The 53,168-nt window shown below is 38.8% G+C and overlaps 1 protein-coding gene and 1 long non-coding RNA gene across 2 annotated transcripts; both read left to right on the top strand.

Moving 5' to 3' along the window:
• The first annotated feature begins 19,594 nt into the window (after positions 1-19,594).
• Positions 19,595-24,555, top strand: LOC121977732 (receptor-like serine/threonine-protein kinase SD1-7). The gene is made up of 9 exons (XM_042530169.1): positions 19,595-19,760; positions 21,422-22,594; positions 22,668-22,817; positions 22,902-22,994; positions 23,147-23,265; positions 23,346-23,556; positions 23,653-23,893; positions 23,994-24,144; positions 24,226-24,555. The coding sequence occupies exons 1-9, from the start codon at positions 19,673-19,675 to the stop codon at positions 24,499-24,501; spliced, it is 2,502 nt and encodes an 833-aa protein (XP_042386103.1). The 5' UTR covers positions 19,595-19,672; the 3' UTR covers positions 24,502-24,555.
• Positions 24,556-30,770: 6,215 nt separating this feature from the next.
• Positions 30,771-36,906, top strand: LOC121975550. The gene is made up of 4 exons (XR_006110349.1): positions 30,771-31,244; positions 31,445-31,504; positions 35,393-35,452; positions 36,578-36,906. It is a non-coding gene; the product is annotated as an uncharacterized LOC121975550 (long non-coding RNA).
• The last annotated feature ends 16,262 nt before the right edge of the window (positions 36,907-53,168 follow it).

Genomic DNA, 53,168 nt, shown 5'->3' with positions numbered 1-53,168 from the left:
TGGATTAGGGCCGGAATCGTGTATATATATATAGAGAAATGATATTCATCTAGAATTTTCATCTAGAAAAGTCATCTAGATAGACACATAAATGATGGGCCCACAAAAAGTGAAATGATGGGTCCCATCTTTTATGTGTCTATCTAGATGAATTTTCTAGATGAAAATTCTAGATGAATATCATAGCTCATATATATATATACATATGTTTCAAGTTTATGCCTATTTATGTAAAGAATAACTGAATGTTTAGCTTTAGCTTTATTCTAATATGTATTTGATCTAGTTTATGTAGTGATTCATAGTTAAAAGGCCAAACGAAACTATTTTGCTTGCTTAAACTAATTGAGGATCAAATGTCAGCATTAAAATGCCTAGATTGCATCAGAATCCAGCAAAAGGACACATCAGGTAGCTAAGGAGTTGACCAAAGATATTCTCAATGTTAAGGAATCAACCAATAAGAAAGATTAACCCTATTCTCTACAGGATCTCCACCTCAAAGTCAAGTAAGATCATCTCTGAAGGTGGAGAAGCCACTTTGAAAGGCTATAAGTGAAGTGATCAGTTGCCTTTGATTGAGTAATGCACTTGATTAATCATGATAAAGATGTTGGACAAAAACAATCTGTAGCTGGAGATTTACAGGGAATTAGCTGAATCTAAATACTCGAATTAAATTCAACTCACAGTTAAGATTGTTGGTTGCTACTCGGAAAGCCAAGAGGTTCCACTGTACAAAAATTTTGTACAAAGGTCTGAACCTTTTCCTAGCTACCATGTGTTCTTTTAAATTAAATTTTGGATCGCCTGCGGAACTTAACACGTTTGATCCAAAACTTAATCTATTTGTTCTTTTAGGTTTTGACTTGGATCTCCTGTGGAACTTAACACGTTCGACCCAAATCACCTTAAGTTATTAATTCCGTTAAATATTAATTTCCATAATCGGTTCCCAGTACTGACGTGGCGAGGCACATGGCCTTCTTGGATATGGGAGCAACCACCACCGACTAGACAAAACCTCTTATGGAAAGCTAATATTTAATTTCCTAAAATAACTTTAGGTTAACCGAAAAGAACAATCAAATCACAAGGAAAAATAAAACAAAAGAACACAACATCGAAAAACATATTCGAAATAATAGAATCGTAAGCCTCTTGTATTTTGTATTATTTTCAAAAATAACTAGTATGATGCGGAAAGAAAAATTACTAGTTATACCTTTTAGAAAGACCTCTTGATCTTCTACCGTATTCCTCTTCTAACCTCGGACGTTGTGTGGGAAACAATCTTCCAAGATGAGAAACCACCAACCACCTTCTTCTCCTCCTAGCTAGGTTCGGCCACAAAAAGCTTAACCAAGGATGAAGAACAAAACACCAACCAAGCTCCAAGAGATGCTAGCTTTCTCTCCTTCTTCTTCTTCTTCTTCTCCAAGTAGTATCCGGCCGCCACAAGAGCTCCAAGCCTTTGAGAGTTTCGGCCACCACAAAGAGGGAGAGAGGAAGAGGATGGCCGGCCACTCCAAGGAATAAAAGAGGGAGAGAAATAATAGAGGTTGTATCTCATGAAGGCATCCTCACCCCTTCTTTTATATTCCTTGGCCTAGGCAAATTAAGAAATTTAATTACAATAAAATTTCCTTAATTCCCTTGACATGATTTAATTGAGAAAAATAAAATAAAATTTCCCCAATTAATCTCTAATGGTCGGCCACATTAAAAGAGATAAATTAGACAAGTTTTAATCAACAATTAAAACTTCCTAATTTGTTTCTGAAAATTTTAAAAATTAAAATTTCTCTTTAAAAATCTCTTCATGGTTGATAAAAAGAAATTTCTATAATTTTAATTTTATCAACATGTGGATAATTTTAAAGAGAAAATAAAATATCTCACCAATCTACAAATAAGGAAAGAGATCTAATCTCTTTCTTTAATCTTTTATAGATCTTTTACAAGAGAGATATTTTAATTTTAATTCTCTTTAATAAATTATTTCTTCCACATAATAAAAATTAAAATTAAAATTCTTTTTAATTTAATTTGGCCGGCCCCCACTAGCTTAGGTTCAAGCTAGGGCCGGCCACCCCAATTTATACCTAGGCCGGCCCTAGCTTGGTTCCCAAGCTAGATTGGCCGGCCCCCTATTGGTGGGTATAGAAGGTGGGTATAGGTGGATATAGTACTCTATAAATAAGAGGCTACGATAGGGACCGAGAGGAGGAATTGATTTTGGTCTCCCGATAAAATTAAGCATCCCGTGTTCGCCCCGAACACACAACTTAATTTTATCAATAATAATTCATTCCACTAGAGAACTATTATTGAACTACCGCACCAATCCCAAATTATATTTTTAGGCTCATTCTTATTATGAGTGTGTTAGTCTCCCTGTGTTTAAGATATCGAATGTCCACTAATTAAGTGAGTTACTGACAACTCATTTAATTAATGTCTAAGTTCAAGAGTAGTACCACTCAACCTTATCGTCATGTCGGACTAAGTCCACCTGCAGGGTTTAACATGACAATCCTTATGAGCTCCTCTTGGGGACATTATCAGCCTAGTATCTCTAGGACACAGTTTCCTTCTATAATCAACAACACACACTATAAGTGATATCATTTCCCAATTTATCGGGCTTATTGATTCATCGAACTAAATCTCACCCATTGATAAATTAAAGAAATAAATATCAAATATATGTGCTTGTTATTATATTAGGATTAAGAGCACACACTTCCATAATAACCGAGGTCTTTGTTCCTTTATAAAGTCAGTATAAAAGAAACGACCTCTGATGGTCCTACTCAATACACTCTGAGTGTATTAGTGTAATTATATAGTCAAGATAAACTAATACCTAATTACACTACGACCTTCTAATGGTTTGTTCCTTTCCATTTTGGTCGTGAGCTACTATTTATAATTTATAAGGTACTGATAACATTATCTTCTGCATGTGACACCACATACTATGTTATCTACAATATAAATTAACTGAACAACTACAACTAAATGTAGACAATTTGACCAAATGTGATTCTTTATTCATAATGAATGTTTACAAAGTTTAGGCTTTCAGTATACACTCCAACAATCTCCCACTTATACTAATGACTAAGCTGCCATATCTTCTACCATACATCTGATTCCCATTCCCTCCACATGCCGATCGAAAGCTTTCGCCGGAAGGGCCTTAGTGAAAGGATCTGCCAGGTTATCCGCTGATGCAATCTTGGCGATGACAACTTCTCCTCGCTTCACGATATCTCGTATCAGGTGGTACTTGCGCTCTATATGTTTACTTGCCTTATGAGCTCGTGGTTCCTTCGAGTTTGTAACTGCACCGCTATTATCACAATAAATTGTGATGATTTTGGGCAAATCAGGAATCACATCTAAGTCCATTAGAAAGTTCCTAAGCCATACTGCTTCTTTAGCTGCCTCAGAGGTTGCTACATACTCAGCTTCCATGGTTGAGTCCGATACGCATTTCTACTTAACACTCCTCCATGAAATGGCTCCACCTCCTAAAGTAAACACATAGCCTGATGTAGACTTACTATTATCCCTATCGATTGAAATCAATCCTGTAACCCATGGGAGCAAATCGTCTGCTTGGTAAATTAGCATATAATCTCTAGTCCTTCTCGGTACTTTAATATATGCTTTACCATGATCCAATGTCCTTGTCGAGGTTACTCGATATCTGACCATGCCCACAAAACAAATATCGGTCTCGTACATAGCATTGCATACATAAGGCTTCCTAGAGCAGAAACCGCTTTCATGTCTTCTATCTCCTTTGATGTCTTTGGAGACATCTCTTTAGATAGAGCTATTCCATGCCTAAAAGGTAAGAAACCTTTCTTGGAATCCTGCATACTAAAACGAGCAAGGATTGTATCTATATATGAAGCTTGGGACAGACACAACATTCTTTTCTTGCGATCCCTTATCACTTTGATCCCAAGAATGTGTGCACACTCTCCTAAGTCCTTCATATCAAATTGTTTGGACAACCATACCCTTACGTCTGATAATACCTTGACATTGTTGTCAATTAACAAAATATCATCTACGTATAGTACAAGAAATACCACCACGTTTTCGTTACACTTCTTGTATACACAAGACTCATCCGGACACTGAATAAATCCATATGACTGGATTACTTCATTAAACCGGATGTTCCAAGACCTTGAAGCTTGCTTCAGTCCATAAATGGACTGATTGAGCTTGCACACTAGATGCTCTTTGCCTTTTTCAATGAACCCTTCTGGTTGTTTCATATGGATGTTCTCTTCAAGACTTCCATTAAGGAAAGCTGTCTTGACATTTGCCAAATCTCATAATCCATATGAGCAGCAATGGATAAGAGTATCTGGATAGACTTAAGCATGGCTACCGATGAAAAGGTTTCCTCATAATCGATTCCCTCTTTCTGAGTATACCCTTTCGCAACAAGCCTAGCTTTGAAAGTTTCTACCTTCCCGTTTGTCCCTCTTTTCCTTTTGTAGATCCACTTGCATCCAACGGCTTTTACACCATCAGGTGGTTCTACAAGCTCCCAGACCTTATTAGAGTACATAGACTCTATTTCAGAATTCATTGTCTTTTGCCAAGATGCTGCATCTATATCTTGGAGTGCTTCGTCATATGTTCGTGGATCAGGTTCATGTTTACTCGGGATCAAGTCCGAAGACTCTCCCAAAAACATGAATCTTTCAAGCTGCCTTACAACCCTCCCACTACGACGAGGCACTGTCTGTGGTTGTGTATCATGTGTGACACGTGTTGCAGTCTCTTGTGGTACTTCATCTTGTAGTGTTGGTACTGAAGTAGACGTGTCCTCTCTAAGTTCTTCTAAAATAACTTTGCTACTGGGCTTGTGATCCATTATATAGTCTTCTTCTAAAAACTGGGCATTGGTGCTAACAATGACCTTCTGGTCTTTAGGACTATAAAATAAACCACCTTTCGTTCCTTTGGGATATCCTACAAACACGCGAACTTCTGTACGGGATTCTAACTTATCAGCATCTGGTTTCAGATGGACTACCCCAAATCCGAATATGTCTTAGACTGGGTTTTCGCCCATTCCACAATTCTATGGGAGTAGAAGAAACTGATTTAGAAGGTACTAAGTTCAGAACGTATACTGCTGTTTCCAGAGCATATCCCCAAAACGAATTTGGTAATTCTGAATAACTCATCATCGATATAACCATCTCCATAAGAGTCATGTTCATTCGTTCTGCTACACCATTCTGTTGGGGTGTTCCAGGTGCAAACAATTGGGATTGAATCCCAGCCTCTGAAAAGTAATTCCTAAACTCTCTTAAGAGGTATTCGCCACCACGATCAGATCGTAGTGTCTTGATACTTTTACCTAGTCGTTTATCCACATCAGCCTTGTATTCTTTGAACTTATCAAAGCACTCGGACTTGCGGCGCATTAGGTAAATGTATCCGAATCTTGAATAATCGTCTATAAAAGAGACAAAATATTCAAAACCACCTCTTGCCTGGACAGACATAGGACCACACAAATCAGAATGAACCAATTCTAACACTTCTTTGGCTCTATACTCCTTGGCCTTGAACGGTCTCTTGGTCATTTTACCTTCTAAGCAAGATTCACAAGTTGGAAAATTTTCCAACTCTAATGAACTCAAAAGTCCATCGACTATAAGCCTCTGAATCCTACTTAAGTTAATATGACCAAGCCTTAGATGCCAAAGATATGCTTGGTTCATTTCCGAAGGTTCTTTTCTCTTATTAGAGTTAGAAGATGAGTTATAAATTTCCATGTTTTGCTTTGTGGAAGAAATTGGATTTAAAGTATACAAATTGCCAACTAATGCACCAGAACAGATAATCACTTTATTTCTTTTAATAACTACATCGTTACTGAAAGAAACTGAATATCCATCTAAGAACAGTTTAGAAACTGAAATTAAATTCTTTCTAAAACTGGGTACATAAAGACAATTTTTTAAAACCAAATTTCTATTTCTACTAAAAGATAAGTAGACGTCTCCCACTGCAATAGCCGCCACCTTAGTAGCATTGCCCATGTAGACGGTAATCTCTCCTTCAGTTAGTCGTCGGGTTTCCGGGAACCCCTGCAGGGAATTGCAAACATAATCAGTGGCTCCCGTATCTACACACCAGGTGCTGGTAGATAACACCGCTAAACATGTTTCAACAACTAGAGCATGAGATATACCTTTGTTGTTCTGATTCCTACGAGCCAATGCCCTGACTGCTTGCAGATGAAGCACTTGCCCTTCGGCTTCTTCACTCCAGCTTTAAATCCTGTACTATGAGATTTATTCACTTTCTTTACTGAGCCAGCTTGTTTCTTCTTCTTCTTTCCTCTCGGTTTAGAAGTAGAACCATTTTCAGCATAGTAAATTTGAGAATTGTGATGAAATAATCCTTCTGCTGCATTTCTGTCAGTGGTTTCCCTAATGAATAAATCCTCTTATTCATATTATAGTTCGTGCGAACCGCTCAAAACTTCTAGGTAGCGTTTGGAGGATCATATCGATCCGGGTTTCCCATCAATTTCTCCTCCAAGGATCGATCTCGTTCGGATAAGCCATCATCTTTAGGATATGATCCCTTACGAGTACCCTCTTGCATGGTGGCTGTCATTATCTTTCTCATGGCTTCTTGCCTAGAAGCCCTATCCCGATGACCAAAGAGTTCCTTGAGATTGTTCATAATATCATAGGATGTTGGTAGTTGGTAAATCTTGATGTTGCAATACATTTGACATTGAAGCCAAAATGTAACACTGCGCCATCTCATACGCTTTTACCCATTTCCTATGATATTCAATCTCCTCTTGGGTAGATTCACCAGTAGGTGCTTCAGTCAGTACAAATTTATAGCTTTCAGCAGTAAGACCAATGTCCAGGTTTCTTTTCCAATCTATGTAATTAGGTCCAGTAAGTCTATTTTGTTGAAGTATGATGGACAGTGGGTTGAAAGTCATCCTAAGAATCACAAATAACTTTTGGTCAGAACTCTAAATTTAGAATAATATTGATTCCTCAAACAATACTATTTTAAATTAACCAACACCTCATAACACCGTGAATTTTGTATGCCACGTTAGTGTGGACGTATACAAATTCAACATTTGTAAAAGGAGGGTTTTAACCCATTAATTTTATTATCTTGTCAACCTAACTTTTTGACAAATAAAATTAATAGTTGTATCATTTGGTCACACAAATAATAGCAGTGACTCCGATGGGGAGGATACTATTAGATGCGTCTAAGTGTATACCATTACTTGACACTAAGTCCATTAATAAGATTATACCCTTTCCGTTGGGGAAGATCACACACTCTTAATTAACTTCCTATAGTCATCCAAAAATGGAAGTCTGTTCTAGTGATCCACAAACAAGCTCATCCGTTATGGAGGAAGGCACTCAAAGCCAACGCACAAGCTTGTTTGTATCACTTACAAACCAGTAATGGAGACCATGGGATTTACTTAAAAATCCCTCTCCCACTTAGTTATTTATAAATGAGGAATTTTAACTATGCTAGCCTACTAAACTTGTAAACTAACATGCACACACAGCACAATATAAAAACAATAAATAGAAAATCTAATTTTCAACTATTATGGCTTTTATCTCTAGTTGTCCTCCGTGTGTTGTCATCCCAAGCTGCTGCCATATTTGGCCAACGCCACCGGGTCTAGTTGTCGCATCCATCTTGCTCCTAGTTCCGCTGCGCCTCTGGTCCTTAGAAGGTTCCACGCTTTGCAAGATTCGATCCGCGACATAAATAGAATTTTACATTTTTGATCCTATATTCCATAAAAGGAATGTACATGTATCTAGATCAAAAATAAAATCCTAATAAAACTAAATACAGCTCCTGCTGTATTTTAATACAATCATGCACACACAGATAAATGCCCTTGACATGTCCAAGGGTCCAATCACACACATAATAACTAAAAGTCATAATAGTTGGATCCTGCATCCACAAAGTTAACACATCCTACTATTAACCTGCCTAAATTATGTATGACATGTGCATAATTAAACTAATACCAAATACACAGAGGCAATACCCTAGCTCTGATACCAATTATTGGTTGCTACTCGGAAAGCCTAGAGGTTCCACTGTACAAAAATTTTGTACAAAGGTCTGAATCTTTTCCTAGCTACCATGTGTTCTTTTAAATTAAATTTTGGATCGCCTGCGGAACTTAACACGTTTGATCCAAAACTTAATCTATTTGTTCTTTTAGGTTTTGACTTGGATCTCCTGCGGAACTTAACACGTTCGACCCAAATCACCTTAAGTTATTAATTCCATTAAATATTAATTTCCATAATCGGTTCCCAGTACTGACGTGGCGAGGCACATGACCTTCTTGGATATGGGAGCAACCACCACCGACTAGACAAAACCTCTTATGGAAAGCTAATATTTAATTTCCTAAAATAACTTTAGGTTAACCAAAAAGAACAATCAAATCACAAGGAAAAATAAAACAAAAGAACACAACATCGAAAAACATATTCGAAATAATAGAATCATAAGCCTCTTGTATTTGGTATTATTTCCAAAAATAACTAGTATGATGCGGAAAGAAAAATTACTAGTTATACCTTTTAGAAAGACCTCTTGATCTTCTACCGTATTCCTCTTCTAACCTCGGACGTTGTGTGGGCAACGATCTTCCGAGATGAGAAACCACCAACCACCTTCTTCTCCTCCTAGCTAGGTTTGGCCACAAAAAGCTTAACCAAGGATGAAGAACAAAACACCAACCAAGCTCCAAGAGATGCTAGCTTTCTCTCCTTCTTCTTCTTCTTCTTCTCCAAGTAGTATCCGGCCGCCACAAGAGCTCCAAGCCTTTGAGAGTTTCAGCCACCACAAAGAGGGAGATAGGAAGAGGATGGCCAGCCACTCCAAGGAATAAAAGAGGGAGAGAAATAATAGAGGTTGTATCTCATGAAGGCACCCTCACCCCTTCTTTTATATTCCTTGGCTTAGGCAAATTAGGAAATTTAATTACAATAAAATTTCTTTAATTCCCTTGACATGATTTAATTGAGAAAAATAAAATAAAATTTCCCCAATTAATCTCTAATGGTCGGCCACATTAAAAGAGATAAATTAGACAAGTTTTAATCAACAATTAAAACTTCCTAATTTGTTTCCGGAAATTTTAAAAATTAAAATTTCTCTTTAAAAATCTCTTCATGGTTGATAAAAAGAAATTTCTATAATTTTAATTTTATCAACATGTGGATAATTTTAAAGAGAAAATAAAATATCTCACCAATCTACAAATAAGGAAAGAGATCTAATCTCTTTCTTTAATCTTTTATAGATCTTTTACAAGAGAGATATTTTAATTTTAATTCTCTTTAATAAATTATTTCTTCCACATAATAAAAATTAAAATTAAAATTCTTTTTTAATTTAATTTGGCCGGCCCCCACTAGCTTAGGTTCAAGCTAGGGCCGGCCACCCCAATTTATACCTAGGCCGGCCCTAGCTTGGTTCCCAAGCTAGCTTGGTCGGCCCCCTATTGGTGGGTATAGAAGGTGAGTATAGGTGGGTATAGTTTTCTATAAATAAGAGGCTACGATAGGGACCGAGAGGAGGAATTGATTTTGGTCTCCCGATAAAATTAAGCATCCCGAACACACAACTTAATTTTATCAATAATAATTCATTCCACTAGAGAACTATTATTGAACTACCGCACCAATCCCAAATTACATTTTTAGGCTCATTCTTATTATGAGTGTGTTAGTCTCCCTGTGATTAAGATATCGAATGTCCTCTAATTAAGTGAGTTACTGACAACTCATTTAATTAATATCTTAGTCCAAGAGTAGTACCACTCAACCTTATCATCATGTCAGACTAAGTCCACCTGCAGGGTTTAACATGACAATCCTTATGAGCTCCTCTTGAGGACATTATCAACCTAGTATCTCTAGGACACAGTTTCCTTCTATAATCAACAACACACACTATAAGTGATACCATTTCCCAACTTATCGGGTTTATTGATTCATCGAACTAAATCTCACCAATTGATAAATTAAAGAAATAAACATCAAATATATGTGCTTGTTATTATATTAGGATTAAGAGCACACACTTCCATAATAACTGAGGTCTTTGTTCCTTTATAAAGTCAGTATAAAAGAAACGACCTCAAATGGTCCTACTCAATACACTCTGAGTGTACTAGTGTAATTATATAGTCAAGATAAACTAATACCTAATTACACTACGACCTTCTAATGATTTGTTCCTTTCCATTTTGGTCGTGAGCTACTGTTTATAATTTATAAGGTACTGATAACATTATCTTCTGCATGTGACACCACATACTATGTTATTTACAATATAAATTAACTGAACACCTACAACTAAATGTAGACAATTTGACCAAATGTGATTCTTTATTCATAATGAATGTTTACAAAGCTTAGGCTTTCAGTATACACTCCAACAAAGTTGACCTGAACAAATAATCTCAGGCTGCCAGCGGGGGCTGGTTTTTGTACCTCAGAGTCTGAGCAATCAAAGCGTTCGAGCAGACTGAAGGATAGACAGGCCGAGCAGGAGACTGATCGAGTGGATCAGAAGGGCGAGTGGCCAACCCGGCAGATGAAGAGTCCAACCGAGCGGACAAACAGAGCAGCGGACCGAGGCCTGCGAACGACGCAGTTTCCTTGAAACAGATTCGCCCCACCTCGGCGGTGCTTCGAGGTTTCCTCGGATCGTCTGTTTCCCAGGATACAACGGCAAAACCACGAACGCAACCAAGCACTGGTTGTTCGTGGCGAACTGAGAATGCACCTGAGTGCTATCACAAGTAGTTTAGCCGAGCGGATGCACGACTGAGAGAAAAGAATTGGGGGACGAAGGTGGAGGAAATCTCTTGCTTTTGCTTCGCTTTCGCTTTGCTTTTGCTTTGCTTTCGCTTCCGTTTTTTCACTTTCTTCTTTGCTCAAGATCCAGCCTCCTTATATAGGAGCTCTTATCTTGCCTGCAATAAATGATCAAATTATGATCATTTAATGCTGAGTTTAATTTCGTCATTAATGGGTTTAATGTCTTCATTAATATCGAGACGTTACAGAATCAATATTAATGAGTTTAATGCCGCCATTAATACTGAGACGTTACAAAATCACCATTAATGAGTTTAATGTCGCCATTAATGTCGAGACGTTACAGAATCACCATTAATTTCACATTAATGCTTCCGTTACACCCTTGAGCATGTAGCAAAAAGAGATTCAAGTGGCAATATGTTGGTTCATTCTTTTGGTTAAATTTTACCTCAACCGGTCCGGCATTCGACATGCGCAAGTCGTGCTCGCACACGAGTCAACCTTGGTTCAGTACAATCCGGGCCCTGGATTTGCACCCACCCCTGCGCACTCACTCGTGAGAGTCTCTCCCCATGCATATGTTTACAATGTCAATGCATGTATTATAATTTAAACCAACAATAAAGCCAAGAGACTTCTAATGTGGGACTAAACCCATGCACAATAGAGTCTCTTCGTCTCCACCTCTTTATTCCATTCACATTTCCAACAATCCCCCGCATGAATGGAAAATAGGATATGTGATAGCATTCAACAGTTGAGTCAAGTATAGGATAGGTAGGTTTTACCCTTTGAACCTTCCCTTATGAAGATCTGGTTGCTTACTGGCTGATAGTAGACACGATGTCCTTGAACTATACTGTCGTCTGTATAAGCAGTGATAAATCTCACCCAAGACTCTCCCTGATACAACTCAATTCTCATGAGTGTGTTCGTTCTTGGCCATGAACACGCCTGGTTTTGTGAGAAGCTTTAAGAATTGTGCCTCCAATTCTCTTCGAAGCGGCCCCACTTCTTTCTCACATAGGTGATCCCTCAAGAGTTACCATCTACTCGTTTTGATCATTAAAAGCCCATCGTCTTATCCTGGTCTAGTCACTGTTTCATTGGGCTCCCCCTCATAGTATGTCTAGTCAATGCAGATTAGTTGTCCCTTTGAACCTAGTTCTTGGGATCTCCAGTCAGCATAGGTTGGGTGTCCTCTATACTGATCGCTAACAACGACATTAAGCCCATTTCTCTTGATGAGCTTGCAACTAACTCTCGATTTAACCCTTTGGTTAGCGGATCCGCTAGGTTATCCTTTGACTTCACATAGTCAACAGTGATAATTCCAGTTGAGAGTAGTTGTCTAATGGTATTATGTCGATGATGTATATGTCTAGACTTACCATTATATAGATGGCTCTGTGCCCGACCGATTGCTGATTGACTATCGCAATGTATGCAAATCATCGGCACAGGTTTCAGCCATCGAGGAATATCGTCTAAGAATTTTCGTAGCCATTCAGCCTCTTCACCGCACTTGTCAAGAGCTACAAACTCATATTCCATCGTGGATCTGGTTATTACGGTTTGCTTAGAAGATTTCCAGGAAATGGCTGCACCTGCAAGAGTGAAAACATATCCACTCGTAGACTTAGAGTCTTTTATGTCAGATATCCAACTTGCATCGCTGTATCCTTCGATCACAGCAGGATATCTCGTGTAGTGCAGTCCATATTCACGAGTATACCTCAAGTACCTCAGTACTCTTGTTATCCCTTTCCAGTGCTCAACACCGAGATTACTCGTGTATCTACTCAGTTTGCTTACTGCGTAGGCCAAGTCTGGTCGAGTACAACTCATCAAGTACATCAGACTTCCAATCACTCAAGAGTACTCTATCTGCGAGATACTTTCACCTCGATTTTTCGATAGATGTTGACTCGTATATATCGGCGTTCGTGCCAACTCAGTATCACCCTTGGTGAATTTCTCAAGAATCTTGTCCACGTAATGGGACTGACTAAGAACAAGTCCTTCTGTCGTTCTAAGAATTTTAATTCCTAGAATCACATCAGCTAGGCCCATGTCTTTCATGTCAAATCTTGAGTTCAACATATCTTTAGTGGATTTGATTATCTTATCATTGCTCCCAATGATAAGTATGTCATCTACATAGAGGCATAAGATGACATAGTCACTCTCTGTGGCTCTCATGTAGACACATTTATCACATTCATTGATCTTGAATCCACATTCCTTCATGGCATTATCGAATTTCTCATGTCACTGCTTTGGTGCTTATTTTAAGCCATATAATGACTTCACCAATCTATAGACCTTGTTTTTCTATCCTGGCACAGAAAATCCCTCAGGTTGGTCCATGTAGATTTCATCTTCTAAATCGCCGTTTAGAAAGGTTGTCTTTACATCCATTTGATGTACTTCGAGATTCCATAGAGTTCCAATAGCCAACAATACTCTAATGGAAGTTATTCTCGATATCGGAGAGTATGTATCGAAGTAGTCAAGACCTTCTCGTTGTCGGTATCCTTTAATTATCAATCTGGCCTTGTATTTATCGATTATGCCATCTGATTTCATTTTCTTCTTGAAGATCCACTTGCAACCTAGTGGTTTACTTCCCAGAGGAAGATACACAAGTTCCCAAGTGTGATTTTGCAAGATAGATTATATCTCAGATGCAATTGCCTCTTTCCAGCGAGGTCCATCAGAAGAGCCTACAGCTTCTGAGTAACTTCGGGGCTCACTCTCCAACATGAAAGTGATAAAATCCGATCCATAGGATTTTTCTACCCGAGCTCTTTTGCTCCGTCTAGGCTCAACCTCCACGGGTTCCTTGTCATCATCATCTTCTTCTTCGCCTTGTGTTTCGGTTGCCCGTTTTGAGGAGCTAGCATCCTCACAGGTCTTATACGGAAACACATGTTCGAATAAAGAGGCATTTCTCGATTCGATTATCGAGTTCTTGTGTATCTCCGGTACGTGTGACTCATACACACAAAATCGATAAGCACTGTTGTTATGCGCATATCCAATAAATATGCAATCAACAGTCTTTGGTCCTATCTTAATCCTTTTCGGATCAGGTACCAACACTTTGGCAAGACACCCCCACATTCATAAATATTTGTAGGACGATTGTCTTCCATTCTACAACTCATAAGGGCTCTTATCTATTTTCTTCCGGGGCACCTTATTTAAAAGATAATTAGCCATTAACACAACTTCCCCCCACATGGACTCTGGCAATCCAGAGCTTAATAGAAGAGCATTCATCATCTCCTTAAGAGTTCGATTCTTTCGCTCAGCAACTCCGTTTTGCTGAGGAGTATATGGAGCTGTTGTTTCGTGTCTGATCTCATGTTCAACACACAACTCAGCGAATGGTGACACATATTCACCGCCTCGGTCACTTCGAACCACCTTAATTTTCCTATTTAGTTGGTTTTCAACCTCATTCTTATACAGAGCAAATTTCTCTATAGCTTCATCCTTACTTTTGAGAAGATACACATAACAATATTTTGGTTATCATCTACAAAAGTGATGAAGTATTTATTACCACCACGTGTTGGTGTACCTTTTAAGTCGCACACATCAGTGTAGATTAGGTCAAGTGGTTCATTATTTCTTTCAATATGTTGAAAGGATGACCTTGTCATTTTCGCTTCAACACAAATCTCACACTTGTGTTTTAGGTCAAGGTGGAATGTAGGTATGATTTGCATGTTTATTAATCTACACAACACATCGTAGTTAACATGTCCTAGTCTACCATGCCACAAACATGAAGACTCAAGCATATAAGTGGAAGAGCTTTCATTTTTATTTATCTTGGGCCTAATGGCCATTACATTGAGCTTAAACAACCCATCAGATACATAACCTCTTCCTACAAACATTCTATTTTTGGACAATACAACTCTGTCCAACTCAAAAACAATGCGAAAGTCATGCTTGCTTAAAATTGATCCAGACACTAGATTCTTCCGAATCTCCAGAACATACAACACATTGTTCAGAGTGAGGTCCTTGCCCGAGGTCATCTTCAGCACCACCTTTCCTTGGCCCATGATGTCCGAGGTTGCTGAGTTCCCCATGAACAGTTTGTCTCCAATGACTTCCTCGAAGTTGTGGAGCAGCTCCTTGTTGCAGCACACATGTTTGGTGGCTCCAGTATCGATCCACCATTGCAGCGGGTTTGAACCAATCAGGTTCAACTCAGAGGCCACAGCGCAGAGGTCATCCATTTCTGGTCCCTCATTCAGGTTGGCCTCTTGCTTCTTCTTCGGCTTTCTGCACTCCGAAGATTTGTGACCCACTTTGTCACAGTTGAAGCACTTCCCAGAGAACTTCTTCTTGCTGATGCCTCCTCTGGGTCCCATCTTGGAAGACTTGGGGTTCTTCCGCTTCGAGCTTTGACCATGCTCGACCACGTTGGCTTTCACAGTAGCCTGAGAGAACAGTTTCCTCTCTGAACTCTTGTTGTCTTCTTCGATGCGAAGTCGAACAATGAGTTCCTCCACATTCATCTCTTTCTGCTTGTGCTTCAGGTAGTTCTTGAAGTCCTTCCAGCCGACAGGCAGCTTCTCAATGATAGCAGCCACCTGGAAAGTTTCACTCAGAACCATCCCTTCTGAGTGGATCTCGTGCAAGATCACCTAAAGCTCCTGGACTTGGCTGATCACCGTCTTGGAGTCAACCATCTTGTAGTCCAGGAATCGGCCCACGATGAAATTCTTTGCCCCTGCATCCTCCGTCTTGTATTTCTTTTCCAGGGACTCCCGCAGCTCCTTAGTCATTCTCTTCATGTTATACACAGCATACAACGAGTCGGCAAGGCAATTGAGGATATAGTTTCGGAAAAGGAACTCAGAATGAGTCCATACCTCCACTGTACTGATGGTTTGCGTATCAGCATCCTCAGTGCGCTTGGAAGGGTCCTCGGTCAAGAACCGAGCCAGATTGAGCGTGGTCAGGTAGAAGAGCATCTTCTGCTGCCACCTCTTGAAGTTCAGTCCACTGAACTTCTCTGGCTTTTCCCCATGACTGATTGACACAGTTCCAATCGGGGCGGAGGGGGCCTACACGTGTTGAGTCTGTTGCACCTCAACATTTTGTTCCGTGGCCATCTCAACAGAATCGAGTCTGTTTCAAGATTGTTGGACAGAAACAATATGTAGCTGGAGATTTACAGGGAATTAGCTGAATCTAAATACTCGAATTAAATTCAAGTCACAGTTAACATGACCTGAGCAGATAATCTCAGGCTGCCAGCAGGGGCTGGTTTTTTGACCTCAGAGTCTGAGCAATCAAAGCGTTCGAGCAGACTGAAGGATAGACAGGCCGAGCAGGAGATTGATCGGGCAGATTAGAAGGGCGAGTGGCCGACCCGGCAGATATAGAGTCCAACCGAGCTGACAAACAGAGCAGCGGACCGAGGCCTGCGAACGACGCAGTTTTCTTGAAACAGATTCGCCCCACCTCCGGCTGTGCTTCGAGATTTCCTCGGATCGTCTGTTTCCCAGGATACAACGGCAAAACCACGAACGCAACCAAGCACTAGTTGTTCGTGGTGAACTGAGAATGCACCTGAGTGCTATCACAAGTAGTTTAGCCAAGCGGATGCACGACTAAGAGAAAAGAATAGGGGGACGAAGGTGGAGGAAATCTCTTGCTTTTGCTTTGCTTTCGCTTTGCTTTCGCTTCCGCTTTTTCACTTTCTTCTTTGCTCAAGACCCAGCCTCCTTATATAAGAGCTCTTATCTTGTCTGCAATAAATGATCAAATTATGATCATTTAATGCTGAGTTTGATTTCGTCATTAATGGGTTTAATGTCTTCATTAATGTCGAGACGTTACAGAATCAATATTAATGAGTTTAATATCGTCATTAATATTGAGACGTTACGAAATCACCATTAATGAGTTTAATGCCGCCATTAATGTCGAAACGTTACGGAATCACCATTAATTTCACATTAATGCTTCCGTTACACCCTTGAGCATGTAGCAAAAAGAGATTCAAGTGGTAATATATTGGTTCATTCTTTTGGGTAAATTTTACCTCAACCAGTCCGGCATTCGACATGCGCAAGTCGTGCTCGCACACGAGTCAACCTTGGTTTAGTACAATCCGGGCCCTGGATTTGCACCTACCCCTGCGCACTCACGCATGAGAGAATCTCTCCCGATGCATATATTTATAATTAATGTCAATGCATGTGTCATAATTTAAACCAACAATAAAGCCAAGAGACTTCTAATGTGGGACTAAACCCATGCACAATAGAGTCTCTTCGTCTCCACCTTTTTATTCTATTCACATTTCCAACAAAAGAATATTAGTTTTGTAGCTTTGACAAGAAATTATCTAATCTATTCCTTGTTTAAAGTTCTAATAACTGGATTGTGTTGAATGACTCAAACCAAATAAATGAAAATGGCAAGCTAGAAAAATCCTATCATTTTTATAGTTTAATTATGGATTAGTTAAGATTTCTTTTCGATACATACCAGATGAAGACTGAGTGACTGACGAAGAACAACCCAAGCTGATGCTGCTATAATTTCCAGCAACTGGAAAAGAAAGAGCTGCATATTGGCCATGGAAGTTTAATGATTTGCGTTGCTTGCACCTGCAATCTACTATTGCGTTTGTTTGAAAGGATTCGATAGAGAAATTTTGTTGGGTTTTGTTTTGGGTAATTAGAGTATCCAATCTTTCGGTCTTCAATGCATGAACTCAGAAGACGAACAAAATTTCTCTGTGAAAACCTTTAATATAAATTGTGCACTGATAATAGACATTTTTTCATATGATCCTACTTCTAGGGAGCCTTCACGCTAGTTTTCTGGATGTTCAATCACACAATTGAGTTCCGACAAACAATGGTTTCTTAGTCAAAAAAGATAGATTTCCATTGGAGGTCAGGTTCAAGGATGTTGTAGTAGTGATGAAGGGCTTGATCCTATTGGCCGTCCATACTACGTTGCATTGTCCGGGTGGGAGATTGTCATGCCAGATTCCTATGTATGTCGGTGAACTATTAACCGAACTGAAGAAGCCCAGTTGGAACTAACCTCATGTCGATATCCCAGGTCAGGCCATTCATAAGTGAGAAGTTCCTGATCATTGTATCTTCTGCACAACAGTCGATTAAAATCCAAGGAATATGGTGTCAAGAACCAAGAATGTTACTGCTACTATTATTTCCAGGAACTGAAAAGGAAAGAGCTGCATCTGCACAGTTGAAGTTTTATGATTTCCACTGCTTGTACCTGAAATCTGCTATTGTATTTCCTTTTAGAGTTACTATAAGTTTTAACAAAAATCTCAATTTCACATGTTTTTTTTTTGTGGTGGAATAACAATTTTAAAATCTAATGGTAGAGCAGGAAGCCTAGTTAATGGACTTGTCTGTCTGTAAATTAATATTGAAAGAACTGTGTGCCTGACTAATTTGCATAATCGCTGACTAATTCAATAATTTGTCAACATCCTATTAGAAAAAAAAATTGAAAACAACGTGCAGCCACCAACCAACTTTTTTTTCTTTAACAAAAAAACAGTCTTTTTCATAAGCCAAATTTAGTTTTAATTTGATCGATTGAAAAATCGTATCAATTTGGCCAAAGTAATTGAACCAAATTATTTGGTTCGAGTTGATTTATTTAGTGAAACTGAATAATGAACAGCCTTAACTTTACTTCATAGTACTAGAGAGGTTTATACCAAATTGAATTGGCATTATAAAAAATTTTCAAACCAAAGTTGACTTGAACCAAAACTGATAGGTTTCAAACCAAACTTAAAATGAAAATAAAATGTATTTCAATTTTCCAGACCAAAGATTCATCAAATGATCTATTGGTTTTACCATTTTGATATGTGTGCATGCACACTTAAAATCTATCTAAAATGAAAACAAAAATCCAAGAAACTATTTTTTCATATTTCTTTTATTTGATTTGATTTAGTTTTATTTGCCTTTTTTTCTACTTTTAAAAGGTCCCCCTAGACATGACTGTTGCCCAACGGTAATGAGAAGGAAATTTACAGTAGGAGAAAGGGAAAAAAAAAATGAGGGAAAGAAGAATGTTGTCGTCTGGGGTGATGGCGTCGATGTCGGCGATCGTGGCTCATCCGGACTAGCTCCGCTTGATCAGGCTCATAATTATTGAAAGGGATTGAGAGGAACTTGTTCATTTCCATTTTTTAAACTGATAATAAATAATGTTGACTATTTCTAATCGTATGTTGACAATCTATTTTTCTAATCGGATGTTGACAATTTATTGACTTAGTCAGCCATTCTCAACTCTCTAGATTAATCACGCACACAGTTCTCGCAATCTTCCAAACACAACCAAATCCGTTGACTAGACTTCCTGTTCTCCATCGTATTTTAAAGGTGTCATTCGATCAATTTTTTTTTAAGTGTTAAATTGACTTTTTTGTTAAAATTTGTAGAACTCTAAAAGGCAATACAGCCTGTTAGATTGCAGGCGCAACCAACGTAAATCTAATCGGATGTTGACAAATTGTTGATTTATATCCACATAATTCTTTCAGCCATAATTTTTTTTAAAATTGAAGGTGTTAAATTGAAATTGAATCTTTTGTTATAAGTTGTAGCAACTCTTAAAGGCAACACGGAAGATTTTGTTATAAGTTGTAGCAACTCTTAAAGGCAACACGGAAGATGGCAGGCGCAAGCACCGCAAGTCATCAAGCTTAAGCTTCCATGGTCAAGATGCAGCTCTTTTTTTCTGAGTTCTTGGAAATAGTAGCAGTAACAGCACTCATCGTTCTTGTCCAGTCCTCATCTCCTGGTATGTTTAACAAAGAAATCTTAGTCCGTAATTAAGGTTGACGTGTTGGAAATTCTTCTCTCCTATTTCTTTTCCTTTTCTTCTCCTCTGGTTTTTTCCCACGCGTGTAAACCCGCCGCCGCAGCTCAGCCTGTCCCTTAGTGTCCATGTCTCTTTTACTATATTGTCATCCAATGGGTACTAGAAATTACACCCCGATCCATGACAAAAGTGTTATACAAGATTCTATTAATTTCTTTATTTCAACAATTTATCAAAAATACATATATATACGAAGTCCAAATAGTCTTCTTTTTTTTATTTATCGTCAAAAAAAAAAAAAAGCACATCTTTTTTAAAACCTATTAAAACGGTATTTTATCTATAATTATTTTTATATTTTAGAGTTGTTTTACACAAAATAGCCTCAAGGTAGTGCTCTTTGATCAAAATTGAGTCAAAATAATTCTAAGGTACAACTTATTTAGACTAATTTTGATCAAAGCTAAATGTAGAAGTGTAATCGAACCGAGTCAAGTCAAACTCTTGAATATTTGAATTTGACTCGTTTATAATCGAGTTGAGTTCGAACTTTATTTAACGAATATATTCATGGCTCACGAGTTTATTCGAACTTTTATCGAGCCTAAACGAATTTAATAAATATAAATTTAAATATTCATTAAAAATTAAATTATATATTTAGAGAAAATTATAATATTCTTATTAAAATTTATAATTTTATTCTAATAAATAAATTTAATATATTTGTTTATATGTTTCATAAGTAGAGTGTAACATCTATAAATTCAATATTAAAATTATTATTTTTTATTTAAAAATTAATTTATGAGCTGAACGAACATGTTCATAAGCTAACGAATCGAATATTATGAAGTTTGAACTTGATTTGTTTATCTTAACAAGACTCATTAAACGAGCTCAAGTGAGCGTTTATCGAATAGAACTTCAAATAGCTCATAAGCGGCTTGGTTCATTTATACTCCTAGCTAAATGTAAACTTTTTTTTTAATCAAAACAATTTTAAAATAGATTAAAACAATTTCAAATTGGAGCTGTTTTGGTCAAAACTCCTAGATAAAACTACTTTGATTAAAGAGCTCCAAATAGTTAAGGGTATTTAAGCAAAATATTATTGGTTAAATGGAATTTTTCTTTAATAATGATGATGATGATGATGATGATGATGATGATGATGATGATGATGATAGTAAGGGTGATTTTTTTTATTTTTTCCCTTTAAAATTTATAAATTTATTTTTTAAATTATCTCTTGACCTTAATTACTTAACCTGTAATAGCTCAAAGTGAGAGTCAATTAGTTAGTTAGATAAAAATAATTTCAATCAGTTGGATGATTGGACTGTCAATTGATAGTCATTAAAATCTTTTAGCTAAAACTACTTGACAGTTAAAAAGAATACAAGGCTAGAAAAGAAAGTAGACATATTTAGAGAAATATGCATTTCTAGTTGATACAAATCTGATGTCTCTTGTACCATTAAGAGACGATCAGTTGACGTTCACTAGCCGGTTGAGCGATCATATCTGAAGTGGCGGATAAGCATTTTGAGAAATAAAATTATTTAGTTAGTAAATTTTAAAATATAAATGTTAGTGCATCCTTTAATAGATTTGATTGATTTATGACTTTGGTACAGGAGACACAATGATCCAGAACAGCTCACTTATGAATGACCAGACATTGACATCGACAGGGGAATTGTTCCAACTGGGCTTCTTCAGACTAGATAATAGTTCAGCGAACGGATACGTAGGAATCTGGTATTACAGTCTCAAACCGCAAGAAGGCACCGTAGTATGGATCGCCAATAGAAACAAGTCTGTCAACACATCTATGGCATCCTTCAACCTCACTTCCGAAGGAAATCTAGTCTTATTTGAGGAAGACAGAATAGTTTGGTCCACGGGAACGAGATCCACAAGACTCAATTCTGCACGCTTGCAACTTTTAGATTCTGGAAATCTCGTTCTGAACGACAGCAACTCGATTATATGGCAGAGCTTTGAGCACTCGAACGACAGCAACACACAGCTCCCTGGCATGAAGTTGGGATTTTTCAAACGGACCAAGACATCACGGCGGCAAGTGTCATGGAAAAACTCCACGGATCCTTCTCCAGGAGACTACATACAGATGATTCGTGCTCTACCTATACCTGATTTGGTCACGTTGAACGGATCCGCCAAATACCATCGCGGCGGCCTATGGAATGAATATACAACCATCATCCTTCCATCGACGGCTAGCTCAGCAAGGCCCGTGTTTGTTTTCAACGAGAATGAGACCTACATTACAGTTAATTACACGGCCTCGCCGACGCCGGTGATGTTACGGTCAGTGTTGTGCGCCAATGGAGTCGTCCAGAATTGGATCGTTGACAAGGGTGGCAAAGGAGAGTGGAAAATTATGTGGTCGGTTCCGGAGGACGAGTGCGATGAGTACAACCTCTGCGGCCGCAACAGCGTGTGCACCTGGAACTACTATTCATTCAACTGCAATTGCTTGGACGGGTTCATAAAGATTGTGGAGAACGGAAGCGAAGCCGGGTGCCAGAGGGAGAAACCTTTGAATTGCTCGTCGAACAACCAGTTTTCAAAGGTCCAGAACGTGAAGGTGCCCGACACTGAGAACGCTACAGCACGAGGAAACATGAGTCTCGATGACTGCAAAAATTTGTGCTTGAATAATTACTCCTGCGTGGCGTACGCGGTGATCAGTGGTTTTTATGGATGCATAACTTGGCCTAGTGATCTGTTGGATCTCAGGACTTTTGTCCAGGGAGGAGATGATTTATATATTCGACTGGCAGGTATCTAATTATTCACAGAATTGGATCACCGAAGTACGATTAATAAAACATCTGTCTTTTATTTTCCTTCCAGAACCATCTACAAAGAAGCACGCGTGGGCTGCAATAGTCATTCCGCTGTTAATCGGATTTTTTCTTCTATGTTGTGTTGGCGTACTCGTTTGGAGGAAGAGAAACAGAGCGTCGACCGGATTGCTATTACAGTTGCCAAGTGTAAAGGAAGGTAAGGAATCGGCAATTGTCACTAAGTTTTAGTTTTGTTTGTGAGAATGTAATGTCGATGATCGTGTTAAATTTGTTCTCGCAGGTGACTCGATGACTCGTGATGATGTATCAGAGTCCAGGTTGGTCTCGATCGACTCGAAAGATTCTCCTCTGCATAATACCGATAATGGAGTAGGTGAGTTCCTTCTCTTCTTCCTCGTTGCTCATGCATGCATTGAATTCTTATGCAGTTATTCCTAACGTTTATTTATTAGCTCATTATCTGATTACGGAGTTTAGTTGAAATCTATGTATTTCTTCATTCCTTTCTTAATTTTTGTGTGCCAGGTATGATCAATACATTGGGGTTACTACCTTCCTATGATTTGGGGACAATAAAAACTGCAACAAATAATTTCTCTGACGGAAACAAACTGGGAGAAGGTGGATTTGGTGTTGTTTACATGGTAAGAAGAATTCCAGTATCCCAAAAAGGGGCCAATCTTTTAAACCAACAAATATGAAACAAACAATTCGTTTTTGTCAGGGTCAATTGGAAGATGGAAAAAAGATTGCTGTCAAGAAATTGTCAAGAAACTCCTCACAAGGCCCGAATGAGTTCCAAAATGAACTATCACTCATAGCCAAGTTACAACATAGAAACCTTGTTCGCCTTTTGGGTTGTTGTATCGAAGACACCGAGAGAATTATCATTCTTGAATATATGGAAAACAGGAGCTTAGACACCTTCATTTACGGTAAATATGTTTTTCATAACAAGTTAATTCCATCACATCATAATGGTTAGACATTTATCTTGGTTAATATAGCTAATCGTATGAAAATGACTCCAGATAAAACAAAAAGTTCTTTGCTAAATTGGCAAAAACGTCTTGAGATTATAATTGGGATTGCTCGAGGACTTTTGTATCTTCATCAAGACTCTATCTTGAGAGTCATTCATCGTGATCTTAAGCCAAGTAATATCCTTCTTGATAAGGACATGATTCCAAAGATTTCAGATTTTGGCATTGCAAGAATATTTGAAGGAGATAGAGCTCTTGAGGATGGAACCACTAGACCTATTGGAACATTGTAAGTTAATTCTTCAAGCTACATTTAGTCTCTCGCAAATCATAAATTATTATCATTTTCTAATATAGAATAAAACTAATGCTCAAGTTCTTAAATACAGAGGATATATGGCCCCTGAGTACTCATTATACGGACAATTCTCATTTAAGTCAGACGTATTTAGTTTTGGTGTGATTGTACTAGAAATCTTGAGCGGCAAGAGGAATCGGACATTCGGTCAAACAAATTTCAATTTAAACCTTTTACAGCATGTAAGTTTAACTTAAAAACATGCATAATTTTATCTTCGTAATGGTATAGAACTCAAAATTTTATTTTGAATATGATCACAGGCTTATAAACTTTGGAAGGAAGGTAGATCCTTAGAGATTCTCGATGATGCAGTAGGTTGCTCATGTCCAACAATTGAAATCTTACGTTGCATTCGAATGGCTCTTTTGTGCGTACAAGATAATCATGAAGACAGACCAACAATGACAGAGGTGGTGATGATGTTAGCAAGTGATGAGCAACTTCTAACTCCACTCAAGCAACCTACATTAATATCAACTTATAGTGAAGGAGATTGCTCTACCAAAGAAATGAGTATCACAATCACAAGTCGATGAATTCGGAAACGTGTGTCATTCACTTGTTTGAATATTATTTTATTGTAAACTAATACTTTAATATTTTAAGTTCAAATAAATTATAATTAAATCATGTTTAACTTCCAATAAAATACTATTGGTTGAATTTGAACATGTTCTATATAATTCTATTGGATGTAAGACTATTTCTTATCTAGAAAGAGGGACAAAATTAAGTCCTTTCCAAAAGGAGCACGGATCGTGGACCAGAGGGTTTATTTTAATGGATCCCATCACTTAATAGATATGGTCTATCATAGTCCATCAATTACAATCAATGGACCATCCTCTAATCTACAAATTATGAAACAGAAGATCATGTATGTTCCAAAAGTGCTATTATACGGATTTTAACCTTTAAAGTTTGGTGAAAACCATTCAAATTTAGTCGTTGCCGCAACAGAGCAAGCAACTATTGGTATAAGAAATATCTTTTATAATCGGATGTTCGACAAATTGTTGATTTATCCCGGATCCTCCGAATTAATTGCACGCACATAATATTGACGATAGAATTCACACATATTATTAATGATAACATATGGTATATATAAATTCCATTACAAGTGAAAATAGGAAAATATATAAATTAGGAAAACAATAAGTGTTTCCTAATAATAATTATTTTCTAATAACTAAGAAACAAATAACTATTTTCTAATAATAATTATTTCCTAATAACTAGGAAATAAATAACTATTTACTTATAATAATTATTTCCTTATACACCCTCTCAAGATGGTGTCCTACAAATGACATCAATCTTGCTGAGAATAGCAAACAACCGAGGTTGAGAAAGCAACTTTGTAAGTGAATCAACCAACTGATCCTCAGTAGGAATTTGAGTAACTTGTAGTTCGGAGGCATGACACCCAAATTATCAGTAAAAAGCACAACATGCGTGGTAACCGGAAGAAGCAGATCTGTCAAAAGTGACTAAATCCATTAGATCTCATATGTCGCAAAGACAATAACGCGATATTCAGCCTCAGTCGAAGAGCACACAACCGTGTGTTGTTTGGAAGATGAATCAGGAGTATTTATGAGAGATATCCGACGAGTGATGTCGTCAGTGGCAACCATTATAGAAGGCGGCCGATAGGTATTCTTTTAGAGCAAAATCCACCAGTGCGATCAATGAAACAACGATTTGTTGAACTTTGCCTTTGATGAAAGAAGACAACAACTAGAAGGAGACGAGGTGTTGTTGTTTGAAGGTTGGAATATGACTTGTCATCGGAATAAGAGCAGCAGAGAGAGAAGACTGCATTTTGGTAGCTGCATATGCTGGTGCAAATGTAGAAAATCTACTATTGAACAAAACTTGGAAAAAGAATTACTATTTGACCTATCAGAAGATGGCTAAAACAATACTCATGAAGGAAAGACCGCTATAATGCAGCTGTTGCTTAAAAAAAACAAACAAACAAAGGAGAGGAGGAAGAGAATGATGAAATTTGATATCTTTAAACTTAAGAAAAAAGATAATGACATTGCTCTTGCTATGAGAAAAAACAAGAAGAGAAAGAGAAAAGAGGAGAAATTGAACCTCGCTATTAATGGACTTTTTGAAAGAAGAAAACAAAATTATTATACGGTGGAAAAGAGGAAGTCAGAAAAGTGAATTTTTTTAGGACAAAAAAACATAAAAAAAGGAAAATAGGGGAGAAAGAAGATTCTAAGAAAACTAAGAGATCACAAAAGCGGCCGGACAGAAAGCCCGAGAAAAGGCGACTCCGATGAAGGAGGTGTCACAGGATGAACTTGAACCCGTGAAGGAGAAAGCGAAGGAAGCGGTGGAGTCGCTAAATTTGTAGGAAAAGGGGGCTAGTGATACAAGGACGTCGGCGACAGAGGAACAACAAGAACTATTTTTTTTTGTTGACGACGATAAGGCCGATGGTGGGCTGCCTTTGAACGATGACGCCTCCTCTGGCCGCAGCAATAGGTGAACAGTAGAAAAGACGCGACAGCGGCGAATCCCGTTCGGGTCAGCGGCAGAGAAAGGAGAAGAAAACTAAGGTTTTTTTTTAATCGTGAGAAAAGGAAACACGAAAGAGAGGAGAAAAAGAAAGAAAAAAAAAAGAAGATTGTTATTAAGCTTATCACTCTGATACCGTATTGACGATAGAATTCACACATATTATTAATGATAGCATATGATATATATAAATACCATTACAAGTAAAAATAGAAAAATACATAAATTAGAAAAACAATAAGTACTTCCTAATAATAATTATTCTCTAATAATTAGGAAACAAATAACTATTTTCTAATAATAATTATTCCCTAATAACTAAGAAATAAATAACTATTTACTTATAATAATTATTTCCTAATACACAATTCTTTTAGTCTAACATAGACAAGTTTATTGACTAGACTTCGCTCTACCATCAAACTTTTAAAATTTAAGATTGTTCCATGTGCCTATGGCCTGTGTACCTGCATGAACCTCCCTCCATATCCGTGAGGCCAATACTAGGGGGGCCACTAAGGTAGCGGATCTACCTTTTTTTTAAAAAAAAAAAAATTTAAGATTGTTAAATTGAAATTGAGTCTTTTGTATAAGTTGTAACAACTCAAAAAGGCAATACGGAAGTAGATTGTAAGTGCAAGGAATGAAAATCATTAAGCTTAAGCTTCCATGGATAAGATGCAGCTCTTTCTTTTTCACTTCTTGGAAATAGTAGCAGTAACTAGTGTGAAGGCTCCCATTAAGTAAGATTGAAAACGTCTCTCTATTAATGAACGAGTTTGAATAAGACAAGGTTTTGATAGACAAATCTTGTTCATCTTCTACGCTCATGCATTGAAGGAGATGAGCAACTTGTCATTCTTGAATACGTTGATAATAAGTGGCCTGATGCCTCCATTTAAAGTTCGATGACCTTCATAAATGTTTATACCAAATCCCAATATATATTCGTCTAATCAAGCAAAAACTAAAAGTTCATAGCTAAAAATTGGCAAAAGCATCTCAATATTATAGTTGGAATTACTCGACGACTTGTTTATCTGCAACAAACCTCAAGATTCTCAATTAAATGATCTGGATATTAGGGTACGTTTGATTCAAATTATTATGCATAACTTTGATTATATGATAATCACATAATCAAGATTATGGGAATAAAATATAATCCTAATCTTATTTGATTTAACTAGATAATGATATGCATTTACTATATTACCTCTTCTTCAATTATATGATTAATTTTGTAAAATAAATTAAATTATTAATAATAATAATAATAATTATAATTATAATAATAATAATAATAAATAAGTTGATAATATATATAATAAATAAATAAAAATGATTTATAATTTTTAAAATTTAAAATAAATTTATATATATCTTAAAATATAATTAGATATGTAATTACATGATTATATATATTTTAAATTTTATTGTGAAATTATATAAGTAATTGCATTAAAAAAAAAGAAATATTATTAACCTTTTCTCTTTTTTCTCTCTTTCTTACTTATTGAAATGAATATATAGATATGTATTTATAGATACATAATCATTTTAAAACTCCTTATGAATTTACATAACTTAGGAGGTTATTTAGAGATGATAGATTATGAAGATGAGGGAATTTATGAAGTATAGAGTTATGAACATTCACATATTTTATTTTACAATAAATTTATATATATTTAGATATGTGATTCCAATTTTTAATTCTTTTCCCATTTTCTTGTGCTTTTCCCTATGTCCGATTTTTTCACGTAGACATCTTCTCTCGCGCACCGGCTCCTCCACAAGGCGCCAGTGCACCACGAGTTAGTTCCGATCGATACTCGCAGAGCACGGAACAGTGAGGAACCATATCTCCACGAAGAGGAAAAGTGACCGACGTCGGAGGTATCGGCGCCCAACTTCAGCACGATCTTCTCCATGACGCGGTGCCTTGTGGCCCTATGGGGCTAGGTAGGATGCGCCGCACAGAGCACGTGGCGATGTTGACCGCGATGAGCTCACAATGACTAGTGCAGGCAAAAAGGAAGACGCCCCCGAAGCAAGCGAGGAAGTAGAGGTCCTCAGGAGAGTGACGATTGCGCTCGCGATAGGTATCTTGAACCTTTAGCCAAAGTGAAATCCCTAGGGAGCCTCTTCTTGTAAAATGTAAATGAAGAGCCATCTGTTGCCGCGATCGAAGAGTCCCTCATAGAGGCGGCAGAAGTCGTGAGTGGACATGAGAGAGGTGGGTGCCTTAGTGACGGATTGGACACGGAGAAGCTTCGAGAGGGTGAGGCGGAAGAAGATCTTGTGGAGGAGCTCGAAGGGGAGAGAAGGCATAGGCCGATGATAGTGACATCGCGATCAACATCCCTCATAATTTGCTCTCGCTCATCTCCTTCTCTTCGAAGCTTAATTTTGGAAAAAAAGTATTGATAACCTCAGAATAGTAGAAAATTATTCCAAGGTTTTTTTATTTTGGATTATATTCCCTGATTGTTGACGTGGCGAGAATGTTGTATAGTCGGGAATCACTGATTATTTAAACCAAACAAGATTATTGTTGAAGTTATCAACGATAACCCCTAACCAAACACATCCTAAGGATTTTTGAAGAGGAAGCAACTCTTAAGAATGCAATAAAAATAGTTGGAACATTATAAGTATGGTTACTGAACTATTATTTTATGGTGTTTGAACATATATAGCTGCTTATTCTTTCTATGAAATATATATTTTGAGCAGACCATAAAGATCAACATGAAATAAGAGGTGCAGAATCACTATTGTTTGATCTGAAGGCTATTAGGATAGCCATGGACAACTTCTCTGAAATAAAAAAGCTTAGACAAGGAGGATTTGGGCTTGTTTATAAGGTAAATCCTAAGATTTGAGGAACGCTGCATATAATTGTGGATGATTCTTCGACTTGATAAATGAGTAATACTTCTGGTGACACTTGAAAACAGGGAACACTGGAGAACGGAAAGCATGTAGCAGTAAAAAGATTTTCAAGAAGCTCAGGACAAGGACTAGATGAGTTGAAAAATTAGGTGTTTCTGGTGTTGAGTTTGGAGTTTAATTCAAACTATTTCTTTGTTTATTTTAATGCATAGATATATGCATTTAGTCTCACAGCGCTAAACAAAGAAAGGTTGGAAGGCCTTATATATGGAGCCCTTCCATCATTGCTTAGCAATGTTAAGGGGACCTACATGCATGCGTGGGCCGAGCCTAAATCAGGTGGTTTCGGGGGGTTCGAGCCGGAAATCCATAAACCGGGCACGCGCACTTAGTGTAATCCCTAGCTGTAGGCATTTAGGCTTTCATTGCTAAGCAAAGAAAGGTTGGAAGGCCTTATATATGGAGCCCTTCCATCCTTGCTTAGCAATGTTAAGGGGACCTACACGCATGTGTGGGCCGAGCCTAAATCAGGTGGTTTCGGGGGGTTCGAGCCGGAAATCCATAAACCGGGCACGCGCAGGGGGGGGGGGGGGGTGCAAATCCCTAGCTCGTGGGTCTCGCGCTTGCAGGCGGTCTAGTTTGTTTTTGCCAGTCTCTGGTTCTGTCTCGATCGTGAGAAAGCACATTTGCCCACGCGTCAGGAAGCGACGCCGACAACCGGAGATACATTCTCTTTTATTTATCTGTTTACGGCATGCTTGCTGTTTTGGTGCAATTTTACTACTGCTAGTGCTCTCATTATTTACAACATCTGGTTGCCAAACTTCGACACAAAAACCTTGTGAAGCTGTTGGGCTATTACTTAGAATCAGAGGAGAAACTACTCGTTTATAAATTCCTTGCTAATGCAAGTCTTGACAAGTTTTTGTTTGGTATAGTTTCAGGCTCCGTTTTTGGATGACAACATCCTCATTCAATGGAATTGAATATCTAGTAGTTTGCTAATCTAATACAATACTTAGTAGTGTAGTTGTTCAATTCAATTCTTGAATATATGTTCTAAGAACGGTTGTGTATAAGATTACATGAATACTTTACTCCTCTATTTCACATACCATGATCATTGAACTTAGTAACCAAATATTACATCTGAATGGAGCATATAATTCAAAGAGAAAGCAGTTGAATTGGGCAAGAAGGTTTAAGATCATTGAGGGCATCATTCGAGGACTTCTTTATCTTCATGAAGATTCATCATTGACAACTACCATACCACCCACGTGCCACCTCATACCTCTTTCATTTCTCCCTTTCTTTTATCCTCTTCCCCACGACTTTTCCCTTTCTCTGGTTCCTTTTTCTCTTTTCTGTTTCTCTCCGATGACAGAAGAGAAGAGAGATCACAATAGCCCCTCCCTTCCCTCTCTTTCTCTTCTTCCTTGTTCTCCTTCATCTGAGCAGCACCATCGGAGCTCGCTGAAGCTTGCTGGAAAAAGGAGGGGAAGGAACCCTTGCTTTTGCCCTCTTTTGGCAACAAGAGAAGCAAGTTGTTGCTCTCTTTTCCAACCAATCACAACTGCTGTCGGAGCTCCGCCGGAGCTAACTGTGGTCACGCCGAACTCGCTGAGGCTACGGGTAAAGAGAGAAAGATCATCCATTGCCGTGCTCTTTTGTTTTCAGCCCTCCCTTCTCCTCCAATAGCTTCAACAGCAGCCCTAGTTGCTGTCTTTTTCTTGGTAGCATCGCCGGAGTTCACCGGAGTTTGCTGGAGCTAGCTGAGACGGCCAGCGACAAACCCTAGTTGTTGCCCTCTTCTTCCAGCAACCACATTGATCCATAGAAGGTATATTTTATATACTTTATGCTGATCGAATTGTGGTTAAGATGGGTAAAGAATTAGATAATAATGGAGGTGTCTTTTAGGAATGTGAAATGGTACGAGAAAGCGAGATCAAAGTTGTAGATAAAAATTTAGATGTTCATGTCAGGGTTCTTATTATATAGTATTTTGACTATTTGAGTTATGTTGTATTATATTTGTAGACACGAGCTCGAGTGGAGCACGGTGACCTGCCGACACCCGCAGATTTTGCTGTATATAAGGTGGGTACATCTACTCTTGTATATTTCCTTGTGCATGAATAAATATATAAATTGGATTATATATATGTTGTATTATTGTTTTCAAAATGGGGATTAAACTGATATTACAAATAGCGAAATGAGTTAAAATATTAATTTTTTTTAGGGGGGGAGGTAAATAATTGATATTATTTCTTGTTCACATGTGGGTTCATATTAGGATTTATATAGGAAGGGTTGTTTTTAAAATTAAAGAAATATTCTGAATTACTCTTCTGTTGATACCTTGTCTTTTTGACTTGCTTGACCTTTCATACTTCATGCTTTTGATACTCTATATGTTGATACTTGTAGCTTTTTATCTATGTACCCTATAATGATAAATTAATAAACTTGATACGAAAATATTACCTTGATTGACCATTCAATATGAAAAGAGAATAATCATGATAAATGAATAAATATAATCATAAAGGTGAAATAATAAATATAGTAAATGAAGAATATTAAAAAGTGAAGACGGTGAGCCTAGCTTTGTATCAGAACTTTATATTAGAGTACTAGAACACCCACATATTATTGTGGTAGCACGGCGGCCCGTGGTCCAGAGTACTTGAACGTACACCCGAGGCGTGGTGGAGTGATGTAACCGTCGGTCAGTGTTTATTATGTCTTCCACCAGTGAGGGCTGATAGGTCGTACGCCATATGACGTATGCGACAGTCTTATACTCTGAGGAGGCTTTTAGCCTATCTATATGATATTACACTCTGATGATATTGGCTCCAGTGATTGACTTTTTAGTTGATTTATCAGATTCAGACTATTGATACACATGTTGATATTACCATGATAACTTATAACCGAGTGATTAAATAATAAGATTGAAGAATTGATCTTAACTGATGATAATATATGAAGATGAATTTTAATTTTAGCAAATAAATGTTAGATGATCATAACTATACACTTATGTATATTATCTGAGAACTCAAAGAAGAAAGAAAAGTTGAAATAATAAATGATACATCTTTGATATCTTAAACAAGATTAAATTCATGCACATCTTTCTTGAGTATCTACTTAGCCATTTGGCTAACTTTCTACCTTCCTTGGCCTCTAGTTTTGCAGGCACAGGGATCCTTTTGATATTGTAGTTGATTTTGAACTTTCATAGAGTTGCTCAGAGATCTCGACGTGCTGATTTCCTGATTTGTTTTATTTTTGGTTTTGTTGTATTTATATTTTGTAATTTTATTTCAGATGTCGTTTATTTGTATAGTTTTGTGGTATACGAAGCATATGATATAATATATATATATATATATATATATATATATATATATATATATATTTATATATATATATATAAGTTGATAAATTTCTTGGTTATGCTGTTTAGATGGTTTTTAGGGTTCTTTTTATTATATCGTCACCGAGTGGGGTACCGGGAACTAGACCCCCGGGGCGTGACATTCATTGGGATTTAAAAATCAATAACAAGGCATCTTGTTAGATGCAAACATGGATCCCAAAATTTTAGATTACTGTCTTGCAAAGCTTTTGGGTGCAGATGAAACCAAAGGAAACACTAAGATTATGTTTGGTGAGAGATAATCAACCTTGTAATATAATCAAGATTATATTACAAGATTGATTACTTTGTTTAATAAAATTTTAAAGGTGTAGTGTAATATAATCTTAATTATAAAAGGCCAACAACATTAATAAACGTTTGTAATTTGAATTACAAAGCCAACAACATGTAATTCAATTGCATTCCAAGGCCAATTGCATTACAAGTTTGCTTACATTATCCCTAACCAATCATAGCCTAAAAGAATTGTGGGAACATTGTACGTAAACACTCTATTTATCAATATTGTTGACCAAATTTAACACTTCAAATGAGTAGAAAGTTTCGAAGAATAGAAAATGTCTCAATGTGCTTTTCTAGTTAATGACAATGGATATATGACACTGAAATATGTCATTCAAGGGCTCTTCTCAATTAAATCAGATGTGTATAACTATGACGTGTTAGTCTTAGAAATTCTAATGGGTCAAAAGAATAGTGGTCACCAAGGATCCGAATATTCAATTGAACATGTTACTCATATAAGTATCAATCATCCCTTTCAATGAGCGATAGGAATCTGATACACATTTTATTCAAATGAAGTAAAGTTCTTAACTACACATGCTATTATCATCTCACTTTAGGTGGTATGGCGCCATTGGACCCAAGGAGTGCACTGCAAGTGATTGATCAAGATCTAGTTGAACAATGTCAAGCTCATCAAATATTAAGATGCATACATATAGGGTTTATAGCAATTCTAAAGCATGAATTATAAAACTGAAATCTGTAAACACTTATAATGATCTCGATCTTGGTTCACAAATCCTTTTCTATTTGGTCTTCTTCCTGGTTGTCGGAAGGACAATCACGATATGAAATCGAAAAGCCCTTCACTGTTCCACGAACCAAATCCCTCTCATGCTTGCTTCAGATGTTCTTCTCCACAAGACACACAATCTTTGCAGATGTAGTCTCTCAACAACTTGGCAAAAAAGACCCCTCACTTGGACTCACATGCCTATATAGGCGCTTGTGCAGTTGCTGAAACTTCTGCACAAAGTGCAGAAGTGGGAGGTAACCACAACCACGTCTACACAACGTGCAGACGTGGGTGCTACTGCTAACATTTACTATGCGTGCAAGATCCAATTCAAAGACCCACCATAGCCAATGTTGTGCATATGCTCAGCAGTCTCTTTGTCAACCTTCCCACTCCTTTAGCACCAACATTTCTCAGTAACCATAATACCACCAGTTATTCAACTGGTTTTCCAAGGATAGAGAACTCCAGCAAAAGCAAGGGAATTCTAATGAAAATTTCTGATAATAATGTTTCAATCTCTATGCTGGAGCTAGATAGTAGGAAAGTTCACCTCGTGTGTGTGTGTCTGGATTGAACTGCCAATATATTCCTATTTAAGTAAAGTTTAACTGAATGTTTACCTTCAAGTTTATTCTAATATGTATTTGATCTAGTTTAAGGAGTGATTCATAGTTAATAGGCCAGAAGAAACTATTTTGTTTGCTTAAACTAATGCCTAGATTGCATCAGAATTCAACACAAGGTGTTAAGTACTTTAAAAAAAAAATACCCATGCCTACCCACGTGCACGACCCTTCCCCCACCTCCTCCTTTTTCTTCCTTCCTCTTTTCTTCTCTTCTCCATCGAAGCCTTAAACCCTCTCTTCTTCTTCGTTTCTCTTCTCCAGCGACGACGAACAATAGGGCTCTCCCTGTTCTTCTTCTCCAAGCTTGCAACCCCTTCTCTTATGCTTTTCTCTTCTCCAACGGCCACAAGCAACAAGAGTTTCTTCTTCCTTGCTGCTGTCCTACTTCTTGGCAGCATCGTCGGAGCTCCTCGGAGTGTGCCGGAGCTCGCCGGACCACTAGGAAAGGGGGGGGGGGGGGGGGGGGGGGGGGGGAAACAAAGCCCTAGTTGCTCTCTCCTTTTCCCCCACCAACAGTAGCACCTTGCTGCCTTTTGTCTTCTCCAACCAGCAGCCCTAGCTGCTGTCCTTTTCTTGGTAGCACCGCCGGAGTTCGTCGGAGCTAGCTGAGGCGGCCAACGACGAAGGGAAAATAACCCTAGTTGTTGTCCTCATTTCCAGCAGCCACATTAGAAGGTTTACTTTATGCCTTGTATTAATCAATGTGTAGTTAGGAGGGTTATCTAGATTAGAACAGCGGTTTCATTTAGGAATGCGAAGTGGTACGAGATAGTGAGATCAAAAATAATGATCTAATGGTTTCGAGTCATAGATCATGTTCAGATTTTGTATCATGAGTTTATTATCATTTTAATTATTTGAGTTATTATATTTTGTAGATACGAGCTCGAGTGGAGCACGGTGACCTGCCGACACCCGCAGATTTTGTTGTATATAAAGTGGGTACATTTCTCTTTGACTCATATATTTATCCTTGTGCATGAATAAAGTAATAATGAAATTATATATATATTTATATAATTATTTTAAAAAGGGAATTAAAATGATACTTAAAATAGTGAAATGAGTATTAAATAATTAAATCATTGGAGGGTAAATAATTGATATTATTTCTTGTTCACATGTGGGTTCATACTAGGATTTATATGGGAAGGGTTGTTTTAAAAATTAAAGAAATATTCTGAAGTACTCTTCTGTTGATACCTTATCTTTTTGACTTGCTTGACCTTTCATACTCCATGTTTTTGATACTCTATCTGTTGATCCTTGTAGCTTTTTATCTGTGGACCCTATAATGATAAATTAACAAACTTAATATAAAATTGTTAACTTGATTGACCATTTGTTATGAGAAGAGAATAATTTTGATAAATGGATAAAATGGAATCCTCAAAGTGAAATAATAAAGATGGTAATAAAGAATTAAAAAGTGGATACTATGAGCCTAGCTTTATACCAAAGCTCTATATTAGAGTACTGGACCGCCACGTGTTATTGTGGTAGCGCGGCGGCCCGCGGTCCAGAGTACCTGACCGTACACCCGAGGCGTGATGTAGTCCTCGGTCAGTGTTTATTATGTCTTCCACCGATGAGGGCGGAGAGCCCGTACGTCAGATGACGTATGCGACAGTTTTATACTCTGAGGAGGCTTTTAGCCTATCCATATGATATTACACTCTGATGATATTGGCTCCAGTGATTCACCTTTTAGTTGATTTATCAGATTTAGACTATGGATATACATGTCGATATTACCATGATAACTTGTATACCGATTGATTAAATAATAAGATTGAAGAATTGATTTTATTAATGATGACAAGTGATGATAAGGTGAAGATCCTAAACTCTAATATAAAAATCTTACCTGATTATAGATAATGAGAAAATGATTATACATATATATGTATAAATGTAGAACTTTAAGAATAACCTAAAGTTGTAACAAATGATTGTGATTTACTCTACTTCTTTGACTTCTTCAATAAGATTAAATTCATGCACATCTTTCTTGAGTATCCACTTAGCCATTTGGCTAACTTTCTACATTCCTTGGTCTCCAGTTTTGCAGACACAGGGATCCTTTTGATATTATAGTTGATTTTGGACTTTCATAGAGTTGCTCAGAGATCTCGACATGCTGATTTTCTGGTTTGTTTTACTTTTGTTTCACTGTATTTACATTTTGAAATTTTGTTACAGATGTCGTTTATCTGTATAGTAATTGTAGTTTACGAAAACTATGACATATATATAAATTTGATACATTTCGTGGTTATGTTATTTCTATTTTATGTATGTTCCAGCCGTGTGATCTGATGAATACATTGTTTAGGTATATATATTGTGATGTATGTATGTATGCTTCATATTGTCACCGGTATATGGGAGATGCTGTCGGATTTTTGTCTAGCAGGGACTCCTCTGGGGGCGTGACAATTTTATTATTGGCATTAGAGCCCAGTTTTTCATTTTCTGTTCGTGGGTTTTGGCTTTATTTCGAGTTTTTTATTTTTGGTTTATGTAGTGCTAGAGCAAAGGAATTTTTATACAAGTCGAGTTGTATCTTTGAGCTATAGGATTTAAGGGTCATTCTTTGTTTTAATTATCTTGATTATAATTGATTAATGAAAATTTCATTTGATTTTATAGGAAATGCCACGAGCCTGTGGTTGCGGTTGGGGCAGTAGCCGTGCTCGTAGTCGCAACCGTGGTTGCGATAGTGGTAGTGGTCGTGGTCGGGGTCGTGCATGTTGGCGTGCCACTACTACTCAGGGGATCGATCATGGTTTGGATGAGGCCCCTATCTCCCCATCTGAGTTGATACCGGGAGCTCAGGTTGGTCCCAATATCAGAGTCAGTGGTCAGACTGAGGGACAACTGTTCGATCGAAAGCGCTAGAGGGGAGATGAATAGCGCTCGTGGATTTCACAATCGATTTCGGAAATAGTTAAAGTAAATGCAGCGGAAAAGAAATAACAAACACAGAAGACAAGAGGAGTTACTTCGTTCGGAGCCTATCTCGACTCCTACTCGAAGGCCCGGGTCGTTGACCGCTTTCGGTGGACAACAACTATATAGCGTAAATCTTTACAAATAGATGAGTACAAGTATGAGCTTAAAAAGAAAGATTATACCGACAAAATACAAATATGAAGTGGTTGTCGATTGTCCGAGTAGCAGAGTCTAGTTGAAGCTTTCGGAGAAGTGTATAAGGTCACATGTTCTTCTGTTCAAGATCGATGTATGAGCTGCACCTCGAGGCCTCCTCTTATAGCTCTGCAAGATCTGATCTAGATCCCCAAGTCTCGGGATCAGCTTTGACCCGAAGTGGATCGGTCGACCGATCCTCATGTTCAGTCGATCGATCAGATGATCTCTACCGCATCTGATCCGTCGATCTGTCGCTCCGCTTCGATCTGGTCAAACTCTATCCCTGGGTTCGATCGACCGATCCTAGGGTCCGGTCGACCAATCAGTCTCCTCTGACCCGCACACGTCGGCTTGATCCAGTCGACACCTATCCCAGGTTCGGTCTACCAATCCCGAGGTCCGGTCGACCGATCCCTGGTCGAGCCCGGTCCAACTTCTGGAGACCTGATCTGTTAGCTTGGAGGTTCGGTCAACCGATCCCAAGGTTCGGTCGACCGATCCCGGTCAGTTCTAACCCTGCACAAAAATATTGGAGGTTCGGTCGACCGATCCCGGTCAGTTCTAACCCTGCACAAAAATATTAGTTTCCTGCAAAACAGAGTTAGAACACAAAAGATAATATTTATAAATAAATTTGACAGTCACCAGACTGTCCGGGTCTGACTTCGAGTTTCCGACCGGAAACCCTAGGTCAACCCGACGCCTACTGTTCCCTCTTCTGGGGAACACGTCCTCACCTACTCCTCTCAGGAGATTTGCCTGTTGCCAGTACGATCCTCCAGATCGACTGGACTTTTGCTCAGCGTCCGATGCTTCCGGTGTTCATGCTGGATGTCCGGTCCTCGACCCATCCAGACTTCTACCCGATTCGCAACACTAGGATTTTAACCTAGGGTTACCACCCCCTAGGATTTTTGCCCGAAACGCCGACCCGCCAAGACTTCCCGCATAGGGTTACCACCCCCTATGACCTAGGGTTACCACCCCCTAGGGTTTTTCCTTGCCTAACCGCAGTTAGGACTTTTCTCCACCTAGGGTTACCACCCCTTAGGGTTTTCACCTGCCTAACCACAATTAGGACTTTCCTGAAACACTCAGTCATACACATTAGATAACAATTAAACTTAACTTTGAATCCCTTTGTCATTATCAAAACTAAGGTTCGATCGTCGGATGCTTCCCGCACCAACAATCTCCACCTTTTTTATTATGGCAACCGAATTCAAAGTTAAGTAAAAAAATGCAATAAAGGTAAATATAAATGAGTACAAGCATAAATAAAACCTAAGCACATTGAAGCTCCCCCTTAATGGGAGCTCCCCCTTAAACTGATTTCTTTTAGTTTTGAATTTTAGTTTCCATTTAGTTTCCTTTGAATTTCCTTATACTCTACCCCTTTGTCATATATCAAAATAAGGAGGGGGAAAAAAATGAGTTCTGAAATAAACACATAGCTTTTCAAATTAATTTTCTTGTAAATATTAAAGTCTAAGTGTTTCTTTTAAAATTTTTTAAAAAAAATTCTTCTAAACTCTAAGTTTAAGAAATAATTTTAAATTATTTTGAAATAATTTTCAAAGAATTTTCCAAAATCCTTTGAAATTAATTTTCAAAGGATTTTTCAAATAATTTTTGAAATTAATTTTCAAAGTATTTTTCACATAATTTTTTAAATTAATTTTCAAAGGATTTTTCACATAAATTTTGAAATTAATTTTCAAAGTATTTTTCAAATGATTTTTGAAATTAATTTTCAAAGCATTTTTCAAATGATTTTTGAAATTATTTTTCAAAGGATTTTTCACATAATTTTTGAAATTAATTTTCAAAGGATTTGTCAAATAATTTTTGAAATTAATTTTCAAAGTATTTTTCAAATAATTTTTTAAATTAATTTTCAAAGCATTTTTCAAATGATTTTTGAAATTAATTGTCAAAGGATTTTTCAAATGATTTTGAAATTAATTTTCAAAGTATTTTTCACATAATTTTTGAAATTAATTTTCAATAGATTTTTCAAATAAGTTTTGAAATTAATTTTCAAAGTATTTTTCAAATAATTTTTGAAATTAATTTTCAAAGGATTTTTCAAATGATTTTTGAAATTAATTTTTAAAGTATTTATCAAATATTTTTTGAAATTAATTTTCAAAAGATTTTTCTACTGATTTTGAAATTAATTTTCAAAGGGGTTTGCAACTGATTTTTCAAATGTTTTAATATGATTTTCAAATAATATTTTTTTTTCAAAGTTTTTTTTTAAAATGATTTCAAATAACTTTTTTCATAGTTTTTAAAATGATTTTCAAAGGATTTTTAAAATCATTTTCAAATAATTTTTTTTTCAAAGTTTTTAAAATGATTTTCATATAATTTTTCAAAGGTTTTTTTAGAATGATTTTCAAATAATTTTTCAAAGGATTTTTAAAATGATTTTCAAATAATTTTTCAAAATATTTTTAAAATTATTTTCAAATAATTTTTCAAAGGATTTTTAAAATGATTTTCAAATATTTTTTCAAAGGATTTAAGTTAATTAAGTCGATTCATTTGATTAAATAGAATTTATTTAAGACTAAGTTTAACCTAGATCCATCTCACCCGATTCTAAGTTATCAATCTGGTAATCTTATATAATTTTGTGAGATGGTTATATGTAATTTAGGTTATTTATAAGGATTAATTTACATTTGAGTTAAAATTTAGTTTTTCAATTAGTCAATTAAATATATATTTCAATGATTGATTCCCAGGTCAGGGCGAGACTCTAGGCCTTCTTGGGTATGGGATCATCCACCCCTTCCAAGATAGAATCGCTCAAAGAAATATATATTTAATTTTCTTTTTGAAGCTCCTAGATTTAACTAGCAAGTGTAAATTATATACCTAGATCCTTAAGCTATCCTAGTCTAAGCTTGTATATTGCAAGGAAAATAAATAAACAAGCATCAATCAATTTTATCTATTGGTAAAGATGGTCTTTCTATTGGCTCCCCCTGGATCATAGCCTCGATAGTGTCTATCAAGGTAATGGATCTGATCCTTGGGGACCCAATATAGTCCAAGTCCAACTTGATTAACCAAGTTTGACATGGGGACCCATGCTTGAACTATGGTTTTATTATTTCTATTTACTAAAGATAGATATGATTTATATTTGTTCTTGGTTTTAAATCCAAGTCCGGATTTGTTGTAAACGACTCACTGTTTTTCAAGAATCAGATCCAAATTCTAGGAACCCATAGTGAACAGTTCCAACGTGTCCTTGAGTTCTTTAATTTGAGTTTTCAAATTGGAATTTTCTTCCTCAAGTTGTTGGACTTGAGTTGAACTTCCAATTTGAATAGGCTCAGTTAAAGGACTCAACTCTGTCACTTCCTTAAGGGTTGTTACCTCCTTTTGGAGTGACTTGGTACGAACATTGGATTTAGCCAATTTCTTAAGCAAGTAAGGAATTAACTTTTGCAAATCAAATTGAGTTTCGGCAAGTAAGGCACTTACAGTGGGGTTCGGTCCTTCGGAAACGGATACGGATCCGTGGCTTCGCTCGGACTCAGTTTCCGACTCGCTCTCGGTTTCGGACTCGAATTCGGACTCAGTTTCGTCAATATTTACTTGTGCTGGCAACGCGAGGAAGCTTGTTGGTTCTTCTTCATCGGACTCGGATTCATCTGATGACTCGGACCAAGTTGCCTTTAATACCTTCCTTCTTTTCTTCTTGTTTGGACAATCTGGCTTGTAGTGCCCCTTCTGGTTATAGCCGTAACAGGTGACTTTAGACTTGTCCTTCATATCCGTTTGAGTTGCCCTTTTTCTCTTGCATATTTTCTGCACGAGCTTTATTAGTTCGGAAATAACTTCGTCTTCGTCCTCTGCGTCTGATCCGTCTTTGGACTCGGGTTTGGATTTGCGCCTTGACGTCGGTTCGCGCGTTCTGTTGGTACCTGCAACCAAAGTAACACCTTTCTCGACCTGGCGTGCATTAGTCTGCTCATGCAATTCTAGTTCTGAAAACAATTCATCTAATTTTATTGAAGATAAATCCTTGGAAACTTTGTAAGCATCAACCATGGATGCCCACAAGGTGTTCCTCGGAAAGGCGTTTAAGGAGTACCTTATGATGTCCCGATTATCTACCTCCTGTCCAATTGCATGAAGACCGTTGAGCAGATCTTGAATCCGGGCGTGGAGTTGGGCAGCTGTCTCACCTTCCTGCAGTTTGATATTAAATAATTTATTGAAGATTAGGTCTCTTTTACTTTGGTGTCGGACGTTCCTTCGTGAAGTTCAATGAGCTTCTCCCACAACTCCTTGGCACTGATGAAGGGGCCAACGCGGTTAAGTTCTTCTTTTGATAAGCCACACTGGAAGGTGCAGGTCGCCTTGGCATTAGCTTCCACCTTCTTAATCAGAGATGCATCCCAGTCCTCGTACGGTAGTGGCTTGCTGGCGCTGTCAGTTGGTAGTTGGAGTCCGGTTTTGACGATCATCCAGACTTCAAAATGAGTCTGGAGATATGCCTCCATCCGACCCTTCCAGTATCCGAAGTCATCTCCAGTGAATAGTGGGGGCAAGCTGTACTGTAGCCTTCTTGAAGGGCCATTTTAGATCAACTCTGAAGAAAATAAATGATAAAAAATTTCCAGGACTTGGTCCTGGATTAGTAGTGCTGGAAGTATTAAAAAGAAAATGGACTCGAGTGGTGTTGCACCAACTTCGAGCAAAAACCGATTCGAGAAAAGAATTGTTTTGAATGGTGGTTGCACCGATTCAAAACGACCCCGCTCTGATACTAATTGTTGGATCGAAAGCGCTAGAGGGGGGGGGGGTGAATAGCGCTCGTGGCTTTCACAATCAATTTCGGAAATAGTTAAAGTAAATGCAGCGGAAAAGAAATAACAAACATAGAAGACAAGAGGAGTTACTTCATTCGGAGCCTATCTCGACTCCTACTCGAAGGCCCGCGGTCGTTGACCGCTTTCGGTGGACAACAACTATATAGCGCAAATCTTTACAAATAGATGAGTACAAGTATGAGCTTAAAAAGAAAGATTATACCGACAAAATACAAATATGAAGTGGATGTCGATTGTCGGAGTAGCAGAGTCTAGTTGAAGCTTTCGGAGCAGCGTATAAGGTCACACGTTCTTCTGTTCGAGATCGATGTCTGAGCTGCACCTCGAGGCCTCCTCTTATAGCTCTACAAGATCTGATCTAGATCCCCAAGTCTCGGGATCAGCTTTGACCCGAAGCGGATCGGTCGACTGATCCTCATGTTCGGTCGACAGATCAGATAATCTCCACCGCATCTGATCCGTCGATCTGTCGCTCCGCTTTGATCTGGTCAAACTCTATCCCTGGGTTCGGTCGACCGATGCTAGGGTCTGGTCAACCGATCAGTCTCCTCTGACCCGCACACCTCGGCTTGATCCAGTCGACACCTATCCCAGGTTCGGTCGACCGATCCCGAGGTCAGGTCGACCGATCCCTGGTCGAGCCCGGTCCAACTTCTGGAGACCTGATCTGTTAGCTTGGAGGTTCGGTCGACCGATGCCAAGGTTCGGTCGACCGATCCCAGTCAGTTCTAACCCTGCACAAAAATATTAGTTTCCTGCAAAACAGAGTTAGAACACAAAAGATAATATTTATAAATAAATTTGACAGTCACCAGACTCTGGAAACCCTAGGTCGACCCGACGCCTACTGTTCCCTCTTCCGGGGAACGCGTCCTCACCTACTCCTCTCAGGAGATTTACCTGTTGTCAATACGATCCTCCAGATCGACTGGACTTTTGCTCAGCGTCCGATGCTTCCGGTCTTCATGCTGGATGTCCGGTCCTCGTTCCATCCAGACTTCTACCCGGTTCGCGACACTAGGATTTTAACCTAGGGTTACCACCCCCTAGGATTTTTGCCCGAAACGCCGACCCGCCAAGACTTCCCGCATAGGGTTACCACCCCCTATGACCTAGGGTTACCACCCCCTAGGGTTTTTCGTTGCCTAACCGCAGCTAGGACTTTTCTCCACCTAGGGTTACCACCCCCTAGAACCTAGGGTTACCACCCCCTAGGGTTTTCACCTGCCTAACCACAGTTAGGACTTTCCTGAAACATTTAATCATACACATTAGATAACAATTAAACTTAACTTTGAATCCCTTTGCCATTATCAAAACTAAGGTTCGATCGTTGGATGCTTCCCGCACCAACAACAACCTCATCTTGTTGCAGCTCATGTAGCCGTACCAGCTATTCCCGCAGCATCCATTATCATGGAAAAGGCCCGTATTCCTTTGCTTGCTAGTTCAGCAAAGGATCGTTTTACACTGTTCCATGGAGGCACTGATCCTTGGATGGCGCGTACATGGTTGGAGGATATTGAGGGCACTTTTGGGTATATGTCCTGTTCAGACACAGAGAAGGTAGAGCTAGCCGCTTATCATTTTCGAGGGCAAGCATCCACATGGTGGAAGATGCAAAAGACAGTATTTGGGGATCATATTATCTCTTGGCAGTCTTTTTGAGAGGCGTTCGAGAGACAGTATTTTCCTGCAGCATTTTGTATTGCTCGATGGCAGGAGTTCATGAGTCTCAAGCAAGGTGATCGAAGCGTGCTAGAATATAGTGCAGAGTTTAGCAGACTTGCTGAGTTTTGCCCACATATGGTAGCTCAGGACTCAAATCGTATGTTTCATTTTACACAGGGACTGACAGCATATATTCGGATCAAGATGTCTGGATTTCCTGTTACTACTTATCGGGAGGCACTTGATCAAGCCATATTTATTGAGATGACTTAGCAGCAAGTCTCTCAAGAAAGAGAAGCCAGCCGACAGACCTCGCAGAGCTCACACTCTAGACAGTAGAGTCGAGGTCGTCGATCTCGTGGCCAGGATACGACTAGAGAGTCTTCACGGTCACAAAAGGTGGCCAAAGTATCACAGGGATCTAGTCGCCCAGTTCCATCACAGCGGGGCCAGATATATGTGAAGTGTTTTCAATGTGGTGCACCAAATCACCTAGCTCAGAATGTCCACTGGATAAGAGTATATGCTTCTACTATAAACTGCCAGGACATAAACATATGCAGAAAGATTGCACTTTGAAGGCACAACATCAAGCAAGAGGATCACAGTCTCAGCAGGCTCGACCTACCTCACGACCTCCATAGTCTCGGCAGCAGAAAGGCCCACAGAGACCTCAGCAGCCTCAGCAATGAAATCCCCCACCTACACAGTCTGCTTACCAGCCACAACTCTATCATTTGCAGTCCCAGGTGGAGAGTGAGTATCACTCAGTACCTCCACTTCAGCAGTATCTTCCAGCTCCCTCTCAGCAGTATTTGCCAGCTCTATCTCAGCAGTATTTGGTAGCTCCACGCCAGCAGTACTTGCTACCTCCACCCCAGCAGTACTTGCTACCTCCACCCAAGCAGTATCAGCTACCATTATCTTATCAGCCTTCGACCCAGTCATACCAACCTTCGCAGGATCAGAGTCAGCCCTCTTCTTCTATCCAGAGGGGTCAACCATCAGGTCTTAAGTCAGGACATGTTTATGCTTTGACTCATGAGGAGGCATAGCGAGATGGAGGATCTGTTATCCGAGGTATTATTTCTGTTTATAGTATTCCTGCAGATATATTGATAGATACGAGTAGCTCGCATTCTTTTATTTCTCCTGAGTTCGTATGCAAGATTGGGAGGGTCCCATCTCTTCGACCTTATGGATTATCAGTATTGACACCATCAGGTGGAGTATTGATGTCAGATCAGGAGGTCAAGAGTTGTCCTTTAAATTTTGATAGTCATATCCTTACAGTGGATCTCCATGTGCTAGAGATGACTGAATTCGATATTATCTTGGGTATGGATTGACTGTCAGAGCATCATGCCACTTTTGATTGTTGAGCCAAAGTGGTGACTTTTCAACCCTTAGATCAATCATCATGGGAATTTATTGGAATCAATGACCGAGGGGTATCTATTATCTCAACTCTCTAGGCTCAGCAGTTGTTGGCTCGGGGATGTAAGGGGTATCTCTTGTCTTTAGTGAGTTCCAATGTGGATAGTTCTGTCCAACTTTCTGATGTCCACATCATTCGTGAATATCCTAACGTATTTCCTGAGGAACTTCCTGGCTTGCCACCTTGGCGACAGGTAGAGTTTGCCATTGAGTTGCTTCCTGGCACAGCTTCAATATCGAAAGCTCCATATCGGATGGCACCAAGAGAACTAGAGGAACTAAAGATCCAGCTTCAGGAGTTGCTAGACAAGGGTTTTATCCGTCCTAGTGTTTCTCCTTGAGGTGCTCCAGTGCTCTTTGTTAAGAAGAAAGATGGATCCTTGAGGCTCTGCATTGATTATAGGCAGTTAAACTCAGTAACTATCAAGAACAAGTATCCTCTACCTAGAATAGATGATTTGTTTGATCAGCTTAAAGGTACCTGTGTGTACTCAAGAATTGATTTACAATCAGGCTATCACCAGTTACGAGTTAGAGATATAGATATTCAGAAGACTGCCTTCCGTACTCGGTATGGACATTATGAGTTTTTGGTAATGCCGTTTGGGCTTACCAATGATCCTGCAGCATTTATGGATCTAATGAATCGAGTATTCTTAGAATATTTAGACCGGTTTGTTATTGTCTTTATTGATGACATTCCGGTATATTCGCGATCAGAAGAGGAGCACGAACAACATCTCAGAATAGTTCTAGAAACTTTACGGAAGGAACGCTTATATGCTAAGTTCAGTAAATGTGCTTTTTGGCTTACTTCCGTGGGATTTCTAGGGCATGTAATCTCTAGCAAAGGGATTTCAGTAGACCCCCAGAAGATTGAAACAGTTGACCGATGGGAACAACCAAAGTCAGTGCAAGAGATTCGTAGCTTTCTAGGATTAGCTGGGTACTATCGGAGATTCATGGAAGGATTTTCTAGTATTGCTGCACCTTTGACTCCGTTGACTAGAAAAGGAGTCAAGTTTACTTGGTCTGAGGCTTGTGAAGCAAGCTTCCAAGAGCTCAAGCAGAGATTGGTGAGTGCTCCAGTCTTAGTTATTCCCTCTGGAGATGATGGATTCATTCTTTACACTGATGCATCTATTCAAGGATTAGGGGCAGTCTTGATGCAGTATGATAGAGTAGTAGCATATGCTTCTCGTCAGCTGAAAGATCATGAGAAGAATTATCCTGTACATGATTTAGAATTAGCAGCCATCATTTTTGCCCTTAAGATTTGGAGACATTATCTCTACGGTATTACTTTTGAGATATTCACTGATCACAAGAGTCTGAAATATCTTTTCACGCAGAAAGAGTTAAACCTTCGACAGAAAAGGTGGATGGAGTTTCTGAAAGACTATGACTGCACTATCAACTACCACCCTGGAAAAGCTAATGTAGTAGCAGATGCATTGGGCAGGAAATCTAAAGGAGTATTGGCAACTCACAGGGCGGCAGTTACTGATCTAGTCAGACAGTTTTCAGAGTTAGATTTAACTGAAGTTGGGCAAACACAGCGTGGTATACTGGTCTCCTTGATCGCACAGTCCCCATTGGTGGAGCGGATTAAGGAAAGTCAAATGGAAGACCAGTATCTCAGATCTATCACTAGTGAGTTGGAGTTAGGCCCCAAGTCAGAATTCTCACGTGATATGGATGGATCTCTTCGGTTCCGAGGTAGATTGTGTGTTCCAGAGGTACATCCTGTTAAGGAGGATCTCTTTCGAGAGGCTCACCGATCAAGATTTGCAGTTCATCCTGGTGGTACACGAATGTATCGAGACTTGAAGCGATCATATTGGTGGAAAGGTATGAAAAGAGATATTGCATGTAACGACCACACCTCCCTACTACTCTCTAGAGGTGGACGCTACTTTACTACTAACTCTACTTAACTGGTATGATCGAAACCACGAGGAGTCTCTATTGAAAAATTTCGACAGCATCTCCCCTGTACCGGTGACCATAAACTGAGATACATATATAGTATACATCAGCCACAGGTGGCTGGAACATATATCAAACACCCACACAATTAAATAAGTGTCAAACACCAACATATCTACTTATTAAACAGAACTCATCTCAGCATTCAATCTAAAACCAGAATAATCTTCAATGACATGAAATGTAAGATACAATCTCAAATATTTATTAACCACTAAAACACGGAAACTCAATAACATCCCAGGTCTCTCCCATAGTCCTGGCATCACACACCATCCGCACCACCTTGTCGCCTTCCTTTGCTATATCTTTTCCTTTCCTTTATCTACAATAAGAGGAAATGCAAACTATAAGCAAAATTGCTTAGTAAGCGCTATCTAACTCACAAAACTCGAATATGCTTGTGAATATACTGAAATCTAAAAACTGAATGCTCAATAGGAAAACTACTCATGTTCATCTACTAGTAAAAGAAACATACTGAAATGATAAACATGTAAAACAAATCTATACAATCATGCTAGCATAAAGAACTAAACTTACTGAATTTTAAACACTTTCTGAATCTTATTTCATTTGTTTAAAATTTATACTTTTATACTTATGTGAAACTTATTTTACTTGTTCAAAAGCTTATACTTTTAATACTTCAAAATAATAATCAACTTCTCTTGGGCCCAGGCTAGTACCATTTTATGCGCGTTCCCTAATAGGTTGGGGTAGTGAGCCACCAATCCTAAAAGAGCAGACCTTGGTCTACCAGGGCCAAGACCTCGGAATTGGACACCTGGATTTGTTTAATGACAACCTCGGAAGTCGGGTACTAGCCTCTTCAAAGTAAAATATCTTATTATCTTAATTATTTCTTCTTTAAATGCCTTGGCATTTTAACAAGCATCTTGTGTGCCAAAATCCCTAAAGTCTTGACTTTGGGATCTACTTAAGGCCTTGGCCTTTTTCTTTCTTTTTTTTTTATTTTTCTTATCCTTATTAATACCTCTAATAAAAGGATGTCTCATACAAGGTTGATCTCAAATACTTTAACAAACCAAAATTGAATACTTAAACAAACTAAAATGGAATGCTATAGACAAACTAAAATTGAATGCTATAACAACTGAAACTGTTGTGCTTGGGAAGTTCCAAAATCGTAGTTTAAACAGAAATAAATCTGCATACTTTGCCTAACAAGATTCTGAAATGCTAAACAAATCAAAATCTGCATACAATATTTATCAAATTTTGCAAGCACTACTTATAAAAATCTGCGTACAATACTTATAAAAATCTGCATACCAAACTTATAAAAATCTGCATACTATACTTATAAGAATCTGCATACTATACTTATAAAATTCTGCACTTGTAAGCTTAATAAAATTCTGCATAATAAACTTAATAAAATATGCACTTGTAAGCTTAGTAAAACTGTATTCTTATAAACAAAACCTGTCACGCCCCAGAGGAGTCTCTGTCCGAAGAAATTTCGGCAGCATCTCCCCTGTACGACGGACAATATGAAACTTTCTACATATCACATATACATCAGCCACAGGCGGCTGGAATGATAACAATAAATAAAAACAAACACCACGCAGTTTATAAAGATATTCAGCCTCTGGCTGTCACAACCACGCAGTTAATAATAGTAATCAATAACAATAGGACTCTGACTCGAAATCCACCCTACTCCACTACACTCGTAAAGCTCAAATCCAACGAACTCACCTCTTCTGCCGTCCAGGCAGGCACGTAGTAGAATGAAATCCAATATCATATCAAAAATCCATCAAAAGGTATCTCCCATACAATATCCTTAGGAAAAATCCAAAGACAATACTAAAAACAAAGTCTGATATAGAAAAAGGCCAAAATAAAACAAATAACGAAATAGTAGAGAGCTAGCTCTACGTGCAGATGGGGGGCTAGCGACTGGAACTGCTCCGGACAGCCTCAACCTGAAAATATCAACAATGGAGGCGGGGTGAGTCCAACACTCAGCAGGTACAACTGATATGCATAATAAAACAAATAATGCATAACACTAAAGAGTCTCAAATACGAGAAGTGTAAGTGAATGCGAAATGAACAGAGATTGCATCAAAGGGATCAAAGTACAAAGGTAACAGGTCGTCAGACAGAAGTCATGTATGTATGTCAATCATATGCATCCATATAAATGCAAGAAGTAAATGCAAATCACAAACAATAAATGCAATAATGCATGATACCGTGCACTCGACATCACTGCTCCTGACAGCGACCGAGTGGACGGGATGCTGTCGGAGTACTCCTGTCCTCTAGCCCCAAATCATAAATGGGGGAGCTCAATGCTCTCATCTCCCGGTACACAATGACGGGGAGGAAAAATCTCTGTCGGCTACCACGCTGAGTCTCCTGACCAACGGAGCCAAACAGAGTCCACCATCTGCCGGCTACTACACTAAATGCCAACGGAGCCAAACAGAGCGGAACTGACTGCCGGCTACCACGCTGAGTCCTCAGACCAACGGAGCCAAACAGCAGAACCGCCACACACCTGCCTGATATACCACTAATCCATGGGTGGTGGTGGTGTGTGCAGTACATGTAACTGGCGATGGGCTCAACCATAGTGGAGCCGACAATCGCACAGCATGCAAACATGATGCATGATACTAAGCATGACAAACTCATGAATAGCATAGCAAGATCCATACATAAATAAAAGGTGTACCACAAGTCAATGTATCAGATGGAAGGTACACAAACAGATAGGGTATCATATAAACCCTAGGTCCTGAACATGATGTATCACATGGTTGGGTCACTACCGAAAGCATGTATGGTCAGGTCAATAATAACATGCAGTGCATAATAAATAAACAAACAACATGTAACAGATCATGTAGTGACCAACCGAACCAAAAGGATAATACAATCATTGCTATATGTTAAACACTTTATTATGCATATCAAAGACATAAGTCAAAGTACCCGCCTCCAATAGAAAGGATCCAATCTGGTCCAAATCCGACGTCGAGATGCTCGTCTCGCGTCAAAGTCTTGTGTTATCAAACAAAAGGTCTAGTTTAGCTAATTCTACCATACAACAACTAGCCAAACTAAATTCTAATCCAATTAAGAAGTTCTAAATTGGATCCAACTAATCAACCCAACACAATTAACGAACCCTAATTAAATAAAATCAGTGGGTTCACAAGGGTTAGTTCCTTAACCCTAATCATCCTAGCATAAGGATTAAACCTAACAAACGGAATATCACTCACCTGAGTTGAGTGCCTCAGTCGAATATCACAACCACTAGTTTGTACTGATATCAAAGGGTTGCTGGCTGGAATTTCTGTCGTTAAGGGTTGTTAGCTGCTGGAACAAAACAAACCAAATCAACAATTCATCTTACAACCTAATCTTACCTCACTGTTAACCATCGGATCAAGCAGGAGGTCACTGATGTGATCGAGCGGCGCCCATCAGAAGCAAGGCAAATCACAGCACTTGCCACGTTTGCTCAGATCAGATCGGAGAAGAAGAATAGGACACTCGACGACTAGGTCAAGTCTGGGTTGGATCAGCAGCCGGAAAAGGGCAAGAAGGCCTCGCGACTGCTGGGATGACGGCGTCGGTGGCATCAGGAACAAGCGACGCAAGAGGAACTAGGGCACAGAGAGAGGAAAGACTTGAGCACTCCCGAGATGGTCAGCGCCGTGCTGGCGTTTTGTGCAACGGCGACACGCTGCAGATCTAGGGCACCGCAGAGTGAAGAAAAGGAGAAAAGGGTCGGCGTGTCGTGTGCTCCAGGAGGAGAGGGAGTCGACCGGCTCTTGCTCCGGTGTTGGCGAGGAGGCGATGAGGCAGAGGGGAAGAAGGATTCGGTCGACGCGGGGGCTCGCGGTTAGGGCTCGGAGGAGATGGCATCGGGCGAGAAATGGAATGCGGCTCGGGTGCGCGAGTGAGAAAAGAAACGGCTGTTAGGACCACAAGTAGCTAGAGGGGGGGGGGGGGGGGGGGGGGAATAGCTCGTCGCTCGCTCGTTGCTTGGCGTTGCTTGACGTTGCTTGTTTCTTCTAAGATGTGCAGCGGAAAATACAGAAACAAATCACACAACGCTAACACGGTTGGTTTACTTGGTATCCACCTCACAAGAGGTGACTAATCCAAGGATCCACACCACGCACGCACCCTCCACTATGAAAACACTCCTTTTCGGTAACTACCGAGGGCGGAGAAGCTCTACAAGACTCTCAGTACAAGAAGAAAGGAAAGGGAAACAAAATACAAGCGCAAAGCTTACAATGAGTACAGAAAACCCTAACCCTAGCTTCTCTTCTTGCCTTTGATCCGCCTCTTGACTTGGAAAGCTTCAAAGATCCTTCAAGAACTGGCGATCTGATCTTTGAGAGCGCTGTGGAGGAGTTGGCGAGAGATCTGGAGTGAATCGGTGAAGTAATTACGAAGACAACGCTCGCCTGCGGCCTTTATCGACGCCAACGGTCGGATCCCGATCGATTCGAATGTTCCCAATCGATCGGGGAGGCTTTGGATCGATCCATGGATCGATCCAGAGCGCCTCTGTGCTCTGGGAAAAACGCCTGGATCGATCCACGGATCGATCCAGCGCTTATCGCGCGAAGCAGCCGCGTCCCAATCGATCCACTGATCGATTGGGACATCTGGATCGATCCACGGATCGATCCAGAAGCTTTCTGTTCGCAGGAAAGGCCTGGATCGATCCACTGATCGATCCACTGATCGATCCAGCACTTGGATTTTGTCCAAAACCAAGTCCCAAGCCTCTCCAACCAACATCCGATCAACCTTGACCTGTTGGTACATCATGCCTAGCATCTGGTCACTCCTTTGACCTGCTAGGTCTTCCCACCAAGTGTATGGTCAATCCCTTTGACCCACTTGGGCTTTTCTCTTCGTGCCAAGTATCCGGTCACTCCCTTGACCTACTTGGACTTCCACCAGATGTCTGGTCAACCTTGACCCATCTGGATTTCCTCGTGCCAAGTATCCAGTCAATCCTTTGACCTACTTGGACTTCCCAACACCAGATGTCCGATCATCCTTGATCCATCTGGATTTTCCCTTGCCTGGCTTCACTCACCAGGACTTTCACCTGGCTTCACTCACCGGAATTTCCTTTTGCCTAGCTTCACTCACTAGGACTTTCCAGTCAAGTATCCAGTCACTCCCTTGACCTACTTGACTCTTCTTCAATCAATTTCTTATTGTCAAACATCTAAACCCAAACCAAGACTCAGCTTGGTCAACCAGGTCAACCTTGACCTGAGGGATGTTGCACCAACAATCTCCCCCTTTTTGATGTTTGACAATACCACAATAACACTTACAATGCCACATGTAAGTTAGGCTAATCTCATAGCCTCATTCTTCATGTCACTAGGTAATGAAAGCATAAGTTAAGCTTTTCATTCTCCCCCTAAGAGGGAAAACTCCCTCTTAGATAATGAAAGCCTAACTTACTCCCTTTTACAAGTCCTTTCATTCTCCCCCTATTGGCACACATCAAACTCCCTCG

The sequence above is a fragment of the Zingiber officinale genome, chromosome 4B (assembly GCF_018446385.1).
Source record: "Zingiber officinale cultivar Zhangliang chromosome 4B, Zo_v1.1, whole genome shotgun sequence".
NCBI lineage: Eukaryota > Viridiplantae > Streptophyta > Magnoliopsida > Zingiberales > Zingiberaceae > Zingiber > Zingiber officinale.
The sequence above is the reverse complement of the archived record's forward strand: the minus strand, read 5'-3'. Positions and strand labels throughout refer to the sequence as shown.

Coding starts and splice junctions, on each gene's coding strand:
- LOC121977732 (XM_042530169.1), top strand. CDS start 19,673: ATGGTCAAGATGCAGCTCTTTTTTTCTGAGTTCTTGGAAATAGTAGCA. Junction 22,595..22,667: donor TTTATATATTCGACTGGCAG/GTATCTAATTAT, acceptor TTTTCCTTCCAG/AACCATCTACAAAGAAGCAC. Junction 23,557..23,652: donor CTTAGACACCTTCATTTACG/GTAAATATGTTT, acceptor AAATGACTCCAG/ATAAAACAAAAAGTTCTTTG.